Here is a 72,089-nt window from a genome sequence, read left to right as displayed (position 1 = left end):
GAGTTGCTACGTCGCGTCGGGGAAACAATTTCACTATCACGAGGTACGTCTGGATGCTGACACATGATAATAAGTGAGGCTGCCGCTCATTACCTTGAATTCTGTAGGCGGCGAGATGGAATCCAAATTGGCGTGACCACTCCGTCTAGCTCTCCATTGCCGCATCAAAATGTCGAAAAGGTGGTGCAATTGCGTGTTGCTGCGGTAGCGGTGGAGCGGCGGCAACCGCATCATTTTGCATTGCACGTTGACCCTGGACGAGCTGTCCAAGGGCATCCAATAACGCCTGCGTCTGCTGATTCTGCAAGTGATAAAATTCAGACAGTACATCTGGAGATTGTGGCGAAGCCATGACACAAGTAAATTAGGGCAATACGACCGTTAAATCGTCGTCGCCAAATATGTTGTGTCTAGACAAGACAGTCTAGACACAATGAGAGGAAGCCGAAAGGCACGCGCTTAAACTCACGCAGGCTGGCGTGAGGTCTGAAACAGGATACGTAATGAATGCTATAAAGATAAGTACGTAGCTTCTGGAATACTTAACTTTAATCCACATTTGTAGAACATCGCTCTTGATGATACATTAATAGAATCTCAATATCAATTGAATACGGCGCCTTGCTAGGTCGTAGCAAATGTAGCTGAAGGTTATGCTATCGTCTCGGCAAATGAGAGCGTAATTCTCAGTGAACCTTTCCTAGCAAAGTCGGCTGTACAACTAGGGCGAGTGCTAGGAAGTGTCTCTAGACCTGTCGTGTGGCGGCGCTCGGTCTGCTATCACTGACAGTGGGGACACGCGGGTCCGGCGTATACTAATGGACCGCGGCCGATTTAAAGGCTACCACCTAGCAAGTGTGGTGTCTGGCGGTGACACCACACTTTTGCCACGCGTTTATTGCTCGTTTCTATCGGCATTATTATTAAAATAGCACTGATCGCTTTTCCCATTTATTACAATAATGCAGTATTTCAAACTAATGCAAATTTATGAATATAAACGATTTTATTTTTAAAAACGGTTGATCTAAAAACGAAACTGATTGTTATTACTATTCCCTGCTCAGATATAACTAAAAAGTAAAAGAGGAGATGTTGTTGTTTTAGGTGTTGTTGTTGTCTTCAGTCCAGAGACTGGTTTGCTTCAGCTCTCCATGCTACTTTATCCTGTGCAATCTTCTTTATCTCCCAGTACCTACTGTAACCTACATGCTTCTGAATCTGCTTAATGTATTCATCTCTTGGTCTCCCTCTACGACTTTTATCCTCCACGCTGCCCTCCAGTACTAAATTGGTGATCCCTCCATGCCTCAGAACAAGTCCTACCAACCGATACCTTCTTCTAGTCAAGTCGTGCCACAAACTCCTCTTCTCCCCAATTCTATTCAGTACCTCCTTATTAGTTACATGATCTACCATCTAATTTTCACCATTCTTCTGTAGTATCACATTTCGAAATCTTCTATTCTCTTCTTGTCCAAACTATTTATCGTCCATGTTTTACTTCCATACATGGCTACCTCCATACAAATAATTTCATAAACGACTTCCTGATACTTAACTCTTTACTCGATGTCGACAAATTTCTCTTCTTCAGAAACGCTTTCCTCACCATTGCCAGTCTACATTTTATATCCTCTCTACTCCGACCATCAACAGTTATTTTGCTCCCCAAATAGCAAAACTCATCCATTACTTTAGGTGTCTCATTTCCTAATCCAATACCCTCAGCATCACCCGACTTAATTCGACTATATTCCATTATCCTCGTTTTGCTTTTGTTGATGTTCATCTTATATCCTCCTTTCAAGACACTGTCCATTCCGTTTCAACTGCTCTCCCAGGTCCTTTACTGTCTCTGACAGAATTACAATGTCATCGGCGAACCTCAAAGTTTTTATTTCTTCTCCATGGATTTTAATTCCTACTCCGAATTTTTCTTTTCTTTCCTTCACTGCTTGCTCAATATACAGATTGAATAGCATCAGGCACAGGCTACAACCCTGTCTCACCCCCATCCCAACCACTGCTTCCCTTTCATGTCCCTCGACTCTTATAACTACCATCTGGTTTCTGTACAAGTTGTAAATAGCCTTTGTTCCCTTTATTTTACCCCTGCCACCTTTAGAATTTGAAACAGAGTATTCCAGTCAACATTGTCAAAGTCGGCCCCTGTGGCCGAGTGGTTCTAGGAGCTTCAGTTCGAAACCGCGCTGCTGCCACGGTCGTAGGTTCGAATCCTGCCTCGGGCATGGATGTGTGTGATATCCTTAGCTTAGTTTAAGTAGATCTAAGTCTAGGGTACTGATGACCTCAGATGTTAAGTCCCTTAGTGCTTAGAGCCATTTGCACCATTTTTGAACATTGTCAAAAGCTTTCTCTACAAATGTTAGAAATATACGTATACCTTTCATTAATCTGTTATCTAAGATACGTCGCAGGGTCAGTACTGCCTCACGTGTTCCAACATTTCTACAGAATCCAAACTGATCTTCCCCGAGGTCGGCTTCTTCCAGTTTTTCCATTCGTCTGTAAAGACTTAGTGTTAGTATTTTGCAGCTGTGACTTATTAAACTGATAGTTCTGTAATTTTCACATCTAGCAACACCTGTTTTCTTTGGGATTGGAATTATTATATTCTTCTTGACATCTGAGGGTATTTCTCCTGTCTCATACATCCTGCTCACCAGATGGTAGAGTTTTTAGTAAGGGCTGGCTCTCCCAAGGCTGTCAGTAGTTCTAATGGAATGTTGTCTTCTCCCAGGGCCTTGTTGCAGCTTAGGCCTTCCAGTGCTCTGTCAAACTCTTCACGCAGTATCATTTCTCCTTTCATCTTCATCTGCATCCTCTTCCATTTCCATAATACTGTCCTCAAGAACATCGCCCTTGCATAGACCCTCTATATACTTATTCCACCCCTCTGCTTTCCCTTCATTTCTTAGAACTGGGTTTTCATCTGAGCTGTTGACATTCTTACAGGTGGTTCTCTTTTCCCCAAAGGTCTCTTTAATTTTCTTGTAGGCAGTATCTATCTTACCTCTAGTGAGATATGTCTCTACATCCTTACATTTGTCCTCTAGCCATCCCTGCTCAGCCATTTTGCACTTCATGTCGATCTCATTTTTGAAACGTTTGTATTCCTTTTTCCCTGCTTCATTTACTGCTTTTTTATAGTTTCTCCTTTCATCAATTAAATTAAATATATGTTCCTTTACTCAAGGATTTTTACTGACTCTCGGATATTTACCTATTTGATCCTCTGCTGCCTTCACTATTTTATCCCTCAAAGCTACCCATTCTTCTTCTATTGTATTTCTTTCCCCAATTCCTGTCAATCGTTTACTAATGCTCTCCCTGAAACTCTTTACTGCCTCTGGTACTGTCAGTTTATCCAGGTCCCATCTCCTGAAATTCCCACCTTTTTGCAATTCATAGCCAATAGATTGCGGTCAGAGTCCAGCAGCACTGGAAACGTCTTACAATTTAAAACCTGGTTTCTAAAGCTCTGTCTTACCGTTATATAATCTGTCTGAAACCTTCCGGAATCTTCTTCCATGTATACAAACTTCTTTCATGATTCTTGAACCAAGTGTTAGCTATGATTAAGTTATTCTCTGTACAAAATTCTACCAGGCGGCTTCCGCTTTTCATTTCTTACCCCCATTCCATATTAACCTACTACTACGTTTCCTTCTCTTCCTTTTCCTACTATCGAATTCCAGTCCCCCATGACTGCTAAATTTTCGTCTCCCTTCACTATGTGAATAATTTCTTTTATCTCATCATACAATTAATCAATCTCTTCGTCATCTGCGGAGCTAGTTCACATGAAAACCTGTACTACTGTAGTAGGCGTGGGCTTCGTATCTATCTTGGCCACAATAATGCGTTCACCATGCTGTTTGTAGTAGCTTACTCGTACTCCTGGTTTTTATTCATTATTAAACCTACTCCTACACTGGCCCTATTTGATTTTGTATTTATAACCCTGTATTCACCTGACCAGAAGTCTTGTTCCTCCTGCCACCGAACTTCACTAATTCCCACGATATCTAATTTTAATCTACCCATTTCCCCCTTTGAAATTTTCTAACTTACCTGCCCGATTAAGGGAGCTGTCATTCCACGCTCCGATCCGCAGAACGCGAGTTTTGTTTCTCCTGATTACGACGTCCTCTTGAGTAGTCCCCACCCGAATGGGGGGCTATTTTATCTTCGGAATATTTTCCCAAGAGTACGCCATCATCATTTAACCATACAGTAAAGCTGCATGCCCTCGGGAAAAATTAAGGCTGTAGTTACCCCTTGTTTTCAGCAGTTCGCATTACCAGCTCAGCAAGGCCGTTTTGGTTAGTGTTACAAGACCAGATCAATTCGTTATCCAGACTACTTCATCCAGACTGCAACTACTGAAAAGCCTGCTGCCCCTCTTCAGCAACCACATGTTTGTCTGGCCTCTCAAGAGATACCCCTCCACTGTGGTTGCACCTACGGTACGGCTATCTGGGCGAGGGAGGAGGGGGGGGGGGGAGGAGCTATAATAATCGAAAATACAAGTTACTGAGAACTAAAATACTAGTACCGGTTTTAACGGGTTAGTTTTTCCCATCCATATTTCCTGGTCAGTGCTGTTGGACTACGTTTGCAAGACGTCTCAGTCGTTGACAATAAATGTCGGCAATAACGGGTACACCTCACGGAAAACAATTGCTGGTACATGACACCGTCGCTGTTCCACCGGATGTGCACAGAGCTTTGTGCGGTCAGTTGCTGCTTTGTTTGGCTCCAGCCATTTCTATCTTTTCCTTGTGTCAGCATAAAGACATCATTTCTCGTCACCAGTAACAATACAGGATAGGAATGGTCGGTGTTATTCAAGAGTCAGTTGATGACGAACAAAAAAAAGCCGCACGTGTGGCCATCGGTTGATTTTTGTGATTTTGGCTTGGAGCATGCGGTACCCATACACGTCATTTTTTAACCTTCCCCAATACAAACAAACGTCGCACGATGGTGGAATGATCACAGTTCATCGAATCTGTCAGTTCTCGAGTACAATGACGTGGATCATTGTGGATTAATGCGTTTAAGCGATCGTCATCAAACGCCGAAGATCTTCCTGAACATGTCAAATGTCAAAACGATACTCCTTAAAACGAGAAAACCGTTTTCTTGCCGCGCTCTGTCCATCTGGCATCATCTGCACGCGCGGCACAGATGTTTCTGCGTGCCTCCGCTGCTGTCGCTACTTCCACTGAACTTGAGTTCTTCGGAGAGAGTAATATAACCTACACAATCAGATATCTTGGAAAGATCACAAACAATATCAACTGGTGATATTTTGTTATTAGACGTTTGTACTATGAGTTACATTGTTTCTACTTAAGTGTAAGACTACTCTCGATTACGTTAGTTTTTCGAATAGTTAGCAAAGAGATCTCAGTAAGGATACTGAAATATAAATGTGTAAGTATGTCTTGTCACCTTTTTTATGAAGAGGTTTAAAAATTCCATATTTTAACCCTTCTACAAAAAAAGTGCCTGTGTCAGAGAAGCATTATGTATATCACTGAGGACCTTAATTATTAACTCAGAACAACTTTTCACAACTCTGTTTGAAATTCTATAAACACCACACCCTGAGCTTCCGTTTTTTTTTAATTCTTTTAATTCTATTAATTTTGGCTCTATTTCTAGATACTTAAAGTCTTGTGAAATTATATTTTAAATACAGTCTCTTGCTTCATTAAATAAGCCATTTAATCTTATTTTCGCTGCTACATTTAAAAACTGACATGACCATACAAGAAATTCCTCTCTTGTTTTTCAACCCTGTAATGTTCAAATGAAACAAATTAATTTTACCATTACAAATGTTAAATAACAAAACATTGCCAGTTCTTATTGTTTGGGATCTTTCTAAGGCGTCCGATTGTGAAGAAAAACTCAAGTTTTATCGAATTGATGGTTTAACATACAACTGGTTTGAACCGTACTTAACAAACAGATGACAAGGTTGGGCTGAATAGTTCAAGCAATGTTACAAGGCTAGAAAATTCTAGTGACTGGAGAGAAATCACACTGGAAGGCTAACAGGCTTCAGTTTTGGGTCCTCTCCTGTTCCTTATACGTGTGACTGACATAACACCTTCAGCAAGCAGAGCTAGTACCTTTTGCAGACGATATTAGTGTTGCAAGAAATGTCATTATACAGAAAGCAATAGGAAAAAATGTTATATATATATATATATATATATATATATATATATATATATATATATATATATATATATATTATGACCCTGTTCTGCTCTGATTTCTTTCAATAGTGTGTGTCAATAAGCTGACTCTAATCTAAAAAACGTGCCTCACTCAATCCAGTAATCACTGGGATTTTGTCTTGTACGCTTGTGACCCCGCTTAAACCTCCTGTTAGATGATCAGCTAACTTTTCTTTCCCTCTCCTATTCAGGTGCAGGCTATAATTTTTTCATCCCCATCTCCAAATCGTAGCAACAACCAAGGCACTGATATGAGACTCTATTTTAGTTAAAAGCAAGATTCTTAGTTCTTTCTTAACACTGCCTTGTTAACCGAAGGCTGATCGTGGCGCTGTAAAACATCCACAGAGACCACATGAGTGTGTACTATTACTGTCCTGTTTCCTCTAGATCACATTTAATAATGTATTCTAAGTTGCTAGCCAGGTTGTTTCCGGCCTCCAGCTACAAATATCTTATATAAAAATTTACTTGTGACACAAACTCAGCACCTACATCATTCAAGTTCTAACAAACAGCAGAATGGTGTCTGCCCTGTATTCCAAAATACTGTATGTGTTTGCTGTTTTGCACCAGGCCCAACAAACAGCACATGACAGACCATACTATCTGTCGCTCCTCTGTAGTAACATGCAAGAACCTCTTAATGCTGTGCTGTCAGTAAGTAATCTTAACATCATTTTATTATCAAGTTTTAAAAAACATTTGAGGAAGCAGAAAGAGTCACATCATTTAGGGTGTCATCGGGTTTGCGCCAAATGGCTGCCTAGCGATGCGCTTCACGCCAAATAGTTCAGTCATTAGTAGAGGGTTGAGAAGTTAGGTTCGATGGATTCATTGCCAATCCACTCTGTGAGTACTGCAAAGTATAATTCACTTGAGGAAAGTGTAATTTAATTTATGAAATGGTAGCAATATATGCTACTCAGTTTGAAAATGGAAAATAATTAATTGTATTTTGATTAATAAGAATTCGTGTCTACTTTTAGTGTGATTTCAGTAGCCGTGCACATTACTGCATCACACTGTTGTACAGTTTGCAATTTTATCTGAAGAAGTGTGCATAATTGAAAAATCTCTGGCATCGAACCACTAAATTGTGAGAGTATGACAAATGGATTAACTAAACAGTTGCTGTTGCGGGTCACAAGAACATGTGGCCGACAGTGATGGAACACCTAGAAAATTCCTGATGTGCTCACTGTACACAGTTGCCTCTTGTGAGTAGCCCCATGTTGACGCCCGCAAACCAGCAAGTTTGCGACTAGCGCTCATGGATGGACTCGAACAATGGACTCTCCCGCGATCGCTGCGTCCCAGACAACCATTGCTATTTCAGTTCTCTCTCCAAGCCATCCTTGGACAACCCTCCTGATGGGTATCCCTGAACGATCACACCCACTGGCTCCGAAAGCTTGCATACGGAATACCTTTTATGTGGGAGTTATCCTGCCGCCACTTTCTGAGTAGATTTTGTTATCTATGTAATAAATTACATTTTCAGAAATGCTGTACATGACAATGGACCCACAGTAATTCGATGACTGCATAATCCGCGATCATCTGTTTAACCACACAAACAACGACAACAAGAAAATAGGATTTCACTTCATAGCTTCATGAGGAGATTATGCAGAATCTCGTACCCATTGGTGTATTGATATGGGCTCGAAATTATATGGTTACGTACCTCCCTTGGATGAATACACATAACTTTCGACTGTTTGGTTTACACCGTCCTCTTTTCACTTTGCTCGGTTGAAATATTTCCTGACACAAGATAATGGCGACAAAATGAACAGCTCCTCTGTAAGCTGGCCTGGGTGGCCTAGCGGTTCTAGGTGCTACAGTCCGGAGCCGCGCGACCGCAAAGGTCGCAGGTTCGAATCCTGCCTCGACCATGGATGTGTGTGATGCCCTTAGGTTAGTTAGGTTTACGTAGTTCTAAGTTCTAGGCGACTGATGACCTCAGCAATTAAGTCCCATAGTGCTCAGAGTCATTTGATTTGAACCAGCTCGTCTGTAATTTTCTGTCCCAACATTTTGTGGTACCTGGAACTCAAGTGCATGCATCAGTTTTACTGTACAGACCATCAAAAGATACGAAATTACACTCAGCATGCACAAATTCCTTCTTGACTTTTAGTAGACTGGCTAATATGGTAGATGTCGGTCACTAGGTGTGCACGGGGTGATTAATACTCTTGATCGAACGAGCCCTACGTTACAGTAGGCAGAGTTGCTACTCACAATACGCGGCACTGTCCGCGCAGCACAGCGCAGTTCTCTGCGACTAAATGGTCGATCGTGTCGCACACGTAGTGAGGTGTGGGAGTCTCGCAAGCGACGCACATCATCCACAAATACCAAAGCTACCCTATCGTGGACCTAGCTCAACGGTTCATGTCGTGTCAGACGCACCGTGGCGTGGATACAAGACAAAACAACAAAAACAATTCTGGTGCAGTGCTTCTCAGGTGTGGCCAAATACGGCAGAACAACAAAAACGCCAGCGCCGCTAGCGACGTGCGAAAGGATGATGAAGTCTTCAAGTCTTGGAAAACCGGAGTAAACTACACACCCATAACTTGGAGCAGCATGAAAGAACACCTAAGAAAAAGTGAACACACCTCTGTGTGATTATGTCGCAGACATTTAGTTTTTAGTTTCCGATACCGTTCTGGACAGTCTGCAGCATACCCCTTCTAACGAAACAATGGGATTAACAGGCAGGTTCCGAAATTATACCTCTCTATCGGGTTCGTGCGACCTGGCTGACATCACAGTTAACAAACAATAATAACACTGTGATGACGTGCGTTATTAACTAGAAGGTAACCACGTATTAAGACCATATTCCCATTCAACATACACTCCTGGAAATTGAAATAAGAACACCGTGAATTCATTGTCCCAGGAAGGGGAAACTTCATTGACACATTCCTGGGGTCAGATACATCACATGATCACACTGACAGAACCACAGGCACATAGACACAGGCAACAGAGCATGCACAATGTCGGCACTAGTACAGTGTATATCCACCTTTCGCAGCAATGCAGGCTGCTATTCTCCCATGGAGACGATCGTAGAGATGCTGGATGTAGTCCTGTGGAACGGCTTGCCATGCCATTTCCACCTGGCGCCTCAGTTGGACCAGCGTTCGTGCTGGACGTGCAGACCGCGTGAGACGACGCTTCATCCAGTCCCAAACATGCTCAATGGGGGACAGATCCGGAGATCTTGCTGGCCAGGGTAGTTGACTTACACCTTCTAGAGTACGTTGGGTGGCACGGGATACATGCGGACGTGCATTGTCCTGTTGGAACAGCAAGTTCCCTTGCCGGTCTAGAAATGGTAAAACGATGGGTTCGATGACGGTTTGGATGTACCGTGCACTACTCAGTGTCCCCTCGACGATCACCAGTGGTGTACGGCTAGTGTAGGAGATCGCTCCCCACACCATGATGCCAGGTGTTGGCTCCGCGTGCCTCGGTCGTATGCAGTCCTGATTGTGTCGCTCACCTGCACGGCGCCAAACACGCATACGACCATCATTGGCACCAAGGCAGAAGCGACTCTCATCACTGAAGACGACACGTCTCCATTCGTCCCTCCATTCATGCCTGTCGCGACACCACTGGAGGCGGGCTGCACGATGTTGGGGCGTGAGCGGAAGACGGCCTAACGGTGTGCGGGACCGTAGCCCAGCTTCATGGAGACGGTTGCGAATGGACCTTGCCGATACCCCGGGAGCAACAATGTCCCTAATTTGCTGGGAAGTGGCGGTGCGGTCCCCTACGGCACTGCGTAGGATCCTACGGTGTTGGCGTGCATCCGTGCGTCGCTGCGGTCCGGTCCCAGGTCAACGGGCACGTGCACCTTCCGCCGACCACTGGTGACAACATCGATGTACTGTGGAGACCTCACGCCCCACGTGTTGAGCAATTCGGCGGTACGTCCACCCGGCCTCCCTCATGCCCACTATACGCCCTCGCTCAAAGTCCGTCAACTGCACATACGGTTCACGTCCACGCTGTCGCGGCATGCTACCAGTGTTAAAGACTGCGATGGAGCTCCGTATGCCACGGCAAACTGGCTGACACTGACGGCGGCGGTGCACAAATGCTGCGCAGCTAGCGCCGTTCGACGGCCAACACCGCGGTTCCTGGTGTGTCCGCTGTGCCGTGCGTGTGATCATTGCTTGTACAGCCCTCTCGCAGTGTCCGGAGCAAGTATGGTGGGTCTGACACACCGGTGTCAATGTGTTCTTTTTTCCATTTCCAGGAGTGTATTATTATGCCACAACATATAACCTGAAATACAATAATCTTAGCGTGACTGAACCTGTTGCCTAATACTGTACTCAATGTTGTTGTTGTGGCCCTCAGTCCGAAGACCGGTTTGCTGTACCTCTACATGCTGATCTGTCCTGTGAAAGCTTCTTCATGTCCGAATAACTACTGCAACTTACATCCTTCCTGTTTATTTTATTCATCTCCTGGCCTTCCTCTACGATTTTTATCCCTACATTTTTCTCCAACGCTATTTTGGTAATCCCTTGATGTCTCACAATTTGTCCTATAAACTGATTCCTTTTTTATTTATTTTCTTCCAAGTGTCTATTCAGCACTTCCTCATTTCTTACGTGATCTAGCCATCTCAACTTCAGCATTCTTCTGTAGCACCACATTTCATAAGCTTCTGTTCCCTCCTTGTCTAAACTGTTTATCGTCCATGTTTCAATTCCACACATGTGTTACTTCAAACAATATTAAGGGATAGACAATTAGAAAAAAATATTAAAATTCACTCACATTACCTCAGGCAGGTTAAAGTCATGCCAGAGACGGAGGTGGAAACAAGAAGAGACCCACTACGTCGCAAGTGGCTCGTATCGACGACACTGTCTACCGAGTAAGGAATGAAACTGTATCTATTTCATAGGAGCACATGCCGAGGGATCGACACAGTAGTTAACAGCCTGTTAGTTCAATGTAGCAGAATAAGGATTCATAGTCTCTTCAGCTCTCCAGCTCTTGTTAGGAGCTGATCACTGGAACTGATGGTATTCATAGTAATAGCACTCGATTCCATGTTACGATACTATAGTGAATCTATGTTCTAGACGCTCCAGTACAGTCTATGAACTAGCCAAAGATGTACTCTAGACGATGGCCTTCACCGGATGAACTTCATGCTGCTCGCTACCTACCATCTACTGATGGAGAAACTGACTGCCTCCTGACAACACTACATCGCAATACCGGACTTCAGTGTGGGAGCCTGCTCCACACACAGGCGCCTTCAAGCGCTGAAACCTACAGGGAGCAGAGAGGAGATCAACCGACCACCGACTACCGACACCAGGTACACCATGGATGGGCCGTCGAGGGCCATCGCAGAATTCAGAGCGGGGCCGAGTTGATTCTGCAGAGGGCATGGGAACCACTCTGCGCTGGACAGCCACCTCCCTGCATGCCGGCAACCACCGCGCCGCCAGGACCACTGACATCACTTCCTGGGCGTGCAATAGCCGAGCTGACTCGTCGGACGTCAGCTGGGATCCAACACACAGGTGAATTAGCGACAGCGAGGCTGCTGCAGAAGAACGACGACTTACAAACGTTGTGAGTAAACAACTGAACTCTAATAGTGCTTTGCTGAAGTTTTTGATGCATCTCAGGTTGATAACAGCTATTGTAACGTAATCCAGAGCTCTTCACTTGGCCCTCTGTACACGGCTACGCTCCAGACAAATACCTTGAGAAAAGACTTCCTAACGCTTAAACTTGATGTTAACAAATTTATCTTATTCAGAAACGCTTTTCACGCCATTGCTAATCTATACCCCCAATCTTCTCTACTTAGGTTATCAGGTATTTTACCACCCAGATAAAAAAACTCACTTACTACTTTTTGTGTCTCTTTGCCTAATCTAATCCCCTCAGCATCAAATGATTTAATTTGTCTACATACCATTACTCTTTTTTGGCCTTTGTTGATGTTTGTTTTTTAACAGCCTTTCAAGTCCATTCTGTTCAAGAGCTGTTCCAATTCCTTTGCTGTCCGTGACAGAATTACAATGTCATCAGTAAACTTCTGAGTTTTTATTTCTTCACCCTGAACTTTAGTGCCTACTCCAAATTTTTCTTTAGTTTCCTTTACTGCTTCCTGAATGTACAGACTGAATAACATCGGAGACGGACCACAACCCCCTGTCACTTCTTTCTCAACCACTGCTTCCCTTATTGCCCCTCGAAACTTGTAACTGCCATCTGGTTTCTGTACAAGTTGTAAATAGCCTTTCTCTCCCTCTATTTTACCCCTGATACCTTTAGAATTTCGAAAAGAATATTCCAATCGACATTGTCAAAAGCTTTCTATAAATTTACTGAGGTAGGTTTACCTTTCCTAATTTCCAAGGTAAGTCATAGGGTCAGTACCGCTTTGCATGTTCCCACATTTCTCTGAAATCTTTTCTGAGGTTGGCTTCTACCAGTTTTGCGATTCTTCTGTAGAGAATTCATGTTAGCGTTTTACAGCTATGACTTATTAAATTGTAGTTTGGTATAATTCCCACTTGCCAGCACCTGCTACCGAACTGGAATTGTCATATTCTCCTTCATGTTTGAGTGTATTTTGCCTGTCTTTTACATTTTTCACATCTTTACATTTGAAGGGCTTATCTCAATAGTGGTACAAGTCCATTACCTCCACCTGCCTGTCTATAATGCTTCTGAAATTAATGCGCCAAACAAACAGAAAGAAATGTTCATCTCCGGTAAGAAACCATATGCTTCAATATTTCTGGTATCTCAACTGTAGATTTTTCAACGCTTTTTTAACTTTAGGACTCTATATCTCAATATGAACAAAAATGGACTTGTACCACTATTGAAATAAGCCCTTCATATATGGTTTAATGTGACATGTGTGATGCACTCCAATCGATTTCTTAGTTTTGATGGATTCCAGTTTCACTGCACTTGTCTGCACGATCCCAGGTACATGCGTATATACGTTGTGACTCGAGAAAAGCTTGTGACAATGTTCTTTATACTTACTTGAGAACTGAAAGGACTTCACTAGAATTGTCTGAGCAACATGGAAGACGTGTACTTGTGCCATCTTGTCCGACTGTTCCTTTCATTTCCTGGCTAGAACCTGAATTTTGTGGAGTCCTTGCTCCCCTATCTTTTTATGTTGCTCGCTTGCCCTTGGCGAAAAGTCAACAACTTCTCTTATTAGATCTCTTGGCTAACAATTCCACAGTGGTGTAACTGAGCCAACCAGCAATATGATACCGTGGGGAACCTCATGTATGCTGTTCTGGCAATCTCTCTGGAAAATATGCCCCTGCAGTGTTCTGCTTGGCACAGTATATTCACCAGATATTGCCCCATTCTTTTATTATTCTTTTACGTCTGTGGCCAGATGACATCAGGACATGTATCTAGGTTCTATCCTGGGCCTGTTCAATGTAGTCTTCCACCTCTCTGACCTAAACTGAGGACCATTATCTGAAGGCACGTCGCCCATGTGTGCTACTTGTGGCAAAAAGGCCTTGCATAAAATTCATCACACAGTCAAAGCCATGGCCTCCTTCAGTGGCGTAAGAGTGACAAAGTTACGCATTAGCTTGACAGATTGTTAATCCTTTGGGCGCTCTTCTCTTTCACCTAACTGACACTTATGATCGATATGCAGATTAGGGCACTCATGTTGCATTAAGGAAAGACAGTGATCAATGCAATGAACAGTATGAAGGACTGACAGTGATTATACTCGGTTATAACATAGTTTTGCTATAGTGCAATTTGAGGTGACCGTTCAAATGATTTAAATGGCTCTAAGCACTATGGGACTTAACATCAGAGGTCATCAGTCCCCTAGACCTAATTAAGCTAAGGACATCACACACATCCATACCTGAGGCAGGATTCGAATCTGAAGCTCCTAGAACCGCTCGGCCACAGTGGCCAGCTTGAGGTGAAGGAATTGCCCTCACGTACAATATGTGTTTCCCTCATGGCCAGCTGTTGGGTCAGCAGTTGTCGTTGGAATAAATAGCAAAAACAGCCACTTTATGGCAGGCAGCTTAGAAAATGCACAGTTCTATGCTCATATGCAGTGTGACAGTTTCATTTAACTTATTACTTGAGGTGAAGGAATTGCCCTCACGTACAATATGTGTTTCCCTCATGGCCAGCTGTTGGGTCAGCAGTTGTCGCTGGAATAAATAGCAAAAACAGCCACTTTATGGCAGGCAGCTTAGAAAATGCACAGTTCTATGCTCATATGCAGTGTGACAGTTTCATTTAACTTATTACTTTTATTTATCTTATTACTTTCATTTTCTTCTTGGTATTTATTTAATATATCTTGAATTTCGGTTTCACTTCTGTATAATCATATTTTCCAGGAATTTCATGAGACCAATCATTTAATAGTTTAATTGGTGTTATATCTCCAAAATCTTCTATGTGATGTCTATATGGAATCATATGTTTTTCAACTCCTTATTTTCTTCAATTGCTTTTAAAACATTATCACCTAAACCTTCAATATCTTGCTTAACTTTTTCAATAAGTTGATCTTCCTTTTTATATTTCTCATATTCTGTTCTTGGTTGCTTTTTATAAAGCTTAAATTGTTCTTTTATTTCTTCAGCTTTCTTTCTATTTTGTTTAGCTTGTTTATCAACTTCTTCATTGTACCTTGCAAACATTTATTAGTAAAAAAACATTTATTATATTTATGTTTAATGTTTAATGTTAAAGTTAATGTTTAAGTTAATGTTAAGGTTAAGGTTAATTTTTAACTCTTAGTGTTTAATTTTTTGTTTAATGTTTATATTTTTAAGAAATGTTGTATGTTATTTCTTAACTTACCTTCATTTGGTTTTCTAGACATAGCTATTGTTAAAAAACCAAATGCATCATTCCAACATTTAACACACATTTGTTAAAAATTATCAAACTTTAAATCTCCACCAACAGACTCGTGGTAAATATGATTTAAATTTGCATCATCCTTTCTAAAAATATATAAAAAATTTACATTGTCTCTTACTAGTTGTTTTGGTATTTTTCAAAAGTTTGAAACAAGTAAAAACACTCTATACGTTTCTGTCTACCTCTAGTAATATAATTTTATCTTGATTTTCTAGAATGAAGTCATACAACTGAATTACCTTTATATTCATCTTATGGAATAATTTCTTCATTATTTTCAGTAAAACTAACAATTTGTTTATTAATTTTATCTTCAATTTTTTACATTGTTTTATAAAATCTTTATACTTTGGTTGTTCTACACTTTTTGAAGAAACATACAAATGTTTAACTTTACTCCAATACAACCATGTTATAGCTAAAATATAATTATCAATCATTAATGGTTTTTTACTTCAACCACTTGGCTCAATTACAGCACATCTTATAGAATTTGGCAGAAGTTTACCATGTTTGTTTTTTAACTTATTTTCTGGAATTCTTACTTTAGGTTCCCAGTCTGTTCTGTTCATTTATTAATAATTTTTTTGCTTATTAATAATTTTTTCATTTATTAAAATATTAATGGTAGTAAATGAGTAGATTGTTTCTACTTAGTAATAAACCATCTGTACCTAGAAAATGATTAACTGTTCCAATATGTGATAGATATACTAATGTTTCATTAGTTGGTTTTTATTCAACATTCCTAACACCAAATATTACAACAAAAAACAATAAACTTTATTGTGATGGAGAAACAATAGAAATTCCTATAGGTCAATATAGTTTAAAAAATTTATACATTTGAAAAACCCAATACACACATTAAACCAGTTGAAATTTTAACCAGAATAACTATTGAAAGTGATGTAAAATTGTATATCGATATAGCAGATAATATTGGAAGTTTACTGGGTTTTAGTAATCAACTTGTTCAAGCTAATGAAAAAGCTGTAGCTAAAAAGGATCCAAAAATATTTCCTTTTGAATTAATCAATACAAATTTCAATCTTGCTGATGGAATGTATGTAAAACATAATGATGATTTTCATAAAGAAACTAATGTTATTCCTTCACTTAAAAATAATGCAGAATTTGGTGGACCATTAATTTATGAACCAAATTATCCTGTAAATGTTCCTATTTTTAATACGATTCAAGATTTAGAAGTTACTATAACTGATGAAAATGATAATTTAATTGACTTTAATGGCGCTACTGTAACAGTTACTTTAGAAATATCTTAATAAATTTTTTCCTTAATAAATAAGTAATTGGTAAAACAATCATGAATAAAATTGAAAGTTATCAGTTTTGTTCATTCACTGTTAATGAAAAAACTAAAAACAATTTAAATGTTCCTAACAAAGATACATAAATTGAAAAAAAACATTGGTGATGGTTAACTTCATCGAAATCATGCACAATTGTAAATGAATTTTAGTATTATTGGAAATGATGGTACAGATTATCCAATTTATGATGGAAAACCAAAAAAAACTAATTGATAATTATGTAACAAAACTTTTTGACTTTGTAACAATAAAAAAAGGAAATAATATATTATCTAGAACTGAACATTCTTTTATTTTATCAAGAGTTTTACTACATCTAACTTCATATGTTACTGACAAAATAAATTTAGAAGAACATATTCTTAATACAGGAAAAATAAACAGTAAAAGAAATGAAGTACTTTATCCATTGTCAATGCTTGGTGGATATTTTAAGGATTACGAAGAAATTTTGTTTGAAGGAGACTTAAATGTAGTTTTTTCACTTAGTTCATCTTCTGGAGATGCAATTCTAATTTGGTTTGATAAAAATGGTGTTGAAATAAAAAATACACTTCCAAAACAAGGTCAAACAGTCATAGAATCTATGGAAATACGTGTGCCAGTAGTTAAATATGAACCAAATTACGAACTAGAACAACATGAAAATACTTTAAAAAATTCTAAATTTCCTATTTGTTTTTATGAACATCAAACAGAAGAAGTTGCTGGTTTATCTAGTAAAAAAGAACTAGATATAACAAATTACTATAACTCTACTGAATTTGATATGCCATATTTTGTTTTTGTTATATTTCAGACAAATCGTAAAAATAATCAATTAGTTGAGTCATCATTATTTGATAATGTTAACCTACAGAATATATATTTAAAAAATGTGGAATATTAATCCACCAACTAATGTTCTAAAAGCATATGATGAATTTCTAGATTTTAAAAGAATTATTTTACTAAAATCAGATAAGATATTAATCCACTTAGTTTTATAACTAATTATCCAATTTATGTACTCAATGTGACATGTAGAAAGAATGTTGTAACTACACAAAAAAACTATGAAACTTTGTGCAACTTTTAATGATAAAATTCCAAATCATATACTTGCTTATGTAATTATTTATGGTAGAAAGAATGTTACATATGAGACACAACATAGATTACTTACTGAAAATTTGTAACATTAACATTTGCTTCTATATAAATGAATGAAAAACTTTAAAAAATTATAAAAGTGTTTACTTCATGCTTATATACATTAGAGAAACATTTTAAGAAAGAGAGAATAAATAAAAACTGTTTTCTTAAATATAATTTACCTTTTATTTATTTACTTATGTTCACAATGTAAATTTTTTTAAATAATGTACTTTTATTTTAACTAATACATTTTATTATCTTACAAACACATTGTAAATTTTTATATTTTACCTTTGTTAATTAAAGTATATTAATTATTTACTTATGTTCACAATGTAAAATGTGTAAAATAATTGGCTTCTGTTTACTAATACATTTTAATTAATTTACTTACATTAACAATATAAACTTCTTGATATAACTTACTTTTATTAACTAATAAATTTTAATTAATTTACTTACATTCTCAATGTAAAATTTTTAATATAATTTACCTTTGTTAACTAATTCATTTTATTTATTTTCTTATTGTTGTCCATTTTTTGTTGTCCATTTACTTTTTATTTAATTTGATCTTACGTTCACAATGTAAAATGTTTAAAATAATTTGCTTTTGTTAACTAATACATTTTTATTTATTTACCTATGTACACAATGTGATTTTTTAAAATGATGTACTTTTGTTTTAATTAATATATTTTATTATCTTACAATCACATTGTAAAATTTTTATAATTTACTTTTGTTAAATAATATATTTTTATTTATTTACTTACATCCACAATGTAAAATTTTTAAAAACAACTTACTTTTGTTAACTAATACATGTTATTGTGTTACAATCTCATTGTAAATGAAATAATGAAGTTGGAAATCAGTTGGTTATTGTAATTAGTTGTGTTATTGTAAAAATCAGGTATTTAGTTAACATTACAAAATCAGTTTAGTTAATTAAATACACAGAACTTTTAAAAAATCATTTGTTTTAATTATAAAATACAGAATTTAATTTAAGGTTGTCTTAATGGTCTAGAACTGGTAGAAACAATCTACTTCTCTGATCCAGTCCTTGCTGCCACTGCCAAGAAAGAGGGATGCCCGGCATCACCTACAGCTGTCCCTCATATGCTACTGCATGGCAGTCCTCAACATGCTCCCATGCCTTGAATGATTCACCCATCCTGCATCTGCAGCTCAACTTCGTACACTCAGTTTGACAAGAATGTGTCCTCAAGTGAGAAAGTATAGTCCATTAGATCATGTACTGGTAACGTTTGACTCACAGTGTCATAGTCACTTGACCATTAGCTTTTTCTTCCCTTTACAGAGTGTGGGCCCCATTACAAAAGACATCTTGTTTTTGTGATTGCCAATGTCTTTTTTCTTTTTTATGCCATGTTGTATATTTATTCTACAGTCATGCTAGTGTCATATTTCTAACATCTTTCATTGCAAGAATAGCACATATACACTTCATTCACCACAATATTTTTTATCACTCATTTCTTTATGCTGTTGGTCAATGAACAATTTTCAGTAACTTTTGGTCATCGTTGTTGTAAGTTACTGTTACAAATGTTAATTTTTAGTGATAGTAGATGTTTCAACACTTATTACAGTACTGATGCCATGACCATAAGTAATGTACTTATCATACCCTGTACGATGTGGCATAATATTCCACAGTGGGTGTCCCATTGACCAAATTTCCAGGCTTCTTACAATAATGACAGTTACGCTTTTCACAAATATTTTAGTTTATATGCACTGATTTATGTGCTCATTAAATTAAATTAAGTTTGTTTGCCCCACTCACAAGAAGATATATATGTTGTAAGTACACAACTGTGCTTCTTATCTTTCGTTTAAAGGCAATTTTATGAAGAGAAGAGATTGCTTCTCACCATATAGCAGTAACGCTGAGTCATAAGCAGGCACAAACAAGTAAGTTTTTGACCAGAACGTCTTCTGAAACAGACAACATACACATGCACATTCATGCAGATGCAGCCAGGTAGCCACAGACAGTGGTCTTGTTTGTGTGAGCTGCGTTAGCGTGAATGAGTGTGTGTACGTTGTCTCTTTCAGGAGAAGGCCTTCTGACTGAAGCTTATGTGTTTAACAGTCTTTTTGTTGTGCCTGTCGAGGTTACTCAACATCTCCACGATATGGTGAGTAGCAATCTATCCTGTTCATAATACTGTCAATATTCCATCCCAAATTTTCCATTATCTGCTATTTACATAACTACACTTCATTGTTTACATGTTTATTGTATTTGTTCCAAGTATGAGTGCCAGTGTGAAAGGAACTGTAAAATGCCTGGATCATCACTAGTTCATATCCTTACTAATGAGAGAGGGGGACCATAGATACAATGAAGAACACGATTGCATTAGTATATTTTTTAATTTCTACTTAAGTTGTTTTACATTCTGTTCTCAGTAAATTGAATTAGTTTCTTTCCCTCTAACGCACTGCAAACAATTTATAAATGATTTTCCAATTGTTTGTGTTGCCAATGATTGCAGGGGCCATCCTCTCCAATATGACTATGTTGGCAACATCCAACTTGTCCTTAAACTTTGTATCCAGCGTCTATTAAAGTAATGACACCTATAAATCTCTTCCAGTATCAATGGGTATGTTTCTGTGTTGCGTATCGATGTATATCTGTTTATTGTGTGTGTGGAGAGTGACAAAGTTGGTTTCCTCTTCTTCTTGTGTCACTATTTTTTGACATTTCGTCATATCTGTTTGCAAAATGGGGATTTCAGTTTCCAAATCCGTGCTTTTCTGACATGCACTAAGATATTTTTACATGCAGCTTTCCCCACACACAGCTTTTATGCAAGCAGAGGGTCGTGATAGGTGGCTAGCCTTTTGGGCTCGCCTCTCTTTCACATAACAGATCAATTATGATCCATACACTGATTAGGGCACTCCTGTCATGCTAAGGAGACACAGCGACCAGTGCGATGAACAATATGATGGATTGGTAGTGATTTGTTTCAGTGTTTGTTAATAATGTAGTTTTGCATGCTGTATTTCGACGTGAAGTAATTGTACTGATGTTGGAAACACGGTTTCCTGGTGACCTGCAAAGCCAGCTGATGGGCGCAGCAGCCGCCACTTGCTTATATAACAAAATGGCGACTTAATGGTAGGCAATTCAGAAGGTGAGGGAGCCTGTGCCAAGGTATGCTGGGCGCCAGGCGAGGAGTCTCGGTCACCGCTTCCCCCCCTGTGGGTGGAACAGTGGAGAACGGGTGCTAGCAGCAGGGTTTTAGAACGGTGTCCCATGGGGAAGTCCACTTAACGGGACACAAGGCAGTTCGGTGCAGAGTCTGGCGCCAGAATTTATACACCTTCAGAGAACACCGTCGGCACAGGGCACTAGTAATTGTTCCTTGGTAGAGGAGTGATTATGCCTCAGTTTTAAGAGGAAGGCCCAACAACGCGTTTTTCCATGACTCTTCCAGAAAACGCCGTTTCAATCTATGAAAGAAAACCCAGGCTTCAGTCTCTGTAATGGCTGGGCGCATCTTGACATCTGCAGCACAGGAGTTCCAAAAATGGCACCATTGTTTTGAGGGATGCAATGGTTCCCACACTGGTGTCCTCACATGGAATGAGAAGTGATGCCTTGATTGGCGTGCTGATTGCGATGTCGAGGAGTGTACTAGAGGGTGCATGTCCGATGGTGTGATAAAGATTGGATTGGTCGAAAAGAATCTGTCCATCTGTCTAAGGGAGACATTAAGCTATTGGTGAAACCGACCGTTCACAGCCTGCCATTGGTAGGTTGTGCTTTTTGAAGCAGCTCCACATGGAGTATAGGGCTTCGAAAGGCACAAGTGCAACTGGAAATTCCCATTCCAATTGTTCTAGGGAGAGGGCGAGATTCGTTATCTGAATGTCCTGAGAAGAGGATGAGGGTTGTGATTAGACTACCGATGAGGGAATTATAAGTGTCGAATAATAGCCACAAGAACCACCATACACTCAGGGTTAGGTGCAAGGCAATTCGTGTTTGTCGCCACAAGACAAATCTGAGCAAAATGTCAGACCATGAGTCTCAGTTCGTGAAGCTTCACAATTTCATATCATGTGTGGAAATGCAGGTCTGAGTCCAGCAGTATGCACCAGTGACTGTGGTACACTGGTCAGGTAAGAGTCATGGGCCGCTGCTCACCACATTCCAGATCCCGGTAAGCACTGCACTGCTCTGGCTCGATTGGAACAGTAGAGGTGAATGCTCACCGTATGTGGTGTATGCCCCTGCAGACAGCAGCAGTTGTAGCTCGACATACACATGGCACATTAGCGTGTAGTTTGCTGTTCAGAATCTCTGTCAGTCCAGTGAAGTGTAGTGATATTGCATTATCCAAATTACAGGTGGGAACTGTAGTGTAGGACTCCACCAAAAACAATGGTTCATATAGCTCTGAGCACTATGGGACTTAACATCTGAGGTCATCAGTCCCCTAGAACTTAGTTCTACTTAAACCTAACTAACCTATAGTCTGATTTAAAGTAGTTGTCACTTGACGTTTGCGCTGCGAAGTTGCGGCGTTGTCACGCCAAGCACTGGCTGGAGGCAGCCGCCTCAGCGCATCGCTACCCCCGGCGATAGAAAATAGTTTTAAAGCCTGTATTTTCTACAAAAAGTAAGTAAAAAATTTCAAACCCACATATGATGTATATCTCTACAGTGTCTCTCAATCTGTCAAATATCTATTCTTAATTTTAATTAGGACAAGAGTTATGTTAATTTGTTTGAAACCATTTAAATTCTCGATTTCGCAAACAGCTTCTAACTTATCACGTCATTACTGAAAAACTACTGGTGTCAAAGCAAAATATTTTTTTTTCCATTCATTACCAAAATAATGCACTCGGCAAAGAATCCTTAAAAGTTTTTGTAGTGCATTTCGTTTCCTGTATATAAATTTCTGAAAACAGCGTTTTTAAGCAACTCTATCAGTACTGAACTCGAAACAAGTATGACGTTTAAAATCTCTATCTCCTATAAATATTATGTAAATATTTTGAAATTTGCGTACAGTATCTGTCTCAGTGGTATCTATAAGCATATCAAATATCTTTTCTTAATTTTAATTAGAGCTGTTGTTACATTAACTATCGAAGTGTGAGAAATTTTCGCGTCCGGAAAAGTTTTCTTCTTTAGATTGCAAATCTCGAAAACTATTACACCCATTGAATAACATCTTGGTGTATACACAAAATGAAATAGAATTAAAATTCAGTCTAACTTACCGTAAGGAGATGACGAGAGCTGGCCAAACAGTATTTCTTAGTCTCACAACAAGAGTAAGAATTAATTGAAATAAATTCACAAACACAATATTTAATGTCAGTAAGTACACTACACACTAATTAGACAATGCGAAAACACCGCTTAATTCAGAGTCAGAGTCAGTGGAACCATCCGTGTCGCTGCTCATATTGACAGATATAATCAAGTCTTCGACACTTTGTTGTGAGATACCTTCATTGTTCCATGCGCCCTGTACCACTCCTTTCACGTGATGCACTACCTTCTGCCAGTCTTCCGATGACACAATTTCAACTGCCTCTTTCAAAAGGCGTTCCACTTCGGTTAATGTGAATTTCATATTTTCTGCAGCAATATGCCGTTTAACCTGAGCCCAAATCAACTCTATTACGTTGAAATGGCAATGGTAAGGAGGCAATCTGAGCACTTTATGCCCGTTTTTTTTTTTTTTTGTTTTTTTTTTTTTTTTTTTTTTTTTTTTGCTGCTTCATCCACAATGTAAATCGGGTTCTTTGGCTTGTGTTGCGATACAAGTTCTAATAATTCTGCCCTTGTCAAATTATTGTCGAACTGTACCTTATGTTTCTGTAACCAGATAACATTGTCGTTTATCCTGGTTGCCTTTGTGGGTGCTTTATCTTGTATTACTGAGTGATAAGGAGCGTTATCCAGAGCTTTTTGTTCTGGAGCACACAGTCTTCAAACCATTTCGCAAAAGTATTTTGGTTCATCTCTTCGTGGTAGTCGGAGGTCTTATTTGAACTGAATAGCAGCAGACAATTTGGAATGAAACCTTTTGAATTTCCGGCATGTGCTACAATTATCCTTTTTCCTCTGCCTATCGGAGCTGCCATACTACCGCTGATGGTACCGTCTGTCCAGCCATTTTTAAACTGTGTCCTGCATTCACCCACGTTTCATCAAGCGGCGTTCCATTAGTAACTTTCTGCCAGAGATGGATTTATAGCGGAATCCTAACATTTTCACGACTCGTAACAAAGACGATTTACTACCCTGAAACAGGTCAGCCGTTGTGAGAGTAGCATGTAGTTTATTGAATGTTGGATACTCCTTCGTCGAATAAAATGCTTATATTTGACGACGGATGGCATCTTTCTGAAAAGAGTCAAGTTTTGTGACCCTCTTCTCTAGTCGACTCTTTTTCTCAGGTGTCTCCAATTTAGATGATTCATTCAGCCTTCTTTCGTGAATTTCTCCTTGCAGATTCTTATTACTGATCGTTCGCTAACTTGCAGAGCAGCTGCATTTCGCCCCACCACCTTATCCAAAGGAACGAGAGGCCCTCCTGCATCCCTCTCTCTCTAAAAATACTCCCTTAAGGAACACACGTATTCACGCGCCTGACTGCGTATAACGACGCCATTTCCGCCACTTTTTGGAGGTTTCCGAGAAGTGTGCAGCCTCGGCCTGCCTCTCTTGCGACTGCTTTCATCAGACATCGTTAATACGCGAAGCTACAAGTCACTGAAATCTCTCACCCCCACATCTACAACGGCTCGCTGAGGACTGGCTGGCAGACACAATGCCTTAGTCTGCTCTTGCCAGCAGAGCGAAGTGGCAACGCAGTGGCATCCCACAGCGCCGGCTGCCATTGGTTTATTGGTGGTGGGACACCTGCAGCCCGTTGCCTGTCAAGTGACAACTACTTTAAATCGGACTATAAGGACACCACACACATCCATGCCCGAGGCAGGATTCGAACCTGCGACCGTAGCGGTCGCGCGGTTCCGGGCTGAAGCGCCTAGAACTGCTCGGCCACATCGGCTGGCAGGACACTCATTCCTAACTTTGTCAAGCAGCAGTTTTCATACTTTTTCTAACTATGTGTAATTATTTTGGCGCGTCGTATTTCACTCTTGTGTCTCTCTGCTAATAAATCTGTATAATACCACTCAACAACCTTAATTTCAGTAGAAATCAGGGCCTACAACCCATTTAAAGTAATACATGTGGGATATAGTTGAACTACTGGAGAATCTGTTACATTACATCTACTTAAGGACCATTATTAGGGCCAAAATATTAATTGGTTATACTCAGATCTCTGTTGTGAGTAGTTTTATAGTGGTGTTGCTTAAAGGTGACTGTCAGTATTGGAACAAGCTGCGTTCGGCGCCAAAATACCGTTATCCATGATGGCGGCGATAACGTCATCCAAGATGGCGGTCGTGACATCATTCAAGATGGTGGACTTTGGTAGTTTGAATTTTGGCAGAAAAGTGCTACACCACCCTTGCCCAGAAAAATGGCGCGAAGTTCAAATTCCAACATGGTAATGCATCACACCATGCTTATCTCTACTAAGCAAAGAAAATGGCGGGAAAAAAGGACTTGTCTTTATTACTTAACCAATTTCAAGCAGGTGCGTTCTCCACTGGGTCTGGCCTCCAACTGGCTTAGTTCATATTGGTGCCGCCAGAGGGTGCTCACCTGACGTCAGGTGATGAAGCAAAATGGTTCAAATGGCTCTGAGCACTATGGGACTTAACTTCTGAGGTCATCAGTCCCCTAGAACTTAGTACTTAAACCCAGCAAACCTAAGGACATCACACACATCCATACCCGAGGCAGCATTCGAACCTGCGACCGTAGCGGTCACGCAGTTCCAGACTGTAGCGCCTAGAACCGCTCGGCCACCCCGGCCAGTCTTGATGAAGCAAGTACCAGTATTCAAGATGATGCCACCCACTGTATTCACCGCGAGCTCCACAACCCAACTGGCCGCCAGAGGGCACTACCGTGAGTACAGGTGATGACACAAGATCGTCTGCTCTCTCTCTTGCGCGCGCTTTATAACCGGACACGCCCCGCGTCAGTGGTCCACTAGCGAGCGGCTGCTGACCTCACAGCTTCAAGCTCACACCTTTACATTCGCGCCAGACATAGTCTGTAAATATTTAACGAATTTATCTGAACACAAGTGACATCAACATCGCTCATCTAAACTGTTGTTGTTGTGGTCTTCAGTCCTGAGACTGGTTTGATGCAGCTCTCCATGCTACTCTATCCTGTGCAAGCTTCTTCATCTCCCAGTACCTACTGCAACCTACATCCTTCTGAATCTGCTTAGTGTATTCATCTCTTGGTCTCCCCCTATGATTTTTACCCTCCACGCTGCCCTCCAATACTAAATTGGTGATCCCTTGATGCCTCAGAACATGTCCTACCAACCGATCCCTTCTTCTGGTCAAGTTGTGCCACAAACTTCTCTTCTCCCCAATCCTATTCAATACTTCCTCATTAGTTATGTGATCTATCCATCTAATCTTCAGCATTCTTCTGTAGCACCACATTTCAAAAGCTTCTATTCTCTTCTTGTCCAAACTATTTACCGTCCATGTTTCACTTCCATACATGGCTACACTCCATACAAATACTTTCAGAAATAACTTCCTGACACTTAAATCTATACTCGATGTTAACAAATTTCTCTTCTTCAGAAACGCTTTCCTTGCCATTGCCAGTCTACATTTTATATCCTCCCTACTTCGTCCATCATCAGTTATTTTGCTCCCCAAATAGCAAAACTCCTTTACTACTTTAAGTGTCTCATTTCCTAATCTAATACCCTCAGCATCACCCGACTTAACTCGACTACATTCCATCATCCTCGTTTTGCTTTTGTTGATGTTCATCTTATATCCTCCCTTCAAGACACCATCCATTCCGTTCATCTAAACTATCAATTACCAAAGTACTTAATTCCATTCAATTTTCATCATATTCAATAAGTCAATTTACAATTTCAATATTCAATGGTTAAATGAGAAATTCCACATTTTCCCACTATCAGTGCGGTGTTCATTCATGACCTAGCACCCCCTATCCCTAGAATGCTGCACTCCTATTGGCTACTGCATTAGTCATGTGATCGACTTCATAGAACCTAGGACTTGGAATCAATTTTCGCGAATGTTGAGCGATGTTGGTGTCACTTATTGTTCAGATAAGTTCTTTAGCATATTTACAGAAGACTATGTCCGGCATAGGGTGCAGGTCCGAGGCTGTGATGTCAGTGGCCACTCGCTTGTGGGCTGCTGATGCGTCGCGTCTCAGCAGACGATCTTGTGTCATCATCTGGCATCACATTAGTGCCCTCTGGTGGCTACGATATGAACTAAGTCAGTTGGGCTGTGGAGGTCACAGTGAACACAGTGGGTGCCATCATCTTGAATACTGGTACATGCATCATGATCTGACATCAGGAGAGCGCCTTCTGGTGGCACTGATATGAACTAAGCCAGTTTTGCTCTGGAGCTCGCGGTGAACACACTGGGTGTGTATTTTGACTAAAGTTCAGTCTTGATCACACCATTTATGTTTCAATGATGTAGGTAACCGGTCTGATGATGGTTATGTAAAAATAACCGAAACCAGTTACCTATATCACTGAAACGTAAATGGTGTGATCAAGACTGAACTTTAGTCAAAATACACTCCTGGAAATTGAAATAAGAACACCGTGAATTCATTGTCCCAGGAAGGGGAAACTTTATTGACACATTCCTGGGGTCAGATACATCACATGACCACACTGACAGAACCACAGGCACATAGACACAGGCAACAGAGCATGCACAATGTCGGCACTAGTACAGTGTATATCCACCTTTCGCAGCAATGCAGGCTGCTATTCTCCCATGGAGACAATCGTAGAGATGCTGGATGTAGTCCTGTGGAACGGCTTGCCATGCCATTTCCACCTGGCGCCTCAGTTGGACCAGCGTTCGTGCTGGACGTGCAGACCGCGTGAGACGACGCTTCATCCAGTCCCAAACATGCTCAATGGGGGACAGATCCGGAGATCTTGCTGGCCAGGGTAGTTGACTTACACCTTCTAGAGCACGTTGGGTGGCACGGGATACATGCGGACGTGCGTTGTCCTGTTGGAACAGCAAGTTCCCTTGCCGGTCTAGGAATGGTAGAACGATGGGTTCGATGACGGTTTGGATGTACCGTGTACTATTCAGTGTCCCCTCGACGATCACCAGTGGTGTACGGCCAGTGTAGGAGATCGCTCCCCACACCATGATGCCGGGTGTTGGCCCTGTGTGCCTCAGTCGTATGCAGTCCTGATTGTGGCGCTCACCTGCACGGCGCCAAACACGCATACGACCATCATTGGCACCAAGGCAGAAGCGACTCTCATCGCTGAAGACGACACGTCTCCATTCGTCCCTCCATTCACGCCTGTCGCGACACCACTGGAGGCGGGCTGCACGATGTTGGGGCGTGAGCGGAAGACGGCCTAACGGTGTGCGGGACCGTAGCCCAGCTTCATGGAGACGGTTGCGAATGGTCCTCGCCGATACCCCAGGAGCAACAGTGTCCCTAATTTGCTGGGAAGTGGCGGTGCGGTCCCCTACGGCACTGCGTAGGATCCTACGGTCTTGGCGTGCATCCGTGCGTCGCTGCGGTCCGGTCCCAGGTCGACGGGCACGTGCACCTTCCGCCGACCACTGGCGACAACATCGATGTACTGTGGAGACCTCACGCCCCACGTGTTGAGCAATTCGGCGGTACGTCCACCCGGCCTCCCGCATGCCCACTATACGCCCTCGCTCAAAGTCCGTCAACTGCACATACGGTTCACGTCCACGCTGTCACGGCATGCTGCCAGTGTTAAAGACTGCGATGGAGCTCCGTATGCCACGGCAAACTGGCTGACACTGACGGCGGCGGTGCACAAATGCTGCGCAGCTAGCGCCATTCGACGGCCAACACGGCGGTTCCTGGTGTGTCCGCTGTGCCGTGCGTGTGATGATTGCTTGTACAGCCCTCTCGCAGTGTCCGGAGCAAGTATGGTGGGTCTGACACACCGGTGTCAATGTGTTCTTTTTTCCATTTCCAGGAGTGTATAATAATCTATTGATCACTGTATTCCAAAAATGTTTACCAAAATTGTACACTGGGTGTGGTCGTCTTGACTATGGGTACTTACTTCATCAGCTGATGTCAGGAGAGCGCGCTCTGGTGGCACCAATATAAACTAAGCAGGCTGGAGTCCATACCCAGTGGAGAATACAGATGCTTGAAATTGGTTAAGTAATAAAGACAAGTGCTTTTCACCCGCCATTTTCTTTGCTTAGTAGAGATAAACGTTGTGCATCGCATTATCATGTTGGAATTTGAACTTCGTGCCATTTTTCTGGGCGAGAGGGGCGTGGCACATTCCAGCCAAAATTCAAACTTCCCGCCAAAATCTATCTTGAATTATGTCAAGGCCGCCATCTTGGATGACGTCACTGCCGCCATGTTGGATAACGATAATTTGGCGCCAAATGTAGGTTGTTCCAATAATTATGTCATATAGAGTATTGTCTTATGGATTGAAATAAGGAGTGAAATTGCAATTATCAAATCTACTCACACCACAGACGTTTTGTTATCTTCTGAGCTACCATTATGGAGCAAATCATCTGCAAGCACACAGGACAACTCCCATTAAGTCAGTCTTGGCTAACTGTTTAAGGTTATTGTGCACAATACGGTACAACGGTGCTTGCATTGTTGCCATTGTATGCTTTGCCTTCTGGCATGAGTTACAAATAGACAATGCTCTCTGAACTCTTCTCTCCATATATTTCAAATAACAAAGTGCCCCCAGTTTTAAGAGGCACTTCTGGCTCTGTAACGACTGTAGATAAGATATAGTTGAATAAATCTTCAGGTATACATATGTTCCAATTCGAATGTTCTACATTGGTGCAGAGGTATATACACAGATGCCAGGACGAATCTCCCACATTGCTGCAGTGGAACAACATTCCTTTGCGCAACAGGTAAAACGGCCAATTGGCTTTCCACTTACATTCGCAAGAACTGCCGGATCCCTGACCTGCTCTCTACCGATGTCTTTCATAATGGTGATCACATAATTTTCCAACTCGACTTAACGCATGTAAAATAAGCCGAAATCATTTCCTCCTGTGATGGTGTTAACTTTTATTTGTGCATGTAAAGTGAAATTCAAAATGTAAGGTATCCACCTCGCCAGTCTCTTAAGCGTCAGTTTTGCTGTAATAGGAATTCCAGTGCTTCATGATCTGTGAAAATCCTCATCTTTCTACCAAGCAAAACAAAAAACCTAAACCTCAGGAACTCCAGACCACACTCCCATTTCCTTCGTTGTATTCCAAGATCACAACACCCAATACATCATAGGCACTGTCAGCGGCCATACAGCTAAGTCCTGCGATAAAGTGGAGTGTGACGGTATTGGCGCCCTTATTAGTGCTGACTTCAGAGATCGGAGCTCATGTACTGCCACAGAATCCCTTGTAAGTAGGATGTATAGGTTTCGATGTTGGTAACGTCACGTAGTGCTCTGAATGAAAATCACTGGCTGTGCTGTGTGCAGTCTGTGGCTGGTTGGCGTTGTTGGAATATTCGCTATTGTAGTGTTGGGCAGTTGGATGTGAACAGCGCGTGACGTTGCGCTGTTGGAGGTGAGCCGCCAACAGTGGTGGATGTGGGGAGAGAGATGGCAGAATTTTGAGAGCGGATGATCTGGACGTGTGTCCATTACAGAGAGTAAATTTGTAAGTCTGGATGTCATGAACTGATATATATATGAATTGCAGTAGTCCGAGTAACGAAGATTTTTGTGAAGTAAGTGATTCATGAAAGGTATAGATTATTGTTAGTCAGGGCCATTCTTATGTAGAGATTATTGAAAGTCAGATTGTGTTGCGCTAAAAACATTGTGTGTCAGTTTATTGATGATCTGAATAAGTAAAGAGAGAAATGTCTGTGCACATTCAGTTTTGCTCAGCTGTAATGAATTAACTAATGTTCAACATAGTAATTTGGTAATTGTGCATATGGGAATGGATCAGGCAATAAATAATCGCGTAGACAGTGAAACAGTTAGTGAAGAGGGTAGTATTGTAGATCGGTCGGTCGGGAACAGCTCGCCACAGGGATCCGAAACGACAGGACACAATTTTGCAAATGACTTTTGAACACTATTAAGGTAAATACATTGTTTGTTCTCTATAAAAATCTTTCATTTGCTAACTATGACTATCAGTAGTTAGTGCCTTCAGTAGTTAGAATCTTTATTTAGCTGCAGCATTGGCGCTCGCTGAATTGCAGTAGTCCGAGTAACGAAGATTTTTGTGAAGTAAGTGATTCATGAAAGGTATAGATTATTGTTAGTCAGGGCCATTCTTATGTAGAGATTATTGAAAGTCAGATTGTGTTGCGCTAAAAACATTGTGTGTCAGTTTATTGATGATCTGAATAAGTAAAGAGAGAAATGTCTGTGCACATTCAGTTTTGCTCAGCTGTTTGAAAATCAAATAACGTAAGGGGTTTACCAGCACAGTAATTCATTAATTTTTCTAAAGGGACGTTTCATATGTCGACCCTTAGCCGAGGATACTTCACTGGAAACTTCTGATATTTTCTTGTAGTTTGTGTAATTAGTGTAACTATTGTTTATTGCTAGCGCGTAATTGTAGAGAGAATCTTCTTTGTAGTTGTAGTTTTTCATTGTTGTACAGTAAAACAGATGTGGCATGCACGTAGTTTTGCACCAAGTATTTCACAGCTGTGCTTGTAATTAATTAGATATTATTTTCAATGCCATGTTAATGTGTTTTCTTATTTTGCTCTTCAAATTGTGCTTTTCTGTGTTATCGTGTGAAATATTGTGACAATAATGGCGTGTGAAAAACGTAATACTAGACTCCAAAGTAAACTGAGAAATGACAGTGAAGATGAAAGCAGTGTGTTAGCACCACCGTGTAATGAATTAACTAATGTTCAACATAGTAATTTGGTAATTGTGCATATGGGAATGGATCAGGCAATAAATAATCGCGTAGACAGTGAAACAGTTAGTGAAGAGGGTAGTATTGTAGATCGGTCGGTCGGGAACAGCTCGCCACAGGGATCCGAAACGACAGGACACAATTTTGCAAATACCGTAGATTCAGGTTTTGCATCATTACCCGTTTCTCAATCAAGTCAAGACACATTTTCTACTTTTCAAAATGCGAATATTAGCTATTCAAATGCACTGCCGAATAGCACTCAGGAACATGTTTTACACACCAGTGCATTGTTATTACATTTAATGTAACAAATGGGACTAAAGCTTCAAAAGTTAGACACAATGGAACAAAATCTTCAAAAGTTAGACACAACAAGGGAAGAAAATCAGAGACAAACACAGCAACAGCTTCAAAAGTTAGACTCAGTGGAACAAACGCTTGAACAAACACGTGAAGGTTTAACGGCTGAGTTACTTAAAATCATTTTCAACCTATTTTTTCGCGTCATGAAAATGCATTGCAGAATCACGAAGCAGCCATAAAAGAACTGCAAACTATTGTTCATGAAAATCACGAGACCTTGAGGGCTAAAATTGAATCAGTTGCATCTACCGATACAGTTAGGCAACTTGTAAAAACTCAGGAAAACTTAAAGGACACAGTAGATACTCTGAAAATTGGTTCAGAAAGACACATGGATAAAATTAGTTCATAATCAGAGAAAGTAGTCGACCTCTCGGATCAGCTAAATAATTTATCTACGAAGGTAGATGATAATCTGAATGACACAAGACCGGTAGTCTTTAATTACACAGAAGAGTACAAACAAATTAGGAAATTCAAACAAAATCAGAATCAAATTAATATGCAACACAAAAGAGAAATCCGGGAAGTACAAGATCAGTTGGCACAAGTAATACAAGAATGACATATCTCAGAGGAGACTCGCGCTCCAACACAGGAAGAGGGACTTAGAAATACGGAAAAGCCACAAAATAATAACACAGCGAATTTCGAAAATTATGAAAGAAATTGGCAAGGTGCACTGATTTTTGAGATGGAACCGCCGACAAGACGTAATAATGACCAATATGTGACTGGCCGACACGATGACTTTGACTATAATTTGTTCATTGTTGTTGTTGTTGTTGTTGTTGTGGTCTTCAGTCCTGAGACTGGTTTGATGCTGCTCTCCATGTTACTCTATCCTGTGCAACCTTCTTCATCTCCCAGTACCTAGTGCAGCCTACATCTTTCTGAATCTGCTTAGTGTATACATCTCTTGGTCTACCTCTACGATTTTTACCCTCCACGCTGCCCTCCAATACTAAATTGGTGATATCTTGATCCCTCAGAACATGTCCTACCAACCGATCCCTTCTTCTAGTCAAGTTGTTCCACAAACTTCTCCCCAATCCTATTCAACACCTCCTCATTAGTTATGTGATCTACCCATCTAATCTTCAGCATTCTTCTGTAGCACCACATTTCGAAAGCTTCTATTCTCTTCTTGTCTAAACTATTTATCGTCCATGTTTCACTTCCATACATGTGTACACTCCATACAAATATTTCAGAAACGACTTCCTGACATTTACATCTATACTCAATGTTAACAAATTTTTCTTCTTCAGAGACGGTTTCCTTGCCATGGCCAGTCTACATTTTATATCCTCTTTACTTCGTCCACCATCAGTTATTTTGCTCCCCAAATAGCAAAACTCCTTTACTAATTTAAGTGTCTCATTTCCTACTCTAATTTCCTCGGCATCACCCGACTTAATTCGACTACATTCCATTATCCTCGTTTTGCTTTTGTTGATGTTCATCTTATACCCTCCTTTCAAGACACTGTCCATTCCATTCAACTACTCTTCCATGTCCTTTGCTGTCTCTGACAGAATTACAATGTCATCGGCAAACCTCAAAGTTTTTATTTCTTCTCCATTTATTTTAATACCTACTCCGAACTTTTCTTTTGTTTCCTTTACTGCTTGCTCAATATACAGATTGAATAGCATCAGGCACAGGCTAAAACCCTGTCTCACCCCCATTCCAACCACTGCTTCCCTTTCATGCTCATCGACTCTAATAACTGCCATCTGTTTTCTGTACAAATTGTAAATAGCCTTTCGCTCCCTGTATTTTACCCCTGCCACCTTCAGAATTTGAAAGAGAGTATTCCAGTCAACATTGTCAAAAGCTTTCTCTAAGTCTAGAAATGCTAGAAACGTAGGTTTGCCTTTCCTTAATCTTTCTTCTAAGATAAGTCGTAGGGTCAGTATTGCCTCACGTGTTCCAATATTTCTACGGAATCCAAACTGATCTTCCCCAAGGTCGGCTTCTGTCAGTTTTTCCATTCGTCTGTAATGAATTCGTGTTAGTATTTTGCAAGTGTGACTTATTAAACTGATAGTTAGGTAATTTTCACATCTGTCAACACCTGCTTTCTTTGGGATTGAAATTATTATATTCTTCTTGCAGTCTGAGGGTATTTCGCCTGTCTCATACATCTTGCTCACCAGATGATAGAGTTTTGTCAGGACTGGCTCTCCCAAGGCTGTCAGTAGTTCTAATGGAATGTTGTCTACTCCGGGGGCCTTATTTCGACTCTGTCAAACTCTTCACGCAGTATCATATCTCCCATTTCATCTTCATCTACATCCTCCTCCATTTCCATAATATTGTCCTCAAGTACATCGCTCTTGTATAGATCCTACTATATACTCCTTCCACCTTTCTGCTTTCCCTTCTTTGCTTAGACCTGGGTTTCCATCAAAGCTCTTGATATTCATGCAAGTGGTTCTCCTTTCTCCAAAGATATCTTTAATTTTCCTGTAGGCAGTATCTATCTTACCCCTAGTGAGATAAGCCTCTACATCCTTACATTTGTCCTCTAGCCATCCCTGCTTAGCCATTTTGCACTTCCTGTCGCTATCACTATTGAGACGTTTGTATTCCTTTTTGCCTGTTTCATTTAATGCATTTTTGTATTTTCTCCTTTCTTCAATTACATTCTATTTTTCTTCTGTTACCTAAGGGTTTCTACTAGCCCTCGTCTTTTTACCTATTTGATCCTCTGCTGCCTTCACTATTTCATCCCTCAAAGCTACCCATTCTTCTTCTACTGTATTTCTTTCCCCCATTCCTGTCAATTGTTCCCTTATGCTCTCCCTGAAACTCTGTACAACCTCTGGTTTAATCAGTTTGTCCAGATCTCATCTCCTTAAATTCCCACATTTTTTCAGTGTCTTCAGTTTTAATCTACAGTTCATAACCAACAGATTGTGGTCAGAGTCCACGTCTGCCCCCAGAAATGCCTTACAATTTAAAACCTGGTTCCTAAATCTCTGTTTTACCATTATATAATCTATCTGATACCTTTTAGTATCTCCAGGGTTCTTCCATGTATACAACCTTCTTTCATGATTCTTAAACCAAGTGTTAGCTATGATTAAGTTATGCTTTGCGCAAAATTCTATCAGGCTGCTTCCTCTTTCATTTCTTAGCCCCAATCCATATTCACCTACTACGTTTCCTTCTCTCCCTTTTCCTACTGTTGAATTCCAGTCACCCATGACTATTAAATTTTCGTCTGCCTTCACTACCTGAATAATTTTTTTTATCTCATCATACATTTCATCAATTTCTTCGTCATCCTCAGAGCTAGTTGGCATATAAACTTGTACTACTGTAGTAGGCGTAGGTTTCGTGTCTATCTTGGCCACAATAATGCGTTCACAATGGCGTTTGTAGTAGCTTACCCGTACTCCTATTTTTTATTCATTATTAAACCTACTCCTGCATTAGCCCTATTTGATTTTGTATTTATAAACCTGTATTCACCTGACCCAAAGTTTTGCTCTTCCTGCCACCGAACTTCACTAATTCCTACTATATCTAACTTTAACCTATCCGTTTCTCTTTTTAAATTTTCTAACCTACCTGCTCGATTAAGGGATCTGACATTTCACGCTCCGATCCGTAGAACGCCAGTTTTCTTTCTCCTGATAACAACGTCCTCTTGAGTAGTCCCCGCCCGGAGATCAGAATGGGGGACTATTTTACCTTCGGAATATTTTACCCAAGAGTACGCCATCATAATTTAATCATACAGTAAAGCTGCATGCCCTCGGGAAAAATTACGGCTGTAGTTTCCCCTTGCTTTCAGCCATTCACAGTACCAGAACAGCAAGGCGATTTTGGTTAGTGTTGCAAGGCCAGATCAGTCAATCATCCAGACTGTTGCCCCTGCAACTACTGAAAAGGCTGCTGCACCTCTTCAGGAACTACACGTTTGTCTGGCCTCCCAACAGATACCCCTCCGTTGTGGTTGCACCTACGGTACGGCTATCTGTATCGTTGCGGCACGCAAGCCTCCCCACCAATTGCAAGGTCCATGGTTCATGGGGGGGAGCTGTTCATTACTACACGTAAATTCAATAAAGAATTCTGGCAACGACATTCATCCAGAAGCGTGGCTTCATCAATTCTCTCATTGTTTTCCTCTCAACTGGTCATTGGAGCACAGATTAGAATTTATGTGTGGCTACTGAGAGGATGAACCAGCTATAAGAATGCGATCGATCGATCATTCACGATTGTCACAGTGAAGGAGAATTTTATCATGTCTTCTTATCAGCATGTTGGTCTCAAGCTATACAAGACCGAGTAAAACATAGCATCGTAATGATGAAACATTTCGAACAATCTGAAGACATGTTGCACAAGAATCAGTACCTGCCAAACCCATACAGCCCCTCAGAACTCATCCGCCTTTGCTTAATCAAATCGCCTCAACATTTACGCAAATTATTTTGGCAGGACGTTGCAAATATGACAATGAAGCTTTTCAGGGACTGTTACAAGAACTGGAAATTGACACTGACATTCGCGGGACGCGAAAACAGGAACACAAGAATTACAGGTCACATCTGTCACAATTCCACGATGAAAGAAATAATAACTGGACACGACAAGGCTATTCTTACAACGTAAATCGTGACCAAAACAGACACCACCCATATGACAACCGTTGGCAGAGTAAAAATAGTTACAGAGAAAGATCGCATTTTCGTAGTAATGAATATGACAGAGATAACCATAGAAACGGACAATATGGGAACCAAAACAATTATTATCAAGGGAGACAGAATAACCTCAGACGCAACATTTCAGCGCGCAGTTACGACTCATGGAGAAATTCTCCACCACGTGACTGACAAGAAAAAATTGCAGAAAATACCGACTTGACGACAGACGATATAATCTTAACAACAGACCAGAATTTAATCATAACTGGCGGGATTCAAAAGGGCAGGGCCCTCTCGGCAAAGTGAATTTGTGGAAGTTAGGTCTCATAATATCAATAACACCGCGCCAACAAAAGTAACAGACAATGACTTGCACCGCGGGCAGCGACGTGCGCAGTCTGGGCTTCAGAAAAATTACATAAGCTAACCCTGAGAAAAATTCTAGTATTCTTTACCGACGTATACCGCATGATAATTGCGTTCAAGTTGAAACTCTGAGTACTAGGAAGAGTAAAGGATTGCACCACATTTCACATTTAAAACCGTTTATTGAGAGATAATCAGCTTTTTAACTTAGTCTTTGCTATAAAATTTTTCACTTCACGCTACTAGTACGCTTTGTCACACTTAGAAACTGTTAAATGCAACAATGTTTTGAAGTTAACTATCCAGTCTAGAACATAGGGAACATATTTAGACAATAAATACGAATGCATTGTTATAGTGAACAGACGACACAGTGTTATTGTGTGTGTATACTCTTGCTTGTTTGTTGCACGATTACATAACGACTATAAGGCTCACACTTAGAACATATACCGGTACTGCTAATGAGATTTTAATGCAACATTTTGGTTTACTTGAAAATAAATTCTGGATTTAAAGTACTTTCTGAGAGATACCAGATGACACAGTGGTTAGTTTATTTGACAGCTACACGATTATATCACGATGCTACTAACGAGTGACACAATTTATATTATTGCTTTTGCGCTGTATCTGTTTTATATCTGCACAGTTTTTCTGAATTCTTCTGGAAAGTAGAACATGTTTTAGTAGTAACTTTTGTGGTATAGCTACAATGAGACAGCCTTTTCCATAGCACAACAATACTTTACAGTTTAGCACTTCCTTGATCACGGTGTTGTACGTAATAACTACGATATCTAGACGCATAGCATTTCACTTTTGTTTATTACGAGGTAAGTACATTGATTTCTGCAGAACTTTGCTTACAGAGGACGATAACTACGACACTTCGACAGAATTATCTTACAAGACGCACAGTTTATCACTACAGTTCACGTATTCGAGTGATTAATTGTGTACTTAAAACATTTATTTTTAAAGATTTTGAATTACAAAGATACAAAGATTTTCCTTGATATATTTCATTCCATTGCTGTAATCTGTAACACCTGAGGGTATAATTACATTAATCCTCAGGGGGTACACACCTACTTTGTGTGCTAAACGTGTAGCGAGCGCTAGGAGTCCTAGCTAATATGGTATTTGCTTATACAACTTAACTCATCGGTACCATATTTTTCCCACATAGAATTACACAGCTATCTGATTATTTAACAGAGAAACAAACATTTTTTTACTGCATCAGTGACAGATGTTTACGCAATTACACAGTTGGATAACTTCACACTTATGAAATTGTATTTTGTCTGTACTTTGTGAACTGCTCATATTTTTTCAGAACCATTGTAATACTAGGAGAACTTTGAATGTCATATTTGGTAAGGGATCATGATTTTTGAAGTACGTTTGAGGTAGCTGACTTTATTGAGAGTTTTCAAATTATTGCAGAAAGCTACGACGTTTCTGAAATTTGGTTGAGGTTTTATGATGTTATTATTACGATGACGATGTGTATTATGGTGTTGAGGTATGTTGATGATCAATAAGATGATGCTACCATATATGAGGAATGTGATTATGTGTTATATGTATATGAATAATGAAAGAAGTTAGGGACTCTGGTTTGTGAAAAAGTATGTTGGAAACCAAAATCGTACTTTAAGAGTTATGACTTGTGTGTCCATGTGTGAATGTATCACAACACTGATATTCATGAGATTTCGTTTCTACACATTTCTACTGTAATTTTTCGAGCTGTGAAATTTTTTAAAATGAGACTGTCACTGTAGTGCAAAGTGCTGTCCTAAATATTTCGGTAAGGAAGCTAAGTGACCTTGATGTAATGCTGTGCCAGCCGCCTGGAGAAAAAGCCATTAGGTGGAGGAAAAAGAGGCCATTAACCTCGTTATTGAGATTCCTTTGTAGAAAGCATCGCAAATATGACACGTTATTACTTGGAAACATATGATTATACTGTGGAGCTTGTACTTTGTGCTACTTACTGAAATGCTTATCAATTGATGGGAAATATTCTTACATCTGCACACCTGATTATGACAAGTGTCTTTCTACGAGAGTTGAGAGAACTTCTACTGACTTATGAAATGCCACATGGCTATTGAATGATGTTTTTATGCTTTGCTTTACATAGTTGCTTATTTCATTTGACATATGGTTTCCAGCTGTGATGCAGCATTGGTTTTACAAAATAAAATTAAATGCATTTGCTAATGTGAACACTTTCTGTCAACAGATGTATTAAATAATAATTTTATGATCCACATTCTTCAAGAAAGGAGAACTTGGAAAGGAAAGAACAATAAGAAGGGACTAATAATAGTAACTGCATACATAATTTTCTTTTCAACTACTTGATAATTTTTTTGGTGGAATAAGTAGTTGTGGTGCACCACTTTTATGACAGACACTAAGATGTGAATAGACATTTCCCTTATCTGCATCGTTGTCTTTAGTGTACTATTTTTTCTGCTTGTGGGTTTGTCATGTTTGGATATAAGTTATTGCATTTGATGCTGCTGTTTGCCAAGCATAGTTCTACTAAATTTCACATTGTATTAAGTCAGTTTCACAAATGATTTATTTTTATTGTTGCTGCACATTGGCTCATATTAGTTGCAACACTGCATGTGCTTTGCTAATTTAGATATACTGCTGCTTGATTTGCCAATTTGCATTTTTTGTCATTGCCATTTGTGTTAATTGTTTTGTACTGCTGCATTGCCTCGTCCCTTAGTTTATGTATCTGAGCTCAGTAGATTTAAGTTAGCTTAAGAGGGGGGATACTATATCAGAAACTAACTATGGAGAATAGGGAAAGAATGCACTGAGAAGTTATATGAAAAAGATTTGGGCCAAAATGAGTATTGCGCAATGACAAATAACTATCTTGAAAGAGGATATGAATAAAATACAGAAAGTATGCTTGGATAGGATTTTTTTGTGGTAACAAATGTTGAAATAAGAGGAAAGATCTATGGAATAAAGTTTTGGGTTGGACTGCAGTACCAAATGATACACTGGAAACAAACCCTGTACTTTCCTTTTGTGTTATTCCACTATGTGTTTGTGTACCCTTGTGTATTTGTGTTCTTCCTGTCTTTATGTGTTTATCTGATAAGAGTTATGTTGTAGAATTTTTCTTATATATGTTAATTTCCTATGTAAAGATGTTTAGACATTATTTATTCTGTTCTGTTTTAATGCTCATGTGTGACATTAATGTCTCAAAAACTATTCTCATTATTTTATTTATTTACTTATGTCATAATTCCTGTAACACTGATGTATATGTTTCTTCGATTCTTTTGTAAAGCCCGTATTACTATAAATGTCACCTGTATTGTTGTTCTTTAATGATGTTTTCTGTACCTTTTTAATTGTATTCTCATGTTATAAAGTAGTAATTGACACCAGTTCATCAAATTAAGTAACTTGTAAGCATTCATTTCACTGCACACACTTCTGTTGGTCATAGTATATGCACAATATGTGAGAAGTTGGGACTGTTAGTGTTCGCACGTGTGTTAATTATTGAGCAAGGGACTGGTTAACAGCATTGCTGGTTCTAAGGACAATTCCAAAAACTTTGTGAGTGCACAAGTGGTGGTTTATGGACTTGCTATATTGTCCGCAAGACTCTTCGATGGTGATTGTGCACCTCCACAGTCGCAACAGATGGTTGCTGGCCGTCTTTACAAGGACTACAGTGGGTCTGCATCGTTGATGGCCCACCAATACCATTATTTCTACAAGGACTGCAGTGAGTCTGCACCTCTGGTGGCCCACCAATACCGTAATCTCCAACAGGACTACAGTGGTCTGCTCTGTGATGACCTACCTACCAATATTCTTCAAAACTTCAACTGACTCTGCTGTGGGTTTGCTTTGTTGTGGCCCATTACCTGTCTGCATGTCAAGAGTCAGCACTGTCTTTCTGTTGGAAGGACAACACTACTTCTTCAAGACTGCATGGAAATCCACTACTTCTGTGTGCATTTTCTTTTACTGCTCAGACTTTGAGAAAAAAAACACTGCAATTTTACTGTGATGAATGATCAGGACTGTCTTTATGGACTGTGAGAAAATTTTAGCTTTCGACCAACATTGTATCAATAAGTGTGTGCATTTGATTTCTTTGTTATTGTAATTATGAAAAATTTCTTCAACTCTGTATTGGCCACTGCCCAAAACTATTTGTAAAATTTTTTGTGTGGAGCATGGGGGCTATGTAAGTGGGCTGTTTAGGTTTTGATGTTGGTAACGTCACGTAGCGCTCTGTAAGAAAATCACTGGCTGTACTGTGTGCAATCTGTGGCTGGTTGGCATTGTTGGAATATTCGCTATTGTAGTGTTGGGCAGTTGGATGTGAACAGCACATAGCATTGTGCAGTTGGAGGTGAGCCGCCAGCAGTGGTGGATGTGGGGAGTGAGATGGCGGAGTTTTGAGAGCGGATGATCTGGACATGTGTCCATTAGAGAGAGTAAATTTGTAAGACTGGATGTCATGAACTGATATATATATATATATATATATATATATATATATATATATATTATGACTTTTGAACACTATTAAGGTAAACACATTGTTTGTTCTCTGTAAAAAATTGTCATTTGCTAATTATGCCTATCAGTAGTTAGTGCCTTCAGTAATTAGAATCATTTATTTAGCTGGCAGCATTGGCGCTCGCTGTATTGCAGCAGTTCGAGTAACGAAGATTTTTGTGAGGTAAGTGATTCATGAAAGGTATAGATTATTGTTAGTCAGGGCCATTCTTATGTAGAGATTATTGAAAGTCAGATTGCGTTGCGCTAAAAATATTGTGTGTCAGTTTATTGATGATCTGAGTAAGTAAAGAGAGAAATGTCTGTGCACGTTCAGTTATGCTCAGCTGTTTGAAAATCAAATAACGTAAGGGGTTTACCAGCACAGTAATTCATTAATATTTCTAAGGGGACGTTTCAACCTAACCTTCTTACATGAAAGTTGGCAGAGTCGAGGTGTAGCCAGCATGTCTACTTTTATAAATCTTATATAACGATTAATTATTCCAAGGAATCCTCTTAATTGTGTCTTTGCGGTCAGCATCACAAGTTCTGAATTGATCTCCATCTTATCTGGATTCTAAGATATTCCGTCCGAGGTGTTTATGTGTCCCAGAAATTTTAATTTTATTACAGAGACCCCAAAGCATGATTTTCCGATGTTACCTGTGACACTGTGTACTTCGAAAGTTCGCAGAAATTGATTATGTTCCTACCAAGACTCCTCCATTATTAGTAGTCTACTTACATGCATTTGAGAGTATCACTCAATATATTGTCTAATCTGCGTATAAAGGTAGATGACGATATATGCAAACCAAAACGTAGGCGCCTAAATTTGCGACTACTACCAAACTCCAGGAATTCTGTGTACTTCTGCACTCTCGATACAGTTCTATCTCCAAGAAACTGAATCGTAGATCGATAGATGAGAAGATACTGACTCCCTGAAAATTTTGCAAAGGTTCTTCAAGTTCTTCAGACCTATCTGTTTCCGAATGTATTATTGTACACTCCTGGAAATTGAAATAAGAACACCGTGAATTCATTGTCCCAGGAAGGGGAAACTTTATTGACACATTCCTGGGGTCAGATACATCACATGATCGCACTGACAGAACCACAGGCACATAGACACAGGCAACAGAGTATGCACAATGTCGGCACTAGTACAGTGTATATCCACCTTTCGCAGCAATGCAGGCTGCTCTTCTCCCATGGAGACGATCGTAGAGATGCTAGATGTAGTCCTGTGGAACGGCTTGCCATGCTATTTCCACCTGGCGCCTCAGTTGGACCAGCGTTCGTGCTGGACGTGCAGACCGCGTGAGACGACGCTTCATCCAGTCCCAAACATGCTCAATGGGGGACAGATCCGGAGATCTTGCTGGCCAGGGTAGTTGACTTACACCTTCTAGAGCACGTTGGGTGGCACGGGATACATGCGGACGTGCATTGTCCTGTTGGAACAGCAAGTTCCCTTGCCGGTCTAGGAATGGTAGAACGATGGGTTCGATGACGGTTTGGATGTACCGTGCACTATTCAGTGTCCCCTCGACGATCACCAGTGGTGTACGGCCAGTGTAGGAGATCGCTCCCCACACCATGATGCCGGGTGTTGGCCCTGTGTGCCTCGGTGGTATGCAGTCCTGATTGTGGCGCTCACCTGCACGGCGCCAAACACGCATACGACCATCATTGGCACCAAAGCAGAAGCGACTCTCATCGCTGAAGACGACACGTCTCCATTCGTCCCTCCATTCACGCCTGTCGCGACACCACTGGAGGCGGGCTGCACGATGTTGGGGCGTGAGCGGAACACGGCCTAACGGTGTGCGGGACCGTAGCCCAGCTTCATGGAGACGGTTGCGAATGGTCCTCGCCGATACCCCAGGAGCAATAGTGTCCCTAATTTGCTGGGAAGTGGCGGTGCGGTCCCCTACGGCACTGCGTAGGATCCTACGGTCTTGGCGTGCATCCGTGCGTCGCTGCGGTCCGGTCCCAGGTCGATGGGCACGTGCACCTTCCGCCGACCACTGGCGACAACATCGATGTACTGTGGAGACCTCACGCCCCACGTGTTGAGCAATTCGGCGGTACGTCCACCCGGCCTCCCGCATGCCCACTATACGCCCTCGCTCAAAGTCCGTCAACTGCACATACGGTTCACGTCCACGCTGTCGCGGCATGCTACCAGTGTTAAAGACTGCGATGGAGCTCCGTATGCCACGGCAAACTGGCTGACACTGACGGCGGCGGTGCACAAATGCTGCGCAGCTAGCGCCATTCGACGGCCAACACCGCGGTTCCTGGTGTGTCCGCTGTGCCGTGCGTGTGATCATTGCTTGTACAGCCCTCTCGCAGTGTCCGGAGCAAGTATGGTGGGTCTGACACACCGGTGTCAATGTGTTCTTTTTTCCATTTCCAGGAGTGTATTTATACGCTGTGAGTCTAAGACAATAGAACTGAACCATCCTTTTTCTCAGTTACCCTGAATGGACTATTAAATGACGACCTGGCAAGTTCTATTACACCATCGTCTAACGTCTTACGAATCTCGAGGTACAACTTGTACCTGTGGGCTAGTGGAATGGCGTACGTTGGTACAAAGATTTTATTGTGCTTTCGCCCTCTGAATAGACATTGGAAGTTCTTTATGGTGCAAGACATAAATACGTCCGGTAATATGCAGCCGACATGAATGTCATCCTCGCAGAAAAGTAGCTCCTCGTGCAACATTTCACGCAGCAATATGAAACAGATAGCGGCGTCATCTTCAGTAGACAAAAAACAGCCCTGCTACCATGAACAAGTCATGCATCGCTCGCAATGGCTTTTAAAAATCACGCTCTATAAGCAAAGAGGGATAGATTGTGTTAATTGAAGTCTTCCCAGAGATATTTATGGAATTCACTGTCAGTGTGGCAAAAGCTACGTAACACAATTAAACAAGAACGTTGCATCGCATACTAGGGCACATTCACTGTGTACAGCTCGACAAATCTATAATAGCCAAACACTGTACTTCCATTGGCCACCCCATGGATTAAGGAAAGTCGAGATGATGACTGGAGGCTCATCGTTTTGTAATTCCACGGTCAAGAAAGCTGTGAAAATACAATTAGCATAGAAATTGCTCAACCCCGACGAAGGTTTCCAACTCGACAAGCCATGGGAACTTTGAATTCTTCTGGACCTGCAACGCTCTACATGTCATGGCAGGACATTGTGTGTTTAGTAACCCGAAGCGCTGCTACACTTTAAGACCTTTCATAGCGGTATATTTCGAGCTATCGGCATATTTCGGTTCCACTGCTATTGTCAAGCTATCTACAAACATATAGAGCTGTTAGTGCATATACAGGCTGCGGCGCTTAAATCCGGCCATTTGAAACTTTTTTAATAGCAAATTTATTAAAGCAAAATACAAATAAAAATGAAAATCATTCTATATATAAGTCGTGGTACGTTTCAATAGTAATATGTCCGCAGCTCGTGGTCTAGTGGCTAGAGGTGCTGCCTCTGGATCACGGGGTCCCGTGTTCGATTCCCCGCCGGGTTGGGGATTTTCTCTGCCAGGGTACTGGGTGTTTGTGTTGCCCTCATCATTTCATCATCATTCGTACAAGTGGATAGACTGGACTGTGTCGAGATTAGGACTCTGTACGGGAGCTGATGACAGCGCATTTGAGCGCCCCACATCGTCATCAAACATCAAGAGTAACATTACTCGATGTAATCCTCTTCAGCCGCAATGACCGCCTCCAATCTTGTCCTGAAGCGATCGCACGCACTCTTTGCGCTTCCGTATTTGCGAATGCTGCTTCGATAGCAGTGCGTAGAGATGCGACATTAGCATGCCTCGTCTTACTGGTAACTCTTTCGACTATGCTCCAAACATATAGTCGTGGGGATTCAAATCCGGGCTATTCTGGGGCCATAACTCCTTTGCCCAGGGCATGCCAACTTTATCCGAGAGCCAGTTAAGGACAAAATGGTTCGTATGAGATCCTCCTCCGCCACACGACGCATTGTTAGCTCGCTAACATTCAATAATGACGCCAATTTCCTTAGCAATTGCCCCGGCTCCTCCGAAATCAGCGCCTGAGGCTTTTCGATGACCGCCGCAGTTCGTAACATGCGTTTCCTCCAATGAGGTTTCCTCGTCGGGTTAGCGGAAACTTCCCCAGACTTCTCCGAAGCATTATACTTGGCCACAGTATCGTAAACAGTTGATCTCGGGTACCCGAAGAGTCCAACTATTTCATAGGGCGATCGCCCAGCGCGAAGACTAGCTATAATCGCGGCTCTTCGGTTGTACTCCGCATTTGTCTATAATATCTCGGTCATTCTGAGGTTCTGATTGTCTACTAGATACCTATGGCTTTCAAGAACGCCAATTGGGACTCCGGCGGAACTACGATAGAGCGGGAAATTCAAATTGAAATTTGTCTGGATTTAAGCGCCGCACCCTGTATCTGTGTGTCTTTGTAATTAATAGCAATATTGTGTACATCCGTCCTGGCGCTTATTCCTACAACACGTCGTTAAAATGGATAAAATAAATTTACAGGCAAAGACAGCGCCAGCGAACACCAGCAAAGAATTTACTACTACCACATGCAACTCCATACATAAGTGAGCCAGTTATGTAACCACATAAAATCATTGAATTAGCCGTCTTTTTAAGCTGTCAAACTCACAAAATATATTAATAGATCTTAACGAATTCCACTGCTAAAACATTACATGTCTACAATGTTCTATGCGCCATACCCACGAAACGCAGCAGTACAAGGTATCAGACAGTTACGGCGTTAATGATGTGTTTTGGAAGTAAGTACCATACCACGTATATACAAAATTGTTTTAAGTGCAGACAGACACACATATATGCTCTAAAAACTCAATATGTTTACAGTAGCTTGATAATGGACGTGTAGTCGAAATAAACTTATAGCGCGAAAACATAACATCATTATAAAAAGCCTCTGAATATAGCAACGTTTTGACTTACTAAACGTATAATGTCCATAAAAGTCATAAGAACCATTCATTACACGTCAGCGCTATCAGAGAGATTATTGATGTGAATCTTCGTTACTTGGCACTACAACACATTCTATCCATTTTTGTAATTAACCACGTTATTCGTAAGCACTGTAGATTTGGTGACTCTGCCCTTGCTATGTTTTATTCTTAGACGCAATAAGCTCTAGTTATGACTAACGTTCTTCTGGCAACTATCTTATCTCTGACGCACGCTCATTTACTCTACATTATATTTGCGTCAAGAGGCTTAAATTGAGTTACCGGCCGACCTTGGAGATGGCTGAGCGGTTATCAGCCGAAATATCGACAGAAGAAATAATTACAGGGTGTCCAGCGAAGAAGTCTCTGATCTTAGAAATAAATTACTCGATAACTAAGATCGATAGGCCAGTGCACCAAATGTATGTTTACTCTGAAAGCTGTAAGAATTTCATATAGAAGTTTCGAAATAGTTCGGAAAGCTGTTAATACATGGCACTGTAATCGCAATAAGTAGCGCCTATAAATACTGCGCCACAGCTCAGAGAAATCAGGTTCACTGTTGAAACTCGAAAGGAGGTTACCGCACCGAACAAAGAAGTTGAAATCTTGTATTCCATTCAAAATGCTTTTCTGATGCCCGAATACCACAGGTTAGAACACAGCCCTATAACAACAAGGCGCAGATTTTCAACACGATGTAATCTTCCAAAATGACCTGATGCGGAAACCTTTCACAAGCTCTTCGCCAAATTCCAAATTATACAGAAAAATCCTAGGAAATCCGTCTGGGAACGGCAGCAGAGCCTTCCAGCACGCAGAAAACGCTTACACAGAGACGTACACATGTATCCATTCAATACCCAAAGCCACCAGGCCATACCTGTACGAGCTGTGAGACGGGAAGCTGACTTTTCGAACCAGATTCTCACAGTGATTGACACTGAAGAATTTGATGTTGGTTGCATCTTGTTCTCAAATGAAGCACATACTCATCTGAATGGAGTGGAATAAACACAACTGACGATTTTGGGGTTCCGAAAATTCCGATTCGTGTGAAGCGAAACGATTGCATTCACCGCCAGTTACAGTTTCTGCTGCGGTATGCAGCAGAGGCGTTACTGGCTGTTTTTCTCATGAGAGAAACGATCACTAGTGAACGTTACGTTGCAATTGTGGAGCAATTCTGTCGTTACACGGCTAGTGTTGGAGTATCGACCTGGCACCGAGTGGTTCGCGCAATAAGAGGCGAAACCACACCACACCAAACAGGTGTTTATCTTTATTGAGGAATAGTTTGGGAACAGAGTCATTGAGCTAAATTATTTGCAAATTTACTGGTGCAGGGACGGACTGGCCTCCATATTCCCCCGATTTGGCTACTTGTCACTATTTTTTGTGTGTGCATTGAAAGACACTATATACTGCAACTGTTCCATCACGCTGGACGAGTTTATATTGGCGATCCGTGTGACATTTGAATCCATTTCCGTTGAGACACTGTAGGATGTGATAGCAAATTTCATTGTTTGTTTGTGCCACCTCCGTATTTCAGGTGGCGGACATTTCGAAAAGATTGTGCTGTGATTGCAAAGAGTGTTTGCAGAGGATGTGATCCATTCTGCAGGCTGATACCGTACGAGCTGCGCAGCAAGCAGCACCATCTGTTAGCAATTTTCTATTTCGAAACGTCTGGGCAACTTCTGCATAAATTTTTTACATCTTTCACAGTAAATATACCTTTTATTGCACTCATCTATCGATCTCAGTTTTCGACAGATTCAATTTTGAAATCTGGGACTCCTTTGCTGCATACCTGTGTGTTCTGAATGCACGCCGGAAAGATGATGGAACAAACTGGACACACACAACACATCCAACCCCTGGTAGCATGTTACACAAAAATTGGATAGGCAGTCCCATTGTCTATCATGTTTGACCTCCAGAACGCCTACAACCATGTCTGGCATCCCGGGCTCCTCTTCAAACTCCAGACCTATGCTCTCCCCATCAATTTTGTCTGTCTCGTTGCTCCTTTCCTCTCCCATCGGCCCTCCTATGTTACTATCCACAATTCCAACTCCTGTACCTTCCGTCCCTCTGCTGGCATGCCCCAAGGCTCCATCCTTTCCCCTTTCTTCTATCTCCTGTTCACTGTTGATATGCCCAAACCTCCCCACCTGTTCATCTCCTCCAATTTGGTGATGACACCGCCTTGCTAGCCCTTTATCCTACCGTTCAACAGACCCAGCGTACCCTCCAAACCCACCTTGACCACTTCACCACTTGGTGCAAGCAGTGGTTCCTTCATATCAAGCCCACCAAGACCAAGGCAATCATCATAGCCCGCAACACCCACTCCTTCCCCCTCCTTGATTTCTACTTAACCATTTATGGCCGTCCTACCCACCTCACTTCTACCCTCAAATACCTTGGCCTCATCCTCGACCGCCACCTCACCTGGACTCTCCATCTCCTTACAGTCCAACACAAAGCCTACAACAGACTCTGCCTCCTGAAACTCCTGTCCAGCCAGACATGGGGACTGCATCCTTCCACCATCCTTCACACCTACTAATCCTTGATCTGCCAGCTTTGCTTGGATTTCCGCCCCTCCCAGGTTCTATGACGCCCTCCAAATTCTCGAGCGCCATGCACTCCGCCTCGCCTTCCGTATCCACCTTCCATCCCCCATGCGCATCCTCTATGACCTCATCCCCTTCCCCCACCTTCTCCTTTTCCTTGAACCCATCTGCAGCCTGTATATTGCCCACCGACTCGATCCCCCTCCCATCCCATTCTGTCCAGCTTCCTTTCCACCCCCAGCCCATTACCATGTCTTTACCGTTACGTCCTGTCTTCTCTCCATCCCCTTTCCCAACGCAACTTCCAGCACCTACCCCTCCCAGATGATGAACCTCGCCCTGACTTCTACCCCTCCTACCAACTCTAACCCCACCTTCCTCCTGCCTCCTGCTTCAGGCTCCCTTTCCTCCCCCTCCCTTGTCCTGAGCTGCTTTTCCCCTCCTACACCCCCTCCCATGCTCCCCTTCAGTGTCTCTGCACTCTTTCCTGTCTTGTCTTCCCTCTTCATCCCCCACCCTGCCTGTCTCTTGACTCTTGGTGCGCCCTCTGTCCCCCCTTTTTCCTCTTACTCCCGTCCCCCATACCCCCTCCCCTCTTTTTCCCTTCTCTCCGGCCTCCAGTCCCTTGGCAGGTCCCTACCAGTGGTTTTTTATTCTTTTGAGTGTTTCATCGTTTCCAGTGGTTTTGTTTTTTAAGTGTTCACTCTGTGTGAATTTTATACTGTGGCTGACTTTTACCTTGTGGTTGACTCCAGTGATTTTAAGTACGCAACGAACTGCCAGCTGTGTTCTTTTAAATTTATGAGACTTTTTAATTGTCCCCAATGTCCCCATATTAGTGCATATTTTAACTCCCATCATCTCCATTTATTGTGTTTTAATGTTCCCCTTTTTACCCCCGTTTTCTATGTAAGAGTTCTGCTTGTATTCTCTGTTAAAGCCATTTGGCTTAAGGGCAGTGGACTGTGCCACTGCCAGCCCTCCCCTGCCCATATGGGGCAGGGGAATGAATTTACAGTAAAGAAAAAAAATCTCTCAAATTCAATGCAGTCTTTCTAACGACGACCACACACATTTCTGAAATTGGTTTGGGTTTTTCGCAGTCCTCTAGTGCATTAACAACGATATTTTCGCCAGAAGTATGTACAGAATTTTATCTACTGTTACAGATTCTTTGAGTAAAGCCTTGTTCAGTGCCTCTAGGGCAGTCGACATGTCTCTGCCAATATTCATGCCTGCAACAGAATGCCCACCCTGCGATAAGCAGTACTATTTCTTTATGGCAAGTTACATGGAGTAAGAATCCCTCCGCTGTTCCAAATCTTTTTATACCAATGAGCTTTTCAGCAGCCACAGGTATCCCAGCTTAACCACCGACAAAATGGTGCCAGATTTGGTGGAATGTTCGTCGAATATTCCTGCTTTCAGGGTTCAGATGCTCCTGGCTGGATGTCATCTACCTACCTGGAGGTTCCAACAACAGAGAAATTACACAAGAGCGCGGCAACATCAAACACTGTCCCTGTTTGCAAGTGTGTCAGTTACAGTACTCCCTCATGTGTATATTAATTTGTTTTAACCAAAATGAAATTTCGTGGCGGAAGGGAAAAAATTGGCTTTAATTACCAGAACGAAATGGACAATTACATGTTTTGATGTCATTCTGCAGCGGACTGGCTATGTTCCCAGGAATCAAACACTAGTCGTATCTTGGTACGTGGCTAATATCACCCATTTTACGATAGCCACAGCTCCTCTGCATCTGCCTCTACATCTGCATAGATACTCTGCAGGCAACCATACGGTGCATGGCGGGAAGTATATGAGGCAACAAGATATAAATAATTTTATTCCGATGGTTTATTGTCCTTTCTGTTCTTAAACATAGAGTGCTATTAATTTTGTGGGATTTTTGGATAGCACTGTCTTTTACAGGTGTATGAAAATTATTTGTACAGGCAGCTAGGAAGTGATGGTGAATCTTTGGTCATAATGTACAGTAACTCTACAACAAAGCTCGCTGAAAGTGAAGTAAGACGTTCTAATTTTCGATTTATAAGAGAGGGGAGTCGGGTACTACAAGTCTGTACGTTCAATAAAAGTTCACATGCACGAGTGATATTTTTGTAATTCATTAAAATTTCCCTATCGTGATCAGCACTCGACATGGTTCAGAGATTACTGCTACTCAAAGTTCCAAGTATTTCTAATTATCGACCCATCTGTTAATTTTGTATAGTTAATTGATCGCTTACAAATGGCAAATGAGCTGCACCATTGGCCTCACGGTTTCCTACATCACTACGGGCGGCACACGATACAAAACACCGATAACGAAATCCTGACTTTCCAATAAATTATTAATCCACAAAAGTTCGCTTTTACACATTTACACAGAATATGCGCTATAACTGATTCGACTGAAAACATTCAAGTAGGACGTCTTGAAAGCATGATGTACACAGTTGCAGATAGAATTCACGCTCATTCTGAAGCCTAGCGAGATACGAGTGGCCTGAAATAAGTAATGCAAAACATTTTCTCGACTAGTTTCAGTTGTAAAATGCAGAATTTGTTGAGAGACATGGTGGAATATTCCCGCTTCAGCCCCTATAGTTTCCGGAAGTTCCGGTAGGCGGCGGTGCTATAGATACCCCTCAAAATGGCGTCTGTAATGGACGTGTTTACCAAGCAGAGGGCTGTCATTGAGTTTGTCTCGGAGGAAAACCAGAATATTGAAAATATCCATAGTCTTTATAGAATGTGTACGGAGATCTGAGAACGAACAGAAGCACAGCGACTCATTGGGCGAGGCTTCTGTCATCATTGCAGCAAGGTCGCACAGAACTAGTCGATCTCCCACGTGTTGGCTGGCCGCACACAGCTGTGGCTCCTACAGTACAGGAACATGTGGACAGTCTCATTCGTGGTGATTGACAGATCACAATCAAATATCTCTTTTTCTACCGGTAGTGCTCACACACTCGTCCACTAGTTACAGTACTCAAAGGTGTGTGCCAGCTGAGTTCCTAGCCACCTAACAGAAGACCATAAGGAACAACACAGGACCACCTGTGTGCAATTGCTTGCTCGTTACAAAGCTGATCATGCCAATTTTCTGTCGAACATCTTCGCATGTTATGAAACATGAGTCCATCACATCGAACCGGAAACAAAACGACAACACATGGAGTGGAGTTCCAACTGTTTGGTCCAACGAAGGAGGCACTCCACGGAAAGCAGTACTCGGATGACTGGAGGTTGTTAATGCATCATGACGCTGGCTGAGAAGTCGACAAGCAGGGTAACACTATTCAGGCATACAGGCCCTCCCAATGCAGTAGCGAGAGGCCATCGCACTGGAGTTTATGTTGCAAAACAGTATTTTGTAGCCAAAAGAATGGGGAATAATATAGTTTATTGGAATCCTGAATAAAACCAACCTACTTTCAGAAAAAAAGTGTTGCATTGCTTATTGAATCCCCTCATACATCATGGGTGACTGGCGATGATTGACTAACCTCCAATACATCACTACAGTGTTCCTTTTATGGCCTCAGAAAAGAGAACACATGTCGCTATTCCAATTTTTCTGTGAACAAAATTGTACTCTGTTTATGTTCTATAAAACTTTGAATTATATAACTCTTAAATTACGACTCCTAGAATTTTTACAATGAAACAATGTAGATTGTAACATCTGAACTGTAGTTACTCTACCATCTGTACCTCTGCAAAGTTACATGATTGTCTCGTAATTGGGTACATTACATCATTACTTTGTACAAACGTGGTCCTGTAGTTTCATCATTGTAACTTATTTTTAAAGGCTGTTTAATATATAAACGTTTACCACTTTTAGCACAGAAATGAGGGTTTACTGAATAACTTGAAAATCAAAAGCGGTAACTCCACAGAAACATCCACACTATGTTTTTGTGTGTTAAATGGAGCCTAATTCCTAAAGTACAAATTCCTACATTGAATACTACACACTTTTGAAAATTCGTAAAAAAGGTGTTTTGTGAAAACAAATGAGCAGATCATGATGGAACTCAAAATTCTTCACACTTGTGTGCATTTACATCATCTGGCAAATAATTGTGACATTATTTAAACATGTAATTTCACTTTAAATTTTTGTGGAAAGCTTCGTGTGGCTGCCTGTGCACCTGTGGAGTGCAGCCAGCTTGGCCTTGGGACTGGTGATGAGGAAGTCGCGATTTCACTTGCCCGCTACCATTAATACAGAATCACAGCAGTTGCTTCCCCACATAATTCCCAAATTTATTTTGCGATTAAAGTGTTTTTCCTTGTTATTCAGTTAGTTTTAGTCACTATTCCACAAAGAGAAGAAACACACACTTCACACATGCCAGTACTCATTTATTTCTTTAACGAGTGTAAGCACTTAAGAGAATGTCATAACACGCTTTCATTCACTACTTACATCAGGTAGAGGGGGGGGGGGGCCGACCGACACTCGAACTCAGGACATTTGCCTTTCGCAGCAAGTGCTCTACCGACTAAGCTCAGTCCGGCACACAGTTTTAATCTGCTAGGAAGTTTCATATCAGAGCACACTCCACTGTAGAGTGAAAATTTGATTCTAGAAACATCCCCCAGGCTGTGACTAAGCCATGTGTCTGCAATATCCTTACTTCCAGGAGTGCTAGTTCTGCAAGGTTCGCAGAAGAGCTTCTGTAAAGTTAGGAAGGTAGGAGACGAGGTACTGGCGGAATTAAAGCTGTGAGGACGGGGCGTGAGCCGTGCCTGGGTAGCTCACTTGGTACAGCACTTACCCGCGAAAGGCAAAGGTCCCGAGTTTGAGTCTCTGTCCGGCACACAGTTTTAATCTGCCAAGAAGTTTCATATCAGCGCACACTCTGCTGTAGAGTGAAAATTTCATTCTATCCCTCTAATATTTATCCTGTATTGTATCACAGTTTTGAAGGTCTGAAGAAATCATGTGATGATCGAAACTGGATAGATCCTATTGAATGTGCTTTTGTGATCTACACTGCTTTACATTTAATTTCAAGTCTTTTCAAGAGTAAATGTATTATTTTTCTTTTTATTTACATACTTGTAGTAAATCTTAAGAGAAAGAAGCTTCTGTTTACAGTTATTTTATTTCCTCGAAACAACTATTCTTGACAATAAATTGCTTCAAAATAAATGATGCTGTTACTGTCATCCCAATTCTTTATTTTATGGCAGGGCTTGATTAAAAAACTCTACTCTCTACAAAAATTCTACTTATCTTTTTATATACCATCACTGATAGTTTACCCTATATCCACTAGATCACATTATATTATTACATCAGTTGTTTCTTTGTTTCATAAAAGTGAGTAACCTCAGTGAGCTATATGTGTACAGTTCAATAAGAATATGAATTAGCTTACTGCGAAAGTCATTTCATGTCAGGTGCAACTTTGCATTCCCAAATCCTTTATCAAATGCCTTTTTAAATAATCTATATTTCTTAACACATTTTATCTGCCCATACTATTTTTTGTGTTTGTAACTTCCTACATCTCAATTGGCGTTTAGTCTTATAGTAAGTATACACTTTTTTAAAACACTTTCTTGAGGTGTAAGTATAAACCTAAACCACCTAACATACTCTCCATTTCCATTTCTTCATACAATATGTTTTTCATTTCATTCATAAGCCTACTGACCTACTTGCACATATTTCTGGCTTGTGTATCAACTCATTGCCTTGCATCTCCTTCAAATAATATCAAAATGCTTCAGCTTCCTTCTGTGTGGCCCAGTCTTTCCAAACTCTCTTAATTACAGACAATATAATTACCAACTTTAAAATGCACATTTCGTTTCTACAGATTCCAGAATGTTCAGCATTTGCATTTTTAATGCAAAGTACCAATACACTAAGTTACTAATCAAGCTTTCAGATTTTATAACCCATTTTTAATGTTATCTTTTCCTCTCTTGTCCAGAATTAAAATTTTAAATTCACTAACACAAAATGTCATCTCATGGTTACTATTTTGCAGATCAGCTACATCAAAATCAGTGAATAATTGTTACACTATTAAGTACTTACACAGTAATAGTCTATAAACACATATGAAGACACAAATCACTATGAACAGAAAAGGAGGAGGTATGAAACAAGAAAGTGGAACTAAGGTTTCACTCAGCTGAGACTGCACAGTGTGTCAAACTGTGTATCTACCAAAGAGTGGCAGATTCCCTTCAGACATTTAATTTCTAATGTCTGTAAATTTCTTCAAATGCATTTTTCTTAAAGTCCTGAGTCTTTCCTAGTCTTTGGATACTCAGGTCTGTAAGAATTTGAATGTGGCTTAGCAATTATTCTTAATAGTTCTTGATACACATGAATAAATTCAGTGTCTTCCTCCAAGTACCCCTTATTTTTCATTACTCTAATAGGTAGTTCCCATGTTCCATTAACATTAACAATATGCTTTCCAATAAAACACACAGTAATTACATGAGAGTTTGACAAAGTTAACACTATTTGGTTCTGGTTAAAGTCAATCTTTCCTTGGCACTTTGATAAGAAATCAGTGCCAGTTAACATATCCACACTTAAACCCAATACAATTAAACAATGATAATCAGTTATTACATCTTGTAAACCCATTGGTATCAAAGCTTCTTGTTTTTCAGGTCTAGACATTGTTGTGTACCAGCACAGGATAGAGGGAATAGTGGGTGTTACAGGTCTGTCTGCAATTTCCAAGCGATTAGGAGCAAATGTAGAAAGGCAAACTTCCAGTGAAGGCTGGTCGATTGTTTGCAGTAGCGCCAAGCACTGACACAAGGCACCAAAAAGAGGTGCAAATTTTAAGACTCGCTAGGATAATCGCAGCAGGAGACTCAAGTATACTTGGGGGTCTGATTAACACTATTTGTTTGACTGCAAACAAACTACTACACTGAGGCTAGTTCCAAACATTAGAAAAAGCAAAGGCTGTAGCTGAGAAGAGTGTCTGAGCCCATGGAGTGAGAATTGACATGTGCAGCGAACACTAGCAGCATTTTAAGTACAAAGTTTGAGAGCAGCACTCCAAGTGAGAGAAACAGGTTTGTCAGAGCTTACTAAGGCTGGCAATGAGCGACACAGAGTTGGCATCCCAATGATCCGACTGAGAACTGTATCTGAGTGCAAAGGATTGTGGCGGCGCATTATTTCTCCCTTCTTATAGTCAGCCCAGCAATCCACTGGCACTACACCTCTATGGCCCCTCTGTCCAATCACATCCAGATTTCTCCCTTTCTCCCACTCAGTAGGTAAGGATGTACCTGGAGTTTACGTTAACAAACTCCTGGTTTGGTAGCAACAGCATTCAGCTGAAAGCTAAATATCTCTGCCCTTCCTCTTATGGCCAGCAACAATAGTGTTTTGCGCCACTTGGCCCCGCCCAGAGGTCTTTCGTGAGTGAGGACCACTATTGTGGCACTCTAGCCAGTGTAAAACCACAGACGTTGCGATTCTCAGGGGCAAATATCAAGCTCGCTGTGTCTGCTGAAACGTGCCTTTTTGTGGCTCTCTCGTACTGTGACGCTTTACAACAGCATCTAGTCGGTGGATGGAGTTACCACATAATTCTATGAAGTGAAAATTTTCGCCTGGAACATTTGCCCGGACTGTCTGCAGTTTGCAAGACTCTAGCATTGCCGTTGACCTCTGTTAAAGTAAACACGACTGCCTTTGCTTTTCTCAGTCTGCCTCCATCTAAATAAGTGTCTTTAAATTGCAATTACATTTACATATATACTCATAGAGTTGTCAGTATTCACATTTGCAGTTGTCTTTCATAGCCTGTCCACCAATTTCAGACAAAAGTAGTTGATGAATTCTTCTGCCATCATTTGCTGCATGATAGCAAAGCTTTTTGAGCAATGGCATACCTTCACACCACTGCTATTTAAATCATCATCATTTGCCTCAACTACATTTGACAACCTAGCACAAATCATAGGTCCTTTGCTGTTATTACATTTGCAACCTCATTCATATACTAACTCTTCCTTCTCAAAATTTTGCAATACTGCATTTACTCCCTCCAGAGGAAATTTAGTATGCAGATTTTCATCGCTATCGTAAGTGTAAGCCTTTATTTCACCTTCGTTACCATCTGTTGCATTTAAACTATTTGACTCTTCGTTATGGGATATGCAATCAAATTTATAATCCACAGTAAAGAAAAAAAATCCATTGTAAGTAGTTTGTCCTCAGAAAAGCATACCTAACAGCGGGAAGTACAGATCTATTTAAACACAGTTTCCATAACAAAGGCGAGTAATGGTAGTTGAATTTAATAAGTGGCTGTCAGAAAAGCATTTCCAGATTAATGAAAAACTAAATACAGAGTTACTTGATATTAACACCAAGTAGTGCTTTTAAAGCAGAATGGCACCAGATTAAACAAGATTTACCACAGTGGCAGGAGCACATGAATAATAGAATGACAGAGGTACAATAAGAAATAAAAGGTGTTAGGAATATGGCACAGCCTAATACACACTCATATACTCACATGACTAACACATATCACACAAGCAATCTGGATGAATCGTCAGATTGGCAGTAAATAGAGCAGAGTAATGTAGTTCGCCTGATATTGTGGGAGTAATGAGTTCCATCTCCATAATATTAGCTGAGGAGAGCCTGATAAGGAACAAACATTTTCAAGCTTTTATCCCAGAGAAGGAAAAACCCACATTCTATTGTGTTCATAAAAGGATTTAAAGATACCTTGCCACAAAACTGGACAGAGTAACAGAGTTCGCAGTAGCATATTTTCAGGGAAACACTGCTTATTGGGCTATCAAGGCAGCTGAACGATGTTACACATTTGCGTAGCTCAAGAAGCAAGAAGACTTTTCAAGCCAAATATTGGTAGACCTGCACACAAGAAGAATTACGAAAAGGAGTGTACAACTCAGAACCATACAACCTAAAACAGGAAAACACCAAGCAAATATTTCGGAAACTACATAAATAAAACAAAGTAATGGGATGAACCTATCTTGTACAGAGATGTGCTAAGAATTCTGAAGGAGAAACAACTACTTAATTTTAAAGAGAAGTTAATTAATGTATCTGAAACAAATTTGGAAAATTACTGTTCATACTGGATTCCATAGACTTACTACACAATGGTAGTGAGCAACACCATCATAATAGTAATCTGTATTTGCAGTCTTCAAGTTACAACAACGACAACCGTAAGAAGAAAAGAAACCAACATTATAGTAATAACAAATCAAACATGGACCAGGTCAGATGGTAACACCTTGCGCCTCACTTTAACAACAATTATTCGCCTAATGCAAACAACAGGCGAGGAAATGGCAATAAATAGCACCCCAGTTACAGTCCACATTACAATAACGGTAATGGTAATCGAAAGTCTTACAAAAACCCATGGCAACATCAAGGTTCATAACAATGGTGACAAAACATTGGTCCATCACCCATGCAGAATGAACCTATGCAGAACTTGAATTGCAAACAAGTTGAAGTCAAGGACGACAGTTGCCAAATACATCAGCACAAACTAGATGTGATAGAATTGTGCACTGCAATGTTGGTCGTGTACTAGGATAGGGATCACGTCCACACACATAAATCTACACAGAAAAACATTTGTGAGAATAAGAACACCAATAAAAGCTGTTTGGACAACATAGTTGTGGAGTGACAGCAATTAACATAAATTAACTTAGTATTAAGAAAACAGTTTTAATTACGATTAAGAATGTTTTCTTAATACTAAACTAATAAAAGTGTATATATTCTCAGGTACAGTGTTGGAAAGGAGATGAAAGAAGATTTGTTCACTGAACTTACGAAGTACAAAGAACAGAATATTAAGATACCACAAGCTGCAGTCTGGGCTAGTACATGTGGTATGCCTTGGTACAATTATACTCGACACAGGAGCTACTATAAACGTAATGTATGATGTGTTTTATGAAAAGATGAGTAGTGGGAATAATACACCCAACTTATCAGTACACAATTGTAATGTGACTGGTGCTATTGGTGCCAGGTCACTATGTGCTAAGGAGCAGACACAGAATGGGAAGTGGAGCCTATATGTGCACTTTCCTGGTAGAAATAAAATTATCTGTAACCTAGGTCTTGAGCACCTTATGAGAAAAGGCCAAGACTTGAATTTGTTAAGGGTAAATGTTTCATTAGAGACAGAGGTGAAGAGGCAGTACTGGATTTCATCAAAACGCCTTTGATTTGATTAGAATGTATTCTCAGGGAACTCATTACATTTGTTAAAACTTAATGCTGCACATAAATAGATTAAATGAGTGTAATACAAGAAACCATATGAACAGATTGTTAATCGTTTTCCATATTTTTCAACAACATATTCACTTGCAGAACTTCTGTTACAACAGAAAGAACCAAATGATTGTTTAAACCCACTACCAAAAATACACAGATAGGAAAATCATTGAAAAGGCAAAATACGAAAAGTACTTACTGAGAGGGCTAAATCTAGGAAAGTATGATGTGATAGAAAACTATGTAACATTCAAACATATAAGATAAAGAGAAAGGTACTATTAAAAGCTTACCCCAAATCTTCACAGCTCAAGTATAACTACAAGAAATGGATCTGTATACAGAACATTTTCAATTACCAATATATTGCACAATGGAAGTTATTTTCTTGTACATCCTAGAACCTTGAAGTAAAAGGGACTATACCATCACAATGATTTGAAAAAAATATTCATTAGTGATTTTTGTTATGTAGTTCTAAGGTTTTTTCATTGAGTTGAATCATTTACTTAACTAGATAAGAGAAGTCAATATTTTTCTGATGTTAACATAGGTCAATGACCTATGATTCAAGAGAACATTTGAAAAAACAATGGAGATTTTTGTCTTGAGCAAATTAAGTTGTACATGTGTATATACTAGCTACAAAGTAGTATTTCAGTGTTTCCATTTCTGGGAATTAGTGTGTTAGTTCAGGATCATAAGTGTGCTTAAGTTTAATTCAGAAAATTATTGTGAAAGAATTTACCTAGCACAACTCATAGTACAAAAATACAGTAGATACGTGCTTTATCCTCCTCAAGCTGAAGTCTGATTTATAACAGAATACTACAAGACGTATCTTAAATGAAAAACTTATGATATTTCTTTCATATTTAACTGATTAATGATGTCATGTCTATTTTTGAAGTAAAGGTCATCGACATGATTCACTGCGTTTAAGCAATGATAATGAGTTGTGATTAACTGTACACAATTTCATAGGTACTTAGGAAACAGAAACATGAATCATGGATTGTCTGGATCACAGTTTGATTTTGTCAAGAACACATTTATTTGGTCGTTTTTGGTTCGGAGTACTATTTTCTGCCTTACTACAGAGTTCCCATAAAGTGAGACTCCATCCATTTAGGGCTTTTTCCCCTCTATCAGAAGCCTGAACATTGATGCCCAGAGTATCTTAAAACGATATTCATGACACAAAACAGACATTGCTTATTTGAAGGTCTTAAGCTCAAGCCAAAGTTCACTTGTACATATGGACACATGGCCAATGTCAAACCAGTCTTATATGAATACAAAATTTTGTAATGAGAATGTAATCAAGACACGAACTTTACGAAAAAGGTGTATTAATGCTTGATTTTTATAGTGATGTTTGACTGACACTCTTATGAATACAGACAATTTCCATCAAAAGGGGTGATGTGAACTTTTGTGGAAAGGGACACTGGGCTGAAAGAATCCCGTATCTTTGATTGGAGCTGCCAAGTTCAGGCACATGTACATTATCTATACGACGGGTACAGACTTGGGGTGAGCATCGCTTGTAGCTTGCAGCGCAAATTCTTCACTGAAGTAAAGTAGCATGAAAGACATTGAGTGGACTTTAAGGTGCTCATGCAACAATAGGAACAACGCTGGACTAACAGTTGCACAGGAATAGAGTGCCCATTGGTAAAGTGGATAAACATAAAAGTAATGGCGTTTCATGGATAAAGTGAATGTACAAGGACACAGGTAAGTCCATGTTCCCTCTGTAACAGTATAAAATATCTATGAGCTTGCAGAACGAATTATGAAATACATACAATAATCACACACTTGAAATTACTACATTTTTCTTGCAAAACTCAGTGTTATATCTATATATGACAAATACTAATGAACCCCAATACACACAGCTATAAACTAAACTATTAACAATGTTATTCTGTATTTTATAATGCGATAGGCGAAAAACCTCCCTACACAATGTAGATGTTTTTTGCCCAAAAGCAATCTGATATTGCTGTATGGTTTGGATGTTCACAGATCTCAGCGAGCTGCCTGTCAACCCTGATGCTGCCAACACGCCACTACTGCGAAACCTTCTTCGCTAGTGGCTGGCAGGCTGAGACGTCGCAAGGTTGCCTCCGCATCAGAGGTTCGGACGTCACATCTATGTCATGTATGTTCCATCGTACGCTCGCCAGTCCAACCAGCAACACAATGATCGACATTGAAAAACCAAACCATGTAACAATGGCAAAGCATTATCCACACATAATTGACATTGGTGTCAAAATCATTCTATGAACATTTTACTGAACAACATAACCAGAAACCAAAAAAAAATAGAATTACACTCGCAGACTCTTGAGCTGCGAGTGGCTCATCTTCCCGCCATCATCTATTTTACACCCTATTTTTAACTTATTTCCGCCTCATTACGTTAATTTAAATTACTACTGTCACTGAGTTGCTACTTTGCCTGACCATGACCGGCGCTAGTAGCGCGTATCGATATATCCCCTCTCGTAGTATCTTTGCTCGAGTGCTATTACTTCCCAGTCATTGTCTATCGTAAGCAAGTTTTGGTCGCGAGTTCGGGCTGCCAGTCAGTTCGAACTCTTCTGGAACACAGCCCGGAACTGCCAGTCGGGGAGTTGCAATGCGGCACTTTGCAGTCAGGTTGGAGCAGCAGTAAGGTCTGCGTCGACATGGCTCGCCTGACCATTACCGCCACGCATCACTTGAGCTAGGCCATGGTCTTGGTAGATTGTCAGTCGGTCGTCTTACAGGAGGACGCATTTTGGCTCGCCGATTGTTCATGAGTCGGCCGTGTGTGTGTGTGTGTGTGTGTGTGTGTGTGTGCATCGACTCCAGATTTGTCTTCGTGTGTACTTAGTTACTGTGGGGTATCAGGTCTTCGTGCAAGTGTTTGTCAGGTTGTGTGTGTAGTTGGCGTTATTTCGACTCACGACTGTTTTAGATGTTGTCGGCATTCTGCGGCGAGTCGGTCGGTTGCCGCGGACCAGGGAAGTTACCTCTGAGCGGTGCAGTCGGCTGGGTCCGCTTGCAGTCCCTGTGCAGTGACAGAGCATGTGTAGAGCAGACCAATTACTATGAGCTTCGTGGTTCACCGACCCAGGACGTCAAAGCTGAGTAGTGGTTTCAACTACCCAAGGTATGTACATACATGTTGTGTGGTTAGTTTCGATGGTTCACTGTTGAGGAGGTTTTCCTGTGAGCAACACCGAGTGTTTCTATTGCTGAAATTTAGCCGCAATGTGGTGCAATAAATTATATGGGTTGACTACAATGCGAGTGCACCAGAGGAATTTTCTGCCTTGTGGCCATTAGTGTTCGGTTATCTGCCCTGGCCATTGACATAAGTTCTGGCAGTGTTCCTTTTGGGCGAAGTTAACTATATTACTGTATTTCAAATTCAAGAGTATCAGCGGAATTTTCTGCCTTGTGGGCGTTAGTGTTTCGGTTACCTGCCCTGGCCACTAACGTAATTTCAGGCAGCGTCTTTTCCTCAACTGATGTCACTGTCCAACATGGTGTATGATTTTGACAGCTAATACATATTTCATTGTGGATAATCACGTTCGTAACCTTTTGTGTTTGAGTTCTCATGTACTGATTGGTGGCAAGCAAGTCGTTGTGTCAGTTGGTCCATGGGTGCCCCCTGGTTGGGTTCCGACGGATCAAGTGTAGTTGGGCTCACCACTTGTCTCACCTAAGTGAATGAGGGCAGACCAACCTCCCTGGAGGCTTTTGAGTGCCATTTTCTTTATTGTCCTTCTCACTGGTGTTTAATTCTCTGTTAATAATCTATCATAGCCAATGGTTTAAAATGTCTTGTTTTTACTGGACTTTATGTATTTTGAATTTTGATAAATCAATTGTGAACCTTAAGCCACTTGAAACTTTATTCTTGAAATTACCCTTTAAGCAAAAACATTATGGCCTTCTGCCTTAAAAGATTATGGTAATATATTTTAACATTTTCAAATTTTATTGTGGCCCTCTGCCGCTTGAATTGCACCTTGCATATGTTCATTCTATCTACTTTGCCTTGAAGCTTTCCAGCCTAGCTGTGATACCATATGTATTTTAATTATTTTATTTGCTATTTTAAATGAATTTTTATTTTGTTGACTTTATGATTTCATGTTTGGAGGCCCTCAGCCATGAAATAATTGCCTTTTTGAAACTCATAGTTCTAAAGGTTCGGCTATGTGCCGTTGTGGTTTAAAGGTGTTACTAAATTATAATAAATTACAATTTTGAGTGAACCTGACTGACACCTTATTTGGCCCTTCCCACAGTCCTAATCACCTGTTCTGCCCTGCAGGTTTAGTGGGCGTTTCAGCTCTTATGAAAAAATATCTACTACGCAATTTAATGAAAATCAAATTGAACTGTATAGTAAAATCAACTTTTTGATGAAAGATGCACTTTTAGAGCTAATTTTTCTGAAAATAATTAATATCAATGAAAAATTCATCATGTATTTCATGCAATATTGTGAATTAAATGCGGTGGGTAAAGGCTTATACCTCCATCATGGTACTTAGCTCAGGTTTTTCCAGGGACCATGCCCAAATGGGGGAATTTGTTTCTCGATCGATTTTCCTAACCAGTGTAAATATTTTTTTTACTCTACCCTTCAGGCCTGGTAGTGTAATGCAGGCACATGTCGAGAAGTATATTACATGTACCTATGTATGTCTCATAAAGAGTAAATATTCACATAAAATTTTGAGAAGTGAAGGGATAAATCCCAATGTGAATGACTAGTGAAGTCGACCCATAATCCAAACTTTAGCAGAGGATGCTACAGATGAGATTGATTCATAACAACGTACAAAAATATTCTTGACACCTGTCAAAAAGACTGTTCACACAAGTGCTGGTCGGAGTGGCCGAGTGGTTCTAGGCGCTACAGTCTGGAACTGCACTACCGCTACGGTCGCAGGTTCGAATCCTGCCTTGGGCATGGATGTGTGTCATGTTCTTAGGTTAGTTAGGTTTAAGTAGTTCTAAGTTCTAGGGGACTGATGACCTCAGAAGTTAAGTACCATAGTACTCAGAGCCATTTGAACCATTTTGAACTGTTCACACAAGTATACAACGCTAAACATCATGTGCCTAAAGAAACTGAACATGTAGCAGAGAACTACAAAGCAAAGCATAATTTGTGTGGAAAGACAATAATGATTAAACTTAAAAAACCTCAGTAACCCAGTTTTAAAGAATTATTTATCAGTGCTTTTCAAAAACACAGTACATAATTCATTTTGGTTTGAATGTTGATAGCAAGATGTTTCATACTAATGCTTTCATCTTTCAAGGGAGTTTTGTGGCGCATCTTGTCCAGATTTAAGTTATTTTTCGTATTTTCATTCGTGTTTCCTTCCTTATAAGTAAAAATATGTACAAACAATCCTATTGGAGGAACATCCGCAACCAAGCATTATACCAGAGGTTGAAAATACCACTTGAGTTGTAAAGCTCTTTTGTTATCACACGACCGGTTTCAGGCTCTATACACCCACCTTCAGGTGTCATACTGAAATAACAAGAAACGGGAGATAATTTTTACACACAGCAATACGCATAAAAAACAAAACAGCTTATAAAAATTTTAAAAACATTTCAAAACCGCAGGTTATGCTAGGTGCTGTGAAACGTATGTCAGTGCGAAAGTGACACCAGATATTACTACGAATGACTGCCTGGGTAGAGAAAGTCGACAGCTAATCGAGGCTTACATAAGATAAGAACTGAGACGCATGTTACATGACGAAAGACAGGTAAATTTTAAATTAGTGAGGACACAGATAATAATGCAGCACAATCATGCACCATAATCTTAGGATAAAATGAAAATGATGCAACTTCTATTAAGAGAGGACAATTTCACAACTATGTAAAATGAACGAATGTATGGCATATGCCTGTTTCCTAAAGTGAGGTCTACAAGGTCCACCCAATTCATTTTACATACCTGTAAAATTGTCCTCTCTTAATAGAAATCGCAGGGTTATCATTTTATCCTATGACTATGGTGCATTATGATGCTCCGTCATTACCTGTGTCCTCACTAATTTAAAATTTACCTGTTTTTCATTAGGTAACATGTGTCTCAGGTCTTATCTTATGTAAGCCTTGTACACGTCTACCACGCACTCTGGGGCCACAGCACCAAGTGTAAGTATCCTGATATTCTTTGTATATTTCTCTAACCAGACAGTCGTTCGTAGTACTGCCTGGTGTCACTTTCGTATTGACACAGGCTTCACAGCACCTAATGCGACTGGCAGTTTTGAAATGTTTTTGAAAATTATTATGAAATGTTATGTTCTCTTGCTATTTCAGTATGACACCTGAAGATGGGCGTATAGAGCCCAAAACCCATCGTCTGATAATAAAAGAACTTTACAACTTAAGGGTATTTTCTAACTTTGCTAAGAAATTGTAATTAATAATGAGCCAAAGTTCCTGAGATTGTAAATTTACAGAGTAAAGAATTATTAGTTAACCAGAGACATGATGTAGGATATGTCGTAACAGGCTGAAATTGTTTCTTTTGTAGAAGTATAAATGTCATGAAACAATTTAAAATCATTCACCTCTCTCGAGATTTCTATTAAGACTGCTGTTGTTATGGTTCATTGTTGATTCATGTAGTATATTCAAGTTGAAAATATAATTTCAATGCAAATTATTTCTGTAAGTCATGTGCATTAGTTAGTTATCATGAGTCACATTTTATTTTCAAAAAATTACTAAAAATTGGAAGAAACACATAGAAAATGTTGTGGGGAAGGCTAACCAAAGACTGCTTTTAAGTGGCAGGACACTTAGAAACGTAGCAGATCTATTAAGAAGACTGCTTACACTACACTTCTCCATCAAAGCTATATAAATTCCCTGGATCTGGTAGCGCACTGCCTTTATAAACATGTTATACAAAAATTTAACAGATTTAAGTAAAAAACAGTAAATATTTTACACAGATTGGTTGTACATTAAATGACACAAATTCTTCCTTTGCAAAAAATAATATATATTTTACACAGGTTTTTTGCAGTTAATGATAAAGAATTGTTCCTTCTAGTAATTTGTTTGGGCCATCAAACACATAATTGTCGACAGTTACTTTCTCCATAGTAAATCAGAAGAAACAATTATTTAACCTGTCTCAGTTAATACTTTGCTGTGCCACCTTTTCAGCAGTTCTTTTGCCATCTGCACTATCATCACTGTTTCACTTAACCTCTTTCAGCTACCCCTTTCATGGACCACCCTTTCAGCAGGTCTATTGCTGTCCATACTGTTACCACAATTTTGCTTCACTTCCACCACACAAGAAAGGTATAGAGAAAATACTTCACAGTAATGGCTATTCTATTCTTATCTTTAAACAAAGTCTTAACATGAAACATATTTGGGAACAATAACTTCAATACAACAGATTATGCAAATCGTTAATATACAAATCTGAAACTAATGTGATTGTCAAGAAATAAGTTTCAGGAGGAACGGATATTTATTATAGCATAGACTGTATTTATGTATTTTAACAACTATTATTAATGTTGCAAATAAGATAAAGATACCTTGTTACACTACTGGCCATTATAATTTCTACACCATGAAGAAATGCAGATGATAAACGGGTATTCATTGGACAAATATATTATACTAGAACTGACACATGATTACATTTTCGCTCAATTTGGGTGCATAGATCCTGAGAAATCAGTACCCAGAACAACCACCTCTGGCCGTAATAACAGCCTTGATACGCCTGGGCATTGAGTCAAACAGAGCTTGGATGGCGTGTACAGATACAGCTGCCCATGCAGCTTCAACACGATACCACAGTTCATCAAGAGTAGTGATTGGCATGTTGTGATGAGCCTCTTGCTCGGCCACCATTGACCAGACGTTTTCAATTGGTGAGAGATCTGGAGAATGTGACCAAGAGATGAATACACTAAACAGATTCAGAAGGATGTAGGTTGCAGTAGGTACTGGGAGATGAAGCAGCTTGCACAGGATAGAGTAGTATAGAGAGCTGTATCAAACCAGTCTCAGGACTGAAGACCACAACAACAACAACTGGAGAATGTGCTGGCCAGGGCAGCAGTCGAACATTTTCTGTATTCAGAAAGGCCCGTACAGGACCTGCAACATGCAGTCGTGCATTATCCTGCTGAAATGTAGGGTTTCGCAGTGATCGAGTGAAGGGTAGAGCCACGGGCCGTAACACATCTGAAATGTAACATCCATGTTCAAAGTGCCGTCAATGCGAACAAGAGGTGACCGAGACATGTAACCAATGGCACCCAATACCATCACGCCTTGTGATACGCCAATATGGTGATGACGAATACACGCTTCCAATGTACGTTCACCGCGATATCGCCAAACACAGATGCGACCATTATGATGCTGGAAACAGAACCAGGATTCATCCGAAAAAATGACGTTTTGCCATTCATGCACCCAGGTTCGTCGCTGAGTACACCATCGTAGGCGCTCCCGTCTGTGGTGCAGCGTCAAGGGTAATCGCAGCCATGGTCTCCGAGCTGATAGTCCATGCTTGTGCAAACGTCGTCGAACTGTTCATGCTAATGGTTGTTGTCTTGAAAACGTCCCCATTTGTTGACTCAGGGATCGAGACGTGGCTGCACGATCCGTTACAGCCATGCGAATAAGATGCCTGTAATCTCGACTGCTAGCGATACGAGGTCGTTGGGATTCAGCACGGCGTTCCATGTCATTGGATCTCGACCAACGTGAGCAGCAATGTCGCGATACGATAAACCGCAATCGCGATAGGCTACAATCCGACCTTTATCAAAGTCGGAAACGTGATGGTACGCATTTCTCCTCCTTACACGAGGCTGCACAACAACGTTTCACCAGGCAACGCCGGTCAACTGCTTTTTGCGTATGAGAAATCGGTTGGCAACTTTCCTCACGTCAGCACGTTGTAGGTGTCGCCACCGGCGCCAACCTTGTGTGAATGCTCTGAAATGCTAATCATTTGCATATCACAGCATCTTCTTCCTGTCAGTTAAATTTCGCGTCTGTAACACGTCATCATCGTGGTGTAGCAATTTTAATGGCCAGTAGTGTAATTATTGCGACCAGTCCTCATGCTGTTAGTTGAAACTATGGAATGGTGGAATGGCTGATGGAGACTGTGGCTGAGGCTGCTGTGCTGCTTGTAGATTCTGCTGTTGTTGTATTAGCTGCATCATGGCTTGCAGCAAGTTGTGGATTTGCTTGCTCTGTAACTGAATAACATTGCATTAGAGTACTGTCCTGTGACACAGAAGCTATGCCTATAAGGAATTTGGATTAGACGTCACACACAAAATTACAGATCGTCTCAGTAACAGTGTCTGAGTCAAAAACCCAAACATTAATGTGCTAGACAAATAAAAAGAAATAGCAAGAAATAAACAACAAGTAAATTGGGTGGGTGGGTGGCCAAAAGCTAAAATTAAACCTGTAACTTGGCCAGATCCATTCTCTCCTTGGTGCCAGTTGTTGCATTGTACTTTGGATACAATCACAGAAGGAGGCTTTACTTGTCACTACACTCAAATACTTACTATGCGCTGAGGGATAAACTATGAGGGGACAACGAGAAGAACACTGAAAAACTGATAATGATTAGTGACAAGAACACACACATTTATTGGCGAATACTCAACTTTGTACAAATTGGCTCAGGCAGCAGATCCTGATGTTCAATTAGTATTTGAGAAACTAAGGATGGATAGTAAACAGTTCTTGCCCCACTAGAATGTTCAGTGAAGACAGGCTGGCGTGGACTAGCCAGAAGCAAATTATGTGGTGAGAAATACACAACCAGAAGATGGTCTTCTCGGTAGGCAAGCTGACTTGGAACTCCCCACTCTGCTGTGACGCCGGTAGATATCGCTTCTCTAGGGGCGCCACTGTTGCAACTTCTTCTTGCGCCAATGGCTGGCTGGACTATACACCGTCTCTGGAGTGGGTTGTCGGCCTACCGACCCCTGTGATTGTGCTTGCTGTGCTTACTCTACTACATATGGCAATTAAATAAAATATTGCTTTCTGTAGTCTATCTTCACCGAAAATCATACCTTACATGGTGAGGCAAGATGAAACGTTATTGTGCCAAAATATTTCTGTTCCTCTGATGCTTGCATCTGTCATTTCACACGTCGCTAGACGAAACTCGCGAACTATATGAAGTACTGTATCCTGTCTATTGTTAATCGAAGATTGCTATAGTCTTTTCACAGTGAGCCAAGATGAAGCACCCCCAATTAATACAATGTCATTTGTTATTAATCAAAATAGCAGCCTAGTTTTAATTTTGATGCGATCATTACCTAATGGTTAAGAGCTCATCGGACTTAACTGCTTCAGGAATTGTTTCTAATTAGGATGAGGCTGCTCAACAATTATTTTCATCACGGCAAAGACAACAGCAACCGTTATGAAATTGTCTCGACTGCTCAACAGTGTTTGCACAATGATCAAGTGTGTTTCAGTAACCAATCCCACGATGTTTTACGCTATTTGACTAAAGTATTTTGATTAAACACAATTTTGAGGCAGACACTAATTTTGTCTAACATTTATAATTACGGTTAGTCTCACCACAGGTCAATATTTCTGACATTGCAACACACGCTATGACAATGGTTAACACACACTGCAATCTAATTTGTGCTAGTGCAATTGATGTGAACTTCGATATTTGGCACACTGTAAGCATTTAAGATGCTTATCAAAAAACATAATTTGTTGTGAATATCATCTGTCACGAATTGGTAATGTTTTGCTGACGGTCGACCCACAGCAGTGGAGACTCTCTCAGCTAGAACGACACTATGTGTAGGTCATGCTTCAACTTGGACTCGATGAACTCCAAACTCAAACTCCACTGACACCACACACACTTGATGCTAGTAGCACTTGACAATCAGTTTTACCTGTCATCGACCTGTGTGAGGCAAAAACATTTTTATCATCGGGAAGGATAATGGACCCTTACATAAGTCATGAGTCAGGTGGGGTTTTTAAGTCTGGCCATGTTATTCAAAAGGAGTAGGCTATGTGCTGGCACAGGGTTTCACATTCTCCTTTCTGTAATCATCATTATAGATCACAAACATAACACTACACTATAAATGTTTCCATTACACTCACCTACACTCTAAAAATATACATGTGGGACTCCTCCCCCATATTCAGCAGGGAATGGGCCAGGAGAAGGACAGTATTTCCAGCAGGCAGCTGAACTCATCCCATGAGATATCCAAGCCAACAATGGCATACAGCATTTAGGGGAGTACAGTGTCAACCCCATACCATTTCATGCTGTGTCTGAATGACACCATATGGCAGAGGATGATGTGCGAAATGGTCAGAATTGTGTGGTCCTCTGGGCTGATCATGGTGTTATTTAGATTGTTAAATACTGAATTTATTAAGTTTACTGGTTTTTCAAACTAAGATTGATTCTTAACTATAAACTTCAGGATGTAAATGTATTGTGAGACTGTCCAAAGTTAAAGTGCTTTCCTCTCTAAATAAGAGCTACCCAGATAATGATACCATCAGACTTAAATGAATGACAATGGGAAAAGTAAGTCAGCTGTTTGAAATTTTCATCTCTAAATTCTGTTACTGCCTGTAATATGTCTTACTGAGCTTAGGCATTTGAGAAAAATCTGTAACATGTGACTTACAGTTCAGGTTCTTGTCAATATAAAAACATCTGACACTTACGAATAATCCATTTCGTTTGTTGATTTCCCCTCATACTTTTTCAAACAATTTGCTAAAGTACAAAATTGCATGTATTGTGTTTTATTTACTGTAAGTTAAGTGACAGTCCACTTGCAGGCAAGCACTTATAATTTTCAAGAAATAATAGTTATACTTGCAATTCATAAACCTTATTCATTAGGCTTGATTATAATACTTCCATCATCAATTGCGATAACTGTTTTGGCTTCTCAGGTACTTGATTGAAGGTTATTTATCTGTACTACCATATAAAGGCAAGGAGTTGGTTAATGTGTTAAAACAAGTCGTCATTTAACGTTGTTACCAAAATTTCTAAAAGTTCTTGCCCAATTTACTTCACAATTTTACACAACACTCTAATAAACGTTTGAACAGACATATCAACACACTTCTTTAACGTATATGGCACACAAATACACACACACACACACACACACACACACACATATATATATATATATATATATATATATATATATATATATATATATATATATATATATATATACATTTTTAACATTATTAACAGATTTACTTCAAATTTTACATGATATTCTAATAAA

Source organism: Schistocerca piceifrons, chromosome 8 (genome assembly GCF_021461385.2).
Source record: "Schistocerca piceifrons isolate TAMUIC-IGC-003096 chromosome 8, iqSchPice1.1, whole genome shotgun sequence".
In the NCBI taxonomy this organism is placed as follows: domain Eukaryota; kingdom Metazoa; phylum Arthropoda; class Insecta; order Orthoptera; family Acrididae; genus Schistocerca; species Schistocerca piceifrons.
Note: the sequence above shows the minus strand (reverse complement) of the source record.